This window comes from Dipodomys spectabilis, unplaced genomic scaffold, assembly GCF_019054845.1.
Source record: "Dipodomys spectabilis isolate Male_0828 unplaced genomic scaffold, ASM1905484v1 ptg000178l, whole genome shotgun sequence".
In the NCBI taxonomy this organism is placed as follows: domain Eukaryota; kingdom Metazoa; phylum Chordata; class Mammalia; order Rodentia; family Heteromyidae; genus Dipodomys; species Dipodomys spectabilis.
The window spans coordinates 10,861,210-10,932,203 of NW_024870855.1; the positions used below are offsets into that span (position 1 = coordinate 10,861,210).

General features: G+C 44.7%; 3 protein-coding genes across 3 annotated transcripts; all 3 read left to right on the forward strand.

Moving 5' to 3' along the window:
• Positions 1 to 18,974: 18,974 nt before the first annotated feature.
• Positions 18,975 to 19,918, forward strand: LOC122120821 (basic proline-rich protein-like). Its single transcript, XM_042695041.1, has 2 exons — positions 18,975 to 19,648; positions 19,807 to 19,918. Exons 1-2 carry the CDS (start codon positions 18,975 to 18,977, stop codon positions 19,916 to 19,918), a joined length of 786 nt encoding a protein of 261 aa, XP_042550975.1.
• Positions 19,919 to 19,967: 49 nt separating this feature from the next.
• Herpud2 (HERPUD family member 2) lies at positions 19,968 to 50,148 on the forward strand. The gene is made up of 8 exons (XM_042695066.1): positions 19,968 to 20,189; positions 33,683 to 33,760; positions 36,278 to 36,391; positions 41,365 to 41,534; positions 43,816 to 43,938; positions 47,188 to 47,511; positions 48,410 to 48,497; positions 49,267 to 50,148. The coding sequence occupies exons 1-8, from the start codon at positions 20,043 to 20,045 to the stop codon at positions 49,426 to 49,428; spliced, it is 1,206 nt and encodes a 401-aa protein (XP_042551000.1). The 5' UTR covers positions 19,968 to 20,042; the 3' UTR covers positions 49,429 to 50,148.
• LOC122120843 (multifunctional methyltransferase subunit TRM112-like protein) lies at positions 36,976 to 37,527 on the forward strand. The gene has a single exon (XM_042695067.1). The coding sequence runs from the start codon at positions 36,981 to 36,983 to the stop codon at positions 37,356 to 37,358; it is 378 nt and encodes a 125-aa protein (XP_042551001.1). The 5' UTR covers positions 36,976 to 36,980; the 3' UTR covers positions 37,359 to 37,527.
• Positions 50,149 to 70,994: the final 20,846 nt, after the last annotated feature.

Below are 70,994 nucleotides of genomic sequence, written 5' to 3' on the forward strand. Positions count from 1 at the left end.
GAATGGAAGAAAGACAGCCTCTTCAGTAAATAATGCCGGCAAAATTGGTTAAACACCTGTAGAAAACTAAAGTTAGAACCTTATATATCACCCTGCGCCAGAATCAACTCCAAATAGACCTTGAAGTAAAAGCAGACCCCTGAAAACATTATAGGAAGGAATAGGAGAAACTATAGTGCTCCTTGGCACAGACCGAAATTTTCTTAATAAAGACTCAGCAACACATCAAATCAAAGAAAGGCTGGACAAACAGGATTGCATTAAACTGCACAGCTTCTGCACAGCAAAGGACATAGCTAGCAAGATCAATAGAAAGCCCATGGATTGGGATCGATGATCTTCACTAGCCATACAACAGACAAGGGCCTCCTATCTAAAATATATTTAGAACTCAAAAAATTAAATCCTCCAAAAAACAAATCCTCAAAGAAAAAACCATTCTATTAATAAGTGGGCTAAAGACTTAAAGAGAGACTTCTCTGAAGAGGAAATAAAAATGGCCAATAGGCACATGAAGAATTGCTCAACTTCTTGGACCATTAAAGAAATGCAAATCAAAAAACATTGAGATTCTACCTCACCCCAGTTAGAATGGCTATAATCAAGAAATCGAGGGGATGTGACCAAAAGGAAACATACTGCACTGTTGGTGGGAATGTAAACTTGCCCAACCACTTTGGAAAGCTGTATGAAGGTTCCTCAAATGACTCCACATAGAGATCTCCTGTTACCTAGCAATCCCACTTCTGGGCATTTACCCCAACAATCACAAGCAAGGCCACACTAAAGCTACCGGCACAACTATGTTTATCACAGCATTATTCACCATAGCTAAGATATGGAGCCAACCAGATTCCCCTCAGTAGATGAATGGGTCAAGAAAATTATATATATATATATATATATATATATATATATATATATATATATATATATATATACATACATACATACATACATATGGAATTCTATGCTTCCATCAGAAAGAATGACACTGCCCCATTTGTTAGGAAATGGAAAGACTTGGAAAAAATTCTATTAAGTGAAGTAAGCCAGATCCAAAGAAATATAGGTCCCATGGTTTCCCTTGTTTGCAATAATTAGTATATGTATAGCATAATCATATCAGATGAGCAGAAAAGCTCAAAAGCTATGTACATATGACCATATAAGATGATGCTAATTGAAATGAACCCCATCATATGGACACAAGAGGTTTGTTGTTGTTGTTGTTTTTAATGTAGTATGAGGGGTTTTTTTGTGTTTATTTTGTATGTTCTTCCCCCTATGGTATATCCTCTATTGTCACTGTATTTGATTTTGGTACCCTTCATCTTGTATATACATTTATCTAGTTTGGGGCGGGGAAGGGGAATAACAAAATGCTGAAACAAGGACACAGGATGACCCATTGTAATAATGATATTCACAAGACACCATGTTAGAAATGAACTTTACAACTTGCGGGGAGGAGTTGGGGAAGTGGAGAGGGAAGGGATGGTAGGAGAAAAACAAAGGAGGGGGTAACAATGCTCGACAAGAAAAGTACTCACTATCTTACTCGTACAGTATCTTTATAATAAATTTAAATTTAAAAAACTCTGTCCTAATTGTAACCCCTCTGTACAGTATTTTCACAATAAAAAAACTCTGTCCTTGGGAATGAATATTCATACACTACCTGCTCTTCTTATAAAAATATTGCTATGAAAAATGTCTTCCTCAAAGAAGATAAAATTTCACGAAAACATATGACTGAAAAGACAATTTCAGCCTTTAAGATTTTGATTTGTTTCACTGATCATTGCACATGACCACAAAAGGCATCTGGTCCAAATGACTCATCTTCTTAGAGATGAGAGAGGGAAAGACCAGTTTAGTTAAATAAATTAGCAAAGATTAGAGTGCAGGACTGCATATGTTTCAGCAATGTGCTCATCGGTTTTTCACCTCACACAACAGAGCTCTGGGGGAATTATTTCAGTAGCTCACATCATCTTTAAAAACTGTATTAGAAGGTGTAAAGATACACCTTTTTCCTCCATCTGTTTCTTTATAGAAAACAGATTAAAATCATGGCTTTCAACAAAAATTATGTGCAATCCTTTGTTCTCTGTATGAGAGAGTATTTTTTATTTTTTGGTGGGGCCAGACTGCCCAGTGAATAATCAAAAGCAGGGAAAAACGGAGCTGTCAATTAGAACAAATGGAAATGGATGTTAAAACTAATAAAACTGGATACGTCGAAAAATACCGCGTGAAAGCAAATTGAAGAAGGCTGAGTAGAGCGTGGTGGTATTTTTTGCAGAAGGTTAAAATAACGGGCTGGGAAAGTAGTTCAGTAATAAAGTGTGTGTTCCTAGTGGGTGAGGCCTGGGTTCAGTCGCCAGTGGCTGCTACCCATACTGAAAACATTGGTGTGTGTGTGTGTGTGTGTGTGTGTTTAGTTGTGTGTGTGTAGGTGTGTATTGCTTAGAGTTATATAATAATGTAGGGAAGGCTATTGAAGAGCGATGGTAGGAGAAGAGACAGATTTCATCTGAATCTAAAATATTTTGAAGATTTTAAAAGTATCCTAAGTGAAGAGGTTTGGAAAGCATTGCATGAAGTGGCTGGATGATGAACTACTGGAAATTCCTTGTTTCCCCCCCTCCCCCCACCAATGCTTTTTAGTATTCTGGGAGCACTTTATGATGGAGATGAGGAAGGAAAGAAAGAAGGATCAAGTTTCAATCGGAGGGAACAACTGAACATTTGCAAAAATGCAACTATTTAATAGACTTTACAATTATTTAAATACATTTTCCCAATTTTGGGGGGCAACATCCTGGGGCTTAAACTCAGGACCTGGGCACTGTCATTTGAATTACAGCTCTATTTCTGGCTTTATTTAATTTAATTTTATTTTTTTTTGTAGTTTGTTGGGCTGGCTTCAAGCCACAATTCTTAGTTCTCAGCCTCCTGAGACACTAGGATTACGGTTGTGAGCCAGTGGTGCCTAGCTCATTTCCCCATTTTTTAAAACAGACATTCTTGTATTTATTCAATTTTAAATAGTTGTACAAAGGAATTTCAGTTCAACAAGTCAGATTATACAATGCGTCTTGAACAATGTCACCCCTTCAGCCATTCTTCTCCAATCTTTCCCAATTCCATCCCTCAAGTTACATTTGTATATTGACTGTCATGACTGTATCTGCCCACTCTTCCTCTCTCTATTCATCTGCCCTCCCTTTCCTTGCCTGATGCCTGATATAATTTGGTTTATGGATGAAGAATAGTATACAATTTAACCCCACTCAAAACTTACGTAACCCAGATGCAAATGATGGTCCATGGAGCCGCCATTGTATGGAACCTCATTCATAAAACCATGTCTGATCTGGAATCTCATTCGTAAAATCACGTCTGCTCTTAGAAGCTTTAGGAGATAATGAAGCCCTTGAGGCCGATGTGGTTGTTGCCATTTGTCTCCCACACTCTGACCTAGGCCTTGTTTTTGACAGGGGAAGATGATAATATTGCATTTGTGACAGCCAGAAGAGGAATTTGATCTGCTGCCAGGACATAGGACATGGCTGCGGCTTCAGGGTTATGTGTAGATTTATCTTCTTTAGTTCTCTTATCAGATTCCTTCATCTTCTTCCCTTTGGAAGAGAGTTCTGTGAATTACATGATATTAAATTATTCTGAATCAGTATCCAAGATTCTATATTACTCCTTCCTTCTCGTCTATTTGAATATATTTAAAACTGTGAATTTTCCAACTTGCAAATATATCTTTTCCTCATAAGGTGATTTTGATATTTAAGTTCCAGTTTTTTCCCTTGGAGTTCTGTCATGACCAACTTCTTTGTGTAGTTATGTTATTTATAGTTTATAAAAGAAAAACATGTTCTCTAACTTCATTGCTCTTTGAATTCAAATTCATTTCATTGGATTCCACCATTCATTACTTTCCCTGGATAGATAAGTAAATCAGTTCCACAGCCAACATTAAATTGCACTGAATACTAGCGGCAAATATTCCATTGTATTTATATTTAGGGGCTCTTCAAATTCTGGATTATTTATATTAATTTCTGGAATTCCTTTTCTCTGATGGAATGGTTTGAGGCTAAAGTAGAATTATTTTAAACAATGACTTTCATTCAAAAATGATCTACCCAACCTAGCAAATGAAAGGGGTAAAAAATAAAGAAAAGATAAAAATAGGGATGGAAGATGGGGAAAAAATCCAAAAACATAGAAGAAAATGAAAAATTAAGAGTAGAAAAATCAAACTAAAGTCAGGCACTGATGGCTCATGCCTGTAATCCTAGCTACTCAGGCACTGAGATCTAAGGATCACGGTTCAAAGCTAGCCCAGACAGGAAAATCTGTGAGACTCTTATCTCCAATTAAGCATCAAAAAGCCAGAAGTGGAGCTGTGGCTAAAGTTGTTTAGAGCATCAACCTTGAATGAAAAAGATCAGAGAGAGCTCCCTGGCCCAAGACTGGTACACACACACACACACACACACACACACACACACACACACACACACACACACACACGAATCAAAGTAAAAGCAGTAAGGATGGATGGAGAACCATTTATCTTAACAAATTGCAAATTTAAGGATATAAATTGAGTCCAAGTTTCTAAATTTATGGTAATTATATGTTTAGATATGTGGTCCCTGGGAGATCCAGATCCCTACCAACAGGCTAGCCCCATACCTGTGTGAGTGAAGCCTTTTCTTTCTATAAACTGGCTTTTACCAGACACAGTAATATTTCTTTCTGTTTTCCTTTTTATTCTTATTTTTTTAAGATAGACATCGTTATCTTTCTTTTGCTTTTAATTTTTAACGGTTATTGTAAATATGATGTACAGAGGGTCACAGTTATATAAGAACAAGAGTATATTTCCTTTCGGACTATGTTACCTTTTTTTTTTTTTTTTTTTGGGTCCGTTCGTGGGGCCTGAACTCTGGGCCTGGGCGCTGTCCCTCAGCTCTTCAGCTCAAGGCTAGCACTCTACCACTTGAGCCACAGCGCCACTTCCGGCTTTTTCCCTTATGTGGTGCTGAGGAATCGAACCCAGGGCCTCAGGTATGCAAGGCAAGCGCTCTACCACTGAGCCACCTTCCCAGCCCACAGGTTTCATTTTCTATTTTCACACTCGTCAACAAACGACTTCCACTACTATGACATTTCTTTCCAGAAGCAATGTAGTTTTCTAGTTTTCCAAAAGGAGAACGTGCTATATTTCTGCCCAGTAGATACTCTACTTTTTTTTTTTTTTTAACAGTTATTAAATGACTATGAAAATGGTGGCATTATGTCACAAGGGACATAACTCCTCTCCCCTCCCCTCCCCTCCCGGCAAATCAAATACAAACCACGAACATCTCGTGTTCATATGTCGAGCTGTTTTTGAATAAAATGTCTGGCGTTGGGTTCCGGGTTCCTACTTTATTTAGATTCTGCGAATAAAAGCTTTGCTCTTGGTCTGCAAACTTTTCCATCAGAGACGGTGAGTGTTTCTGAAGCCGTGTAGCCTCCCAGTGGCCGATGTGGGGAACTGCAGCAGCAGCGCGCCTGCCACGGTGGGCTTCTACTTCCTTCCTGTTCCTTATCAAGTCTGCGGTTCCTCTCTGTACCTCTTGGAAATAGGACATAAAGTATCTAGACCTAGAAATTCTGTAATGTAATGATAAATACGGAATCCAGGAGTTCAATATCACTCGCAAATTAGATCTTACTCTAACAGATGGAAGAATTTAAATAAGCAGCATTTTCAAGTAAGACAAAAAAAAATCATCAGAGATCCTGTCTAATTTGTTTCAGAACTATTGCTTTAAAAAATGCATTGTCCAAAAAGTAATGTACTCTTTACTTAGGTAACTGTAGCCTTCTGTACTTCTATAATAACTATTTAAATTTTTTTAAAAAAGTGTAAGATAGCTTCCCTTAATTTTTTTAATTTAGGACAGAATTCTTTATAGAGGGTAACACTTGAAATCTGAAATTAAAATTTGAATATGGTCACTACTGAAATTGTCAACAACTAACATGTCACTATTTCAATATGTAAGGGTGCAAGGAAAATTGTGATCGAAAATGTAGATTTTATTTAAAAGTGAAGATGGTAGTTACTGGTGTAGCTGGGTTTGCAGAAGGGTGGGGAGGGGAAGAGGGGGAGAGTAGGAGGGGTGGAAGGAAAGGGAGGAAGAGAAGGAGAATGAGGATATGCTGAGAAACAATCCCAAGACTTGCTGTTAAGTGAAGAAATCAATAACCTTTATTTTCGATGAAATGAAGTTTAACAAAAAATTTAAATAGCTTTTTCTCTTACTAAAACAGTAAAAATAAGTTCACCTGGAAAATTTAGAAAACAATCTTTTAAAAAGAAGTAAAAATGGGCTGGGAAGGAGGCTCAGTGGTAGAGTGCTTGCGTTGAATGCATGAGGCCTTGGGTTCAATTCCTCAGCACCACATAAGGAAAAAGTAAAAAGCCAGGAGTGGCGCTGTGGCTCAAGTGGTAGAGCGCTAGCCTTGAGCTGAGGAGCTGAGGGACAGCACCCAGGCCCAGAGTTCAGGCCCCACAACTGGACCCCCCCCCAAAAAAGAAGTAAAATTCCCATTATTATTCTGTTTTAATTTTTTGCGGGGGAGGTGCTATGGGGCTTGAGCTCAAGGCCTGGTCTTTTTTACTCAAGGTTAGTGCTCTACCACTTTGAGTCAGAGCACCACTTTGGGCTTTCTAGTGATTCATTAGAGATAAGAAGAGTCTTATGAACTTTCCTCCTGGGTGGGCTTTGAACCTGGATCCTTTGATCTCAGCCTCCTGAGTAGCTAGAATTACAGGTATGAGCCATCAGCATCTGGCTTCTTGATACTTCAATATTTCTAGACATTTTTTCTTATGTACAGGTACTTTTTAAAGAAAGGTCTGCACTGAATGAATGCTCTACTTTGGGCCATATGTCCCCCAAAGACCCATGGAATTCACAGCTTGGTCCCCAGCTGGGAGCTGTAGAAAGGTGGTGGAACATTTAAGAGTCAGGGCTTCCGAAAGGAAGTTTCAGATGTGAATCAAAGCCAGGGGGACCATGACCTTCCGTAAGGTCTGATATAGTTAATGCCACAAGTCTTTAGTAAGGCATATTGTGAGGGTAGTAGGGCCACTTTTCCTACAATGAAGAAGTAGCGTGAGGAACAATCTCAGCCTGTCACTGGGACCGAGAGGAAGATGGGGAGAGAGAACCTGAACCCAGGACTTTGTGATAATGGGCTTACCATCTCTTATGAGTAAATGAGCTCAGCAAATCCTGAGATTGTGATGACTATATATTTTAACAGCTTGACTAAAGCCAGCTACAATAAGTGGTATCAAATTCCAATTTTCATTTCAAACACACTTTTGATTGCTTTAAAATGTAATCACTAAAGCTGAGTGTTGGTGGCTTCATGACTAGAATCTAGCTACTCAAGAGAGATTAGAGGGTCACAGTTCAAAGCCAGTCTGGGCAGAAAAGTCTATGCAACTCCATCTCCAAAATAGCCATCAAAAAGTTGACTAGTGTTGTGTCTCAAGTGGTAGGTGCCAATGCAAGTGTGAAGCCACTGAGCTCAGATACTAGTTTAAAAATATATAATGGTTATATTCAACTTGAGTTGTAATGTGGCTCAGCAGTAGAGCACTTGCCTAGCAAGTATGGGGCCCTGAGTTCAAATCACAGTATCTCTCAAAAAATGCAATGGTCGATGTATAGGTGACAAAATAATTCACATTATTTTTGTGTGTGTGTGCAAGTCCTGGGGCTTGATCTCAGGCGTGGGCGCTGTCCCTGAGATTTTTTTACTCAAGGCTAGTGCTCTACCACTTTCAGCCACAGTACCACTTCCTGTTTTCTGGTTGCTAATTGGAGATAAAAGACTCACTGATGGGCTGGGAAGTTGGCTCAGTGGTAGAGCGCTTGCCTTGCATGCCTGAGGCCCTGGGTTCGATTCCTCAGCACCACATAAGCAGAAAGAAAAAAGCCGGAAGTGGTGCTGTGGCTCAAGGGGTAGAGCGCTAGCCTTGAGCTGAAGAGCTGAGGGACAGTGCCCAGGCCCAGAGTTCAGGCCCCACGACCGGACCCAAAAAAAAAAAAAAAAAAAGACTCACTGATTTCTTGCCTTGGCTGGCTTTGAACTGTGGTCTTCAGATCTTAGCCTCCTGAGTAGCTAGGATTACATGCATGAGCCACTGGTGCCTGGCTCAAGACTTCAAGACTCTACAATTAACTACCAAAAAGCCAGAAGTGGAGCTCAAGTGATCAAGCATGAGCCAAAAAAATGCTCAGGACAGTGCCCACTACCTGAGTTCAAGCCATAATCAATTTCTATCCATGAGAGCAGGGCTCCAAAAAGCAAGTTTCCAAGGAAACTTGGACAACCAAGGAAAAGAGAATATTATCTCTCATTTGAACCTAAGAAAATGACCAATTTAAAAGGAATTTCTCTTTTCTTTCTGAAAGCTTATTTACTACTATTGTTTCCATGGCATCTTTATCAATCAGAATTGCTCCCCACCCCCACCCCCCACCCCCGCCCCTGGGAGCTTCAGGCAAGGTAAAAGAGCATAAAACATGGTTATGGTAAGCAAAGGATGACCTACATGGACAGACAAAAAAGGAACATGCATATAAGGCCAGAGGAACCCCAGTCAGACAAGCAGCAATAATCTGAAAGACTGAGTTTCACAGAGAAAGAGCTGGCAGGACAAGGTTCAGGGCTGTGGCTGATCATGAAAGTGTACACCATCCTGTGTTGTTGGTCCTGTGTGGTCATATCATGTGGCTGTCACTCCTGATTTTGGTGTGTGGACAAGCGAGATCGTGGTTAATTAGAGATGCTGCTGGCAGCTGCCTGAAGTTCCTGGCCCATGTCTAAAGAGTGAGGCCTCCTGCTAGGTTCTGAACTGGGTTCTTGTGGTCTTTTTGCTTAACTCTTTTTGCTAAGTCTCCAGACTCCTCTTCCCTTAGTCATTCTATTGAGCCTGAGGTTCTATGTAAAGAATAAGTCAAAAGGCCTGCCTGCTTGCCTTCCTTTCTTCCTTCCTTCCTTTCTTCTCTCCTTCCCTCCTTCCCTCCATCCCTCCCTCCCTCCCTCCTTCCTTCCTTCCTTCCCTTCTTTCTTTTATTTTTGATGGTACTAGGTTTTGAACTTTGGGCATTGTGCTCACTATTCAGGTCTCTACCACCTGAATTACACACACACACACACACACACACACACACACACACACACACACACATATGAAATGGTTGCTTAAAACTCCTACAGAACTGAGCTAGAAGTGATGTCAAACAGAAATAAATGAGAAAAAATACCATGGAATTATGCTGACTTTTTGTTAGTAGCTTTGGATTACTAACTGGGTGTCCCTGGGAGAATTATTCATTTATCTGTAGCTCTTTTTCCTCTCTGTAAAACAAGTATTATTATATATGTGATCATATTTATTGCTTTTTTTGCACAATGGATTGTGTGGGGCCAACAATAATATCAGATGGTCAGGGCATCATATCCAGCCTTGGAGGCTGGAGGCAATGTGGCATTTTATTTGAGAGTTACAGGAATCTAAGGATAGGTGGGCTAAGTTTGAGAGCAGACTTCAGGCTTTACTCAAGAGATTTAAAGAGATCACCATACAATACCACCTAGCAGAGGCTACATTCAAAATGAACATTCCACAAGAGTTACATTGTATTGCAGTCATCTTCCACACACATTTCCCAAGGAGGGAATGCAATCTGGGATTTGAACTCAGGCCCTCAAATGCTTTGTTATCTAAGTCACATCCCAAGCCTTTTGCTTTATTCTTCATATAGAACCTCAGACACAGATCCTTCTATCTTTGCTTCCCGCATAGCTGGGATTACAGGCACACATCATCATACCCAACTTGTTTTTGAGATAGGATCTTGATAATTTTTCCTCCTGGCTTTGGCCTGGAACCTGGATTCTCCAATCTCTAACTCCCTCCTTGCTGGGATTATAGGCATGAACTACCACATCCAATGCTCTTAGTTATACTTTGTTACAACAGATCTGAGCAATTTTGCACCAGGCAATGTCAAAGTTGTGAAACAGAGATCTCCTCCGGGAGATAAACTGCATTTTTTTGGGGGGAAAGGAATGTCACACAGGCTTATGCTCAAGAAGCTGTTCCAGCTTCTCTAATGTCTGGAATTTGGCAAGTTTTCTTAGTTAAAGTGAACTTGCTTGTTTGAAAAACTCAACCTAGTTTCCAAACACCAGGAAGGCTTAAGGAGTAACACAGAAAGAAAGGAATGACCATTCCAGGGCTGTGAACTCAGCCAAGATTTTTCTCCAAGACCTTTGGCCTATTCCTTTGACCAGTTATGTAGCTATTAAAGAACTATTTATGCATGCTTTTTCTGACAGTTTTTTTGAGAATGTGTTTCTTTTATTTATTCTTATAAATTTATCCTAATTTTTTTTTGTTGGTTGTGGGAATTGAACTCTGAGCTTGAGCGCTATTCCTGCGCTCTTCAGCTCAAGGTGAGCACTCTACCACTTGAGCCACAGTGTCACTTCTAGTTTTCTAGTGGTTTATTGGAGATAAGAGTCTCATGGACTTTTCTGCCCGGGCTGGCTTTGAACCATGATCCTCAGATCTCAGCCTCTTAAGGTATACAGAGGGGTTATGCATGACATCAGTCAGGTAATGAGTACATCTCTTTTCAAACAGTGTGACGTCTTCCCTCAGTTTCTCCCAGGATTTTCCCTCCTGACTCCCCTCCCCCACAAGTTGTATACTTCATTTTCAACATTGACAGTTTTTCTTCAAGACAAGATAAAAAGTATGAAACCTGGACATCTGGTTTACTGAACACTTCCAATAAATGAATGAAGCAGGTTTCTGGTGGACAATATTTGGACTATTTAACTATCATTTCCCCATTTCTTACCTCTGTCAGCCAAACAAACCAATGACTGCTGACCTTAGACTGGGCTAGAGAAATGAAGACAATTAATTAGGAGTCGACTGTCATCGCAGGAAGCTACCATCCTCAAGAATGGTGCCGTGGGAAAGCGAGCATCATAGGAGTGCGCTGAACCCCTGTGCCAGTGCAGGGTCCATCCTGGCTGTGACCGTGTGGCTGTGTGTTTCTGCACTGAGCTGAGTTTGTCTGGGACAAGCAGTGATGGGTGTTCAGGAATGCAGAATCCAGGAAGGTGAGCGGGCATGGCTGTCAGAAGGAAGGACCACAGAAGCAATGTCTACATTTCACACATGGCCCCTGTCCTCAATCCCTTCCCTGACTCATTTTCTTGTGCTTCTGGCTGAGACAGAAGGTAGCCTGGGTGAGCAGAGGGGACCTGAGCTAACTGGGATCCTGTCCTCCCTGTATACTTGTCTCATTTTCTCCTACTGGACAAAGACAGGTATTCTATTCTTTTAATCCTCAGTAATACTGGCTGGCACAAATACATATGTAAATTAGAATCCACTTGTAATCCTACTTAGGAGGCTGAGATCTGAGGATGGAGGTTCAAAGTGAGCCTGGGCATTAAGGTCTCTTTGTCTCTGCTTAACTAGCAAAAATTGGAAGTGGACTTATGGCTCAAACGGTAAGCACTAGAGCCTTGAGTACAAAACCTAAAGGAGGGGCTGGGAAGGTGGCTCAGTGGTACAGCCCTTGCCTTGCATGCCTGAGGCCCTGGGTTCGATTCCTCAGCACCACATAAGCAAAAAGAAAAAAGCCAGAAGTGGCGCAGTGGCTCAAGTGGTAGAGCGCTAGCCTTGAGCTGAAGAGCTGAGGGACAGTGCCCAGGCCCAGAGTTCAGGCGCCATGACCGGACCCCCCCTCCAAAAAAAAAAAAACCTAAAGGACAGTTCCCAGGCTCCAAGTTCAAGTTCCAGTACTGGTGCAAAACAAACAAACCACCAACACCAACACCCTACATTCCTTCCTGAACGTAACGGTTTCTAGCTAAAAGCTCCTACCACATCCTGTGAAACAGATCTCCATCTTTGAAAGGCACTATCTCTCAACTCTATCATCATTAGGATAATTATCCAGCCTCTGTAAGCATCAGGATCCCCCCAGCCTTGCCTGGTCTATAAAGGGAAGCAACCCTGGAGCCTTGTTGGGATGCATGTACCTCTGCCACGGCGCCTCTGCAGTGCCTTAGAGCAGGGATCAGCTGGGCATGTCACAGAACCATGGGGGGCGGGGCTGGGGGCAGGGCAGATGACATGTGATACAGTTTCTCCTTATTTCCTTAAATCCTTGGGTTCATTTCTCATCACACCAAGAGAGGTCTACCAAATGTGGGCCAGCTTTGGTCTATGTCTCAGATCCTGAAAGAACATAAGAGCCACCTTCAGCTGTAGAGGCTAACACAGGACATCTGATGTCTCTAGCAAGTGCGCCTGTCACCTCTTCATCTAACACTCGTAGAGAAGACGCTATGCACATTCCTCAGGTCTCTGCAGACACACAGTGCAAAGTCTTGGGTAGAAGATGGTTCTTCCTAGACCATACTGCGCCTGCGGAACGCGATGCGGTGGAGCCCCAGTCACAGGTGCAGGGGTAGGGGGTTGGCTATGATGGGTATGGGGGAAGGGCAGCCTCTTCCAAAGAATTTGCTCCAGGGGAGGAGATCTGAGTTTTTAACGCAATGGGAAGCTAGTCTCCAGAAGGCCAGCTACTTCTGCTAATAGGAAAACATCTAGTGACTTGAACATTGAAGGTAGCTCATTCCCTCTGGGGCTAAGCAGAGACTCCCTACTCGCATTTTACGGATCTCATTATTTCTTTTTCTTTCTTGGAGCCAGTCTGGGGGGTTTGAACTCAGAACTTGGGCACCGTTCCTGAGCTTTTGTGCACAAAACTATTGCTCTACCTCATGAGTCACAGTTCCACTTCCAGCTTTTGGGTGTCTAATTGGAGATGAGTCCCTAAGGGCTTGCCCTGCGGCCCTGCTGCTGCCCGCACTGGCTCCCCGTGCCCGCCGTCCAGACCCTGGGACCCCGGCCTCTGCCCCCTGCCAGCCCCGGCCCCCCTGGCATCAGGTCGGGGAAGAGCGTGGATTCTGCGGCTGAGCAGAGTGCCAAGGACCTCAAGGAGAAGGAGGAGAAGGTGGAGGAGAAGGTAGGCCAGAAAGAGAGAAAGAAAGAAGTAGGGGAGGAGGAAGAGAACGGAGCTAAGGAAGAGAAGGAAAGGCTGAGGATGGAGAGGAACAGGATGAAGAAGATGAGGAAGATGAGGCCGGCACTGAAGAGAGTTGTCCAAGAAGAGGAAGAAGCAGAAACCAAGCGATAGAAGACTGCGGATGAGAGGCTCCCCCTTTTGGGGGGACCTAGAAGTGGGGGTGGAGTGGGGGGGCACACAAGTGTAGCCTTCCCTCCCCTTCATCTGGCTCCCTGCTGGAGGGGGGAATCTGTTTCCGGGCCTCTCTTTTGGGGCCTCCCTTCTCCGGCCTCTCCAGCCAGCCAATGTCCCTCCATACTTTTGCCATTGTTCACCCCTCACCCTGACCTGCTCCTCCTAAGTCTCCCAGGTGGACTCCAGTCACTCCTCTCCCCTGCCCATTCCATGTCAAGGTCCCGGGGTCATCAACCTCCCCTTCCCATCCCTCATCTATCTGCCTTATTGGTCCTTGGGTCTCTCCCTCACATCCTCAGCCTCCACCCCACCCCACCCCATTCTCCCAGACAGCGCCAGGCTGGGGTGGGACGGAGCCTCAGAGCTGCCCCCCTCCCCTAGATCCCTTTTTGTATAATTTAATAAAGAGATGGCCAAGCAAAAAATAAAGAGTCCCATAGACGTTCCTGTCTCGGCTGGCTTTGAACTGTGATCCTCAGATCTTAACCTCCTGAATAGCTAGGATTACAGATGTGAACCACCAGTGCCTGGCTTTCATTATCCCTCCCCCCCCCCCCTCCCAACTCTTTTTTCTTTCTCTTCTTTCTCTCCTTCCTTCCTTCCTTCCTTCCTTCCTTCCTCCCTCCCTCCCTCTCTCTCAGTTGTGGGGCTTGAACTCAGGTGCTGGGTGCTGTCCTGAGCTCTTTTGCTCAAGGCTAGTGCTCTATCACTTTGATCCACAGCTTTACTTCTAGCTTTTGAGTGGTTAATTGGAGCTAAGTGTCTTATGAGGGCTTTTCTGCCTGGTCTGGCTTCAAACTGTGATCCTCAGATCTCAGCTTCCTGTGTAGGTAGGCTTAGCCACCAGTGCTCAGTGCTCATTATTTCTTAATCAAGTCACTTCACATGATAAAATGTGATGGAATTCTCAATTCAATTATTACCATGATTCAACAATCCTTAAAATTAAATTTGAAACTAGTGTGGTCGTCCAATTAAGATTATGACAGGGAACTTGAGCAATAAATGGATTGTTAGAAGAATAAAGAGAAACTTAAATTATAGGAATACCAGATACAAGGATTGGCCAGTGTCCTTAGTGCTGAAGTAGACTAGCCCTGAAGAGGTCTGGCTGTAGCACACACTGGATGTTGCAAGGTTTTTCAGGGTGCAAATCCATCAAAACAGCACTGGGGGTGTCTCATGGAGGGCCTGTACTCACACTGGGATACGAAACACCTTGAGGAGTTTCAGGGAAAGCTGTTCCTAAGATTTCTTGTGCGTTCACCTAAGAGTGTTCTTGGATAAGTGGCTTGTGAGAGGTGCTGGCCGCAGGGCCCCTGTGGAGTGGAGCTGGGTGCAGCTAGAATTCAGTGAAATCCCCTGCCCCAGTGTCCCTCCAGCGCCCTCTACTGGTATTTTAATTTCATCCCAGGAAGACAAAGTGTTTACAGTTCTCTTATCACAAAACAAGCAACAGAAACATGGACTTGGATCCTGGAAGTAATAACTTACTTAATAATTGGCTCAATGGCCATTTCCTTTAAGTGGAAAAGAAAATCTCATAGTTAAGCTTGGATTTCATCGAGCCTCTGGAAGGCTCATTTCAAATGGGCTGTGGACTCTCCCTTGAGATAAATGCTACATGCACACGGACACACCTGTAGACAGCTGTGTAGACAATTCAGAAGTCCACCCATTTTGGATTTCTTCCCCAAAGCCATATTAAGAACCCTCTACTCTCAAGTTAGACCAACAGCAGGTCCCCAAGCATGTTTGAATGTAGGGTAGTAAATGTACTATCTCTAAATTCCATTCAAGTACATTTGCTTGGTACCAGCAAAGGTAACACTTAGACATATACCCAGGAGTTGTAAATTTGGGAGTAGGAAATTAATGAAATACTCTTTTGTGCAAAGAGAAGCTGAGTGCTTGTGGAAGGGCAAGTGATTACAAAACAATTGTGATACTGTGATTGCGGTTTACACTTGGATGGTTGTATTCAGAGGAGTATCCAGTAAGACCTCCTGTGCTTTAGTCAGGTAGGCTTGCTTATCTCCAGGGTGAGGCCAGAGATCTGTACCATACTGTCTGCTATTCTTGTCCACTGGTACCATCTACCTACCTACCTTGACTCAGGACTAGACCATGTGACCAAACAGACCATGTTCTACCTGACAGTTTGTCATCACAGGTGTATTTTATGTGGCTTCTGCATTGCTTCCTCTCATTTGTGGAGAATCCAGCCACCAGTTGAACACTCAGGCCATCCTGTGAAGATGCCCATGTGGGAGGAATGGCGATTTCATACCAGCAGTTGGTACCAGTTTGCTAGCCAGTGAGTGAGCCACCAAGTTGAGTCTTTGGATGACTAGATGACAGCTGAAATTCTGACGGCATTGCCAACAGAGATGCAAAGCAGAATGGCTCCAAACCATACAGTACCTACAGGCAGAGTGAGTCATCAGAGAATTTCGAGACTCCTATCTTAATCCCAAGGTCACTCTTCAAGTGCTGTCTAGAAAGGCAGTCACTGAAAAGCAGGAAAATACAACTTCTGAAATAGCCTATGCAAGATTCTGTCAATAAAGAAATGGATGAGAATACAGAGTGTCCTTCTGGCTATGCTTAGGAACTCATAACAGGTCTATACTATGCTCCCTGTGCTCACCCAACTGTATGAGGCATTACAAGCCAGTGTGTTCACTCTTCTGAGATGTCTGGAGATAATTCTTACGGAGGATGAAGTGTCTTGGCTTGCGTAGTCTGGAGATGACATAGAAAACATTTAATAATTATCAATTTGAAGGGCTGGTATGTGGAAGAAGAGCAAACATACTTAGCTCAGTAAAGGGCTTGCCTTACATTCACAAGGCCCTGGGTTCCATCCTAGATACTGCCCCCTACAAAAGTAAACACATCTGGATTGATCAAGAGGGGAAGAGCTGACCTTATGAGAAATGACAGTGATGCAGGCTTCAACTCACTTAGAACAACTGTGGCTGCAATGAAAGCCAAGGTGCTCCACTTTCACACAAAAATTTAAGCCAAGGCTGACTTCAAGACCTTGCAGAAATATGGGGCAAGATTCTGGAAACATTTGGAAGCTTGATCTAGATGATTTCTACAATATTGTTTCTGGAATTTTTTTTCTCTGAAATGGGCCTTGTCATCCATGCCTATATTCAAACAAGCAAGTTCAGTATAATGGGAAGAATATATGTAACGCTGGAATCAGAACTCTATTTGAAACTCAATTAGTGGGTGACTTTGTGCAAGGCATTTACCTGAGCTTCTGTGTCCCCAATATGTCTTGGGGCTATTCTAAGAATTCATTAGAGGACACTCCACCTAAAACATATTCTTATCATTTAATGTGTGTGGTTTTCTTCTTTCTTTTCTTTCTTTTTGAGATGGAGTCTTGCTATGTTGCCTAATCTGCTTTTAAACTTCAGAACTCAAGTGATCCTCCTGTCAAGTGTTCTAAGAAGCTGGAACTATAGACACACAATATTGCATCATTTCTTCCCTCCATTTTCAACAGCATGTTTTATAATCAAACATCTGGGACCAATTAAGATTTTAAAAGAACAGCATTGAAATGAACTGATCGTCACTGGTTTCCAGAGTTGGTTTTCTTTTTTCTTTTTGTGAAAACAATACACTTGATTGAAACTTGATTAGCTGCTTTGTGACAGAATCTGTAAACCTTGACAAGAATGGCCAAAGTGGAAATGGAAGCAATCAGGAGACAGATGGCCTACATCACCCTGACACTTGCACTGCAAGATCATCACTTGACTTAAGTCTTTCATTGCAAGGCAGCAGCTAACCAAACAAGTGAATAAAGTATGCTAACCAACATCATAAAAGATATTTTGGATTCTTGGAAGGCACTCCAAATTTTGTGTAAAAATAATTATGAAAAAAATTTGTAGCAAGTTTCATTTTTAATTTTAAAAATGAAACTGCAATCTATTTTTGTGTGTGTGTGTGTGTGCCAGTCCTAGGGAATGAACTACAGGCCTTCGGCACTGTCCCTGAGCTTTTTCCCCCCCCAATACAAACAATCCCTTTATATATGGGAATATAAATACTAGATATACCAAAGATAACCTTTGAAGAAAATAAATTATATTTGTTCAGGATGATTTAAAATTAAAAAAAATCTATTATAAAGGTGATGTACAGAGGGCCTTAGTTTTTTTTTTTTTTTTTCCTTCTTAAGTCTAGCACTCTATCACTTGAGCCATAGCTCCACTTCAGGTTCTGGCTTATTTCAATTGTTTTCCTGGTTATTACAAAGTTTTACATTTGTCCATGCTAGTGAATCTTTGATGGACTCTACTGGAAATAATGATTATCGTGAAATACATTATATTAATAACTATTAATGTACCTTTCAGTAATAATATACATTTCACAGTGTCAAGGGAGGTGTGCGCACAGCTTACAAATGATTTTATAGAGGATTCTCAGAAGCTTGAGTCAAACGTCTAAGTGATGGGGTCTGAGGGACTGAGAGGTGGTGGCTGTGCAGACTTCATGGCCTAAACAGGAATTTGACCTAAGTCTTAGGTAAGACAGAGCAGGGCTTGTAGAGTGGTATAACATCATCAAAGACTAAGACTCAATTTTATGGCACAGTCATTGTTGGAGTTTGAATATAAAATGTCCCCACAGACTCTCTTGGTGTCCAGCTGCTGGTGCTGCCTCTGGAGGTTTTGGAAACTTTAGGTAGCTAGATCTACCTGGAAGTAACAAGATGTTGGGAAGGCTCTCCTCCCTGGCCCATTCCTGCGTCCCTCTCTGCCTCCTGTCCATCAAGGAGTAAACAGTTCTCTGCTACACTGCTACTCTCCCATGGCATTTTGCCCAACCATTGGGCAAGTGATCATGAACTAAAAGCACGAACTAAAGACAATTCCTGGCTTAAGTTGTTTTTTTCTGGTATTTTGGTTAATGAGGCAAATGCGACTAATATAGCTAGTTTTCCTTCTCTTGGTTGTTGCTTCAGGAAGATTCTGGCCTCCAGGAAGGCAGGTGTGAGCGAGTGTGTACAGCGAGTGTGAGCTGAGGCCCACAGAATGTGTCCATCTGAAAGGTCTCTTGCCTCCACACCTGGAACTCTAGTAGCGACTTCTCATTGTCCTGGAGGTGTATTCCATGGCTGCAATGGAGTCAGACCGTGTTTTTTTGGCTGGAATCCAGTTAAAGCTCCATTCGGGGTGACTGTAGATCAAGACCAGAGTCTGGTGCAGAAAACCTGAGTCAGAGCAAGTTAAGAGTCTCTTCTTGATTGGGAACAGGGGAGACGTGGGTCTTATTTCAGAAGAGCAGTTTAGGGGATACAATGAAGGCTTATTATAAAGACCAGGAGGCGTAGGGGGAAGAGGGGTGGAGAAATCTGTTGCGTCGGATACTTGAGTACAGCTTCCCCGGGGTCAGCGATGCGGTGGTGCTGAGGCCAGGGAGGGGGCAGAGGTCAGAGGTCAGCTCACTTCCTTGCCTCGTCCTGGAAGCGGAGGTCAGCGGCTCTGCCACGCACACCTACCGACCCACCCCGACTCCTCACCCCACACACCCTCACCGGGGACGAGCATGGCAGGCACGGCCCTCACCGCTCGTCTTCACGGTCCTGTGGCCTCGGTGCTGTCCGGAAAGCGCTCGCCCGCTCCGGTGACAGACGGAGGCTGGAGGGCCGCAGGCCGGGCGTCCCCAGCTCCTCCACGTACCCCAGGTCCCCGTCAGCCACGACTGCGGCCCCGCTGCGGCCCCAGGCCTCCACAGAGACGTCGGCGTCCGGAAGGAGGCGCCGGGACGGAGAGGCCCGGCCCCGCCCCGCCCCGCCCCGCCCCGCCCCGCCCCGCGGGGCCGACGACCCCGATCCGGAGGACGCAGCTCCGCCCAGGCCCGTCCCAGCCCCGCCCCCCGCGCTGCCGGAAGCAGGAAGCCGACAAAGCCCGAGAGGCGGGGCGTAGTGACGCACGTCCGCCAGCGCCACCCTGCTTAAAGGGGCCGCGCCCCTCCCCGCCGCCACCACCACAAAATCAGCGCGCCGCGGAAGGGCGTCGCGGTCCCCCGTCCCCGCCCTCTGACACCTGCCGCCGCTCGGGCTACCCGGGGCCCGGTGCCGCCCCGCGGAGGGCACCCGGCGGAGACCAGGCCGCGCCCTTCGGCCGCCCGCTCCGCCCCGCCGCCGGACGGAGAGTGTGGGCCGGACCGAGCTGCCGCCGCCCCGGGGCCTCCCGTCCTCAGAGCCCTCCTCCCCTCCGGTACCGGCGCCGTCCCGCCGCGTCGGGGGGCCTTGTTGCGTGTCCGCCCGGGGTCGCGGAAGGGCGGGGGCGGCGGGGCGGGGCCGCGGCTCCCCTCCCTCCCTCCCGCCCGCCTCACTGCCCTCCCTCCTTCCCGCCCTTCCTCCCTCCCTCCGCAGTCGGAGCTCGGCGGGCACCGCCGCCCTGCCGCCCGCCGCCCGTCGCCGCGGACCTGCCATGGCCTGCGCACCGGCGCGCGCCCCTGTGACTGGTTTGCACGCGGCACCCTGAGGACTCCCGCGCCCCGCCGCGGCCGGCCCCGCGCCCCAGCGCCCCCCCCACCCCCCGCGCCTCACCCGGCCCCTTCCCCGAGGCGTCGCCGCGGGCCTCCCCACGGCCGGCCCACCCGAGGGCCATGGACCCCAGCGGGATGGAGATTCCGGTGACCCTCGTCATCAAAGCCCCGAACCAGAAGTACCGCGACCAGACCGTCAGCTGCTTCCTCAACTGGACCGTGGGGAAACTAAAATCGCATCTCTCCAGCGTGTACCCCAGTAAGCCCGTAAGTGCTGCGGGCCCCGGCGTGTGCCCCAGTAAGCCCGCGAGTGCTGCGGGCCCTGGCGCGTACCCCAGTAATCTCGCAAGTGCTGCCGCCCGCCCAGCTCTGCCTCCCATTACCGCCAGTGCGCTCAGCTCCCGAGCTTGCGGGGAGGCCCTGGGTGCACAGTCTGTCCTCAATATTCGACCCAGGAAGTTCTGTTCGTTAGTGGGAGTGTGCAGAATTTGCACGTATGGAGACAGGCAATATAATATAGAGTCATCAGCCTAATGCGAGAACGCTAGATGCAATCTTTGTGTGTGTGTGTGTGTGTAGGTGTGTGTGTGTGCACCAGTCCTTGGGCTTGAACTCGGCCTGGACACCGTCCCTAAGCCTTTTTGCTCAAGGCTAGTGCTCTACCACTTGGGCCACAGCCCCACTTCTGGCTTTTTGTGGTGGTTAATTGGCAATAATAGTTTTCTGCTCTGGCAGGCTTTGAACCTCAATCCTCAGATCTCAGCTTCCTGAAGAACTAGGACTACAAGCGTGAACCACTGTTGGCCAGGCATGGATGCATTCTTTTTGTTGCTTTTAAAGATAAAGAAGCACAACAACCCACATTAGAGCTATGACTGTGTACTAGACCCAAATTCCATTGTCACATTCAACACCCAACTTCAGGAATTTGTTGACTGTGGAGAGAAATTTTTTTTCTTGGAAATAAGTATGTACCCCCATACAAACTACACTTTCACAATGGCTATGTATTTCAAGGAGCAGTATTATCATTTGGAAATTGTCTGTTCTTCCCTGGCACCACCGTTTTCTCTTGAACATGTCATAGAAAAAAATATTGGATCATCCTTCCACCCCCCCCCCCCCACCCCAATCACTTGGTGAATCTTTTATTCTTTGTTATCCATATTACTCCGGCTATGTTTTCCATTCCAAACCACCACATCTGGATTATTGGAAAGATAAGTAAAATGCACAGATTACTAGTTTGTTTGTTCCCAGAGTGTCATTAGAAGGGACCTGGCTGGTAATTAAAAAGTTCTGGAGTAGTGAAATCTTCACATTCTTCATTGTAATAAAGTTCTCATTCTTGAAGAATGAGTGTCCAGTTACTAAACCTTATCTTTAAATATGGAAGAGGTACAGATTTCCAGGTCAGAAATATCTTTGGTGTCAGGACAGTTGAAGCGTGGGCCCTTTGGAGCACCTGTGTGTTCATGCCTGTTCTGTATCTAAAAAGATTACATCTTTGGAGGTATTTATGAGTTAGAACTTTCAGTCCTGCCGTATTAAATTTGGACTCTTAAAACATCTAGAACAACTGAAGAATTATGGTGGTTTTTGCAGAAAAAGCTCAGTTGGCATAACCATGTTTATTAGTACCTTGTGATATCAATATTTTTATTAGAGAGGGGCGGGGACCCTGGGTGTTTAAGTACTTGGACAAACTAGTTGGAGCTCTTGGTTATTCATCGTATATGTTTGAGAGTTAAGATACACCGCAAACAACAATTGCTAAAGCATTTCTTTGGTACAAAAGGCTTTGTGTTTCATATAGTTAGATATACACATTTTTGAAGTAGAAAACACCTTTGGAAACTAGTTACAACTGGGGAGTGGGAGGGTAAATTTGATCAAAGTTCATTATATAGACATATAGAAACATCACTATGGAATCCTTTGTACAGTTCATACTCACTAACAAAAGAGAGCAAAAAGAAAATATAAATCATGGATTCCCATTGTGCCACTGATAATTTAGCCCAAATACCATTTGTATTACATTCTTGAGCAGATGTCATTTACATATGTACTGAAGCATGTACTTACATGAAATCTCTGTGATATATTATTAAACCAAAAAGCACTAAGTGAGCTATATGATGGACAAGAGCATGACTTTCTCAAACTCTTGTTTTTAAGTGTGAAGTCCATTGGCCTTATCTGCCCTGGGTGACCCTGTTGGGGCAGGAGCTGTCCCTGGCAGGGCCAGGCACTAGTGGAGGAGTGTGTGTTAGTCAGCTGCTTGAGTTGGAGATCAGTTGTAAAACTTCTCCTTTCCCACCCATCTGCCTCTTTGGAGGCTGTACAAAATAACATGCATCCTATTCATATCTTTACCCGGTAGCTAGTTTTCTCTGTTTGGCATGTAATTGCAAGGGAATTTCATTTCTAGTTTAACAAGAGTGGGCCAGGGTTACAGGTGTTTATTGTAGAATTTAACTGAAAACTTGTATATCTAGTAGATCCCATAGGTTTACATTCTGGACTTATAACTTGAAATTTCATCACAATTAATTTGAAATGGTGCAGCTGTTCAGTGATACTCCATAGTTCTAGTAGTCATCAGCATAGGAATAGAATCATAAAAGTTTACTTAATGAAGTTATTTGTAATTCAGAACTTTTTTTTTTTTTTTTTTGTCAGTCATGGGGCTTGAACTCTGGGCCTGGACGCTGTCCCTCAGCTCTTCAGCTCAAGGCTAGCGCTCTACCACTTGAGCTACAGCGCTACTTCCGGTTTCCTGGTGGTTTATTGGAGATAAGAGTCTCACGGACTTTCCTGGCTGGGCTGGCTTTGAACCGCAATCCTTGGATCTCAGCCTCCTGAGGAGCTAGGATTACAGGCGTGAGCCACCGGCTCCCGGCTAATTCAGAACATTTTGTAACTAAGCAATATTACAACAGAAGTTTAGGTTTCCTGTGACCACCCACAGTGATGACTTAACAGGGACTGTGTGTAAATGTGTTATGTGTTTTGTTTTGTTTTTTACATAGGGTCTTGCTATATTGCTCAGGATGGTCTCCAATTCCCAGGCTCCTCCCTCAGTCTCCCATGTGATGCGACTAAAAGTATGACCTCCACATCTGGCCTTTTCCTCCCGCTTCTAGTCAGCTATTAATTTTCTTTCAGAGCTGAAGTTGCACTATGTTACTTAGTAACACAGTAATAATAAGCCTTTTAAAAATAGGGTTTTAAATTTTTTTCCCTCCAATTTATGCAATACTAGATAGATTTGATTTTCTGGTATGCTTTTATTTAACTCCTTTGATGTTAAACTACCATTTACTAAGTTGTAGCCATGTGGGCCAAGTACTCCACTGAGCAGCACCTGGTGTGTTTTTTCCATGTATTCCTTATGAATATCTTACAAGATTTATTATCAGCTCTGTCTACTGGTAAGAAAACTGAATAGTGGTGATTTTACAGGGTTGGAGAATTGACTTTGAATTCAGGTTGGTCTGACTTGAAAGTGCAGGTCCTGAATGTTTGCTGTTCATGTTATACATGATGGTTGCATCTGTACCTATACAGTAATGGAGCTAGGCAGGCAAGGAATTGTAATCTCAGTTCTGCTCCTGTAAGTAGAATAAGTCTATACATATATGCTTGGATAGTCTCTATAGACAAATGTGTAACCTACTCCTACTCACCAGCTTGGTATATTTCTGTTTATCCTGATAAACCATAAAGAAGAGCTGGCTGACACCTTAATGTCCCAAGACTGCTGAGCAAATGGCTTCGGTGTGTCATTTCAGTCTACTAAGGTCTATGAATTGGCATTCTCTATTGTTCATAGTACCTCTTCTGTGGGACTGGCCTTGGAGTGGAAACCGCCAAGTAGAGAATTGTATTTGGAGTGCCAGAGAAGGTTGCTCCTAGATTCTTTATACTGCTGTTACTGCAGGGAGAAGGCTGCCATTTTCAAAGTACATTTCAGTAATTACACCGAGTTCACTAGCAAGTGCCATATCACTTTAAAAGGAGGTGTGTACCGGGAGGTGCACAAATATCAACACCATGGAAAATGGCTACTTAACTTTTTTTTTTTTTTGGGGTCCGGTCGTGGGGCCTGAACTCTGGGCCTGGGCGCTGTCCCTCAGCTCTTCAGCTCAAGGCTAGCGCTCTACCACTTGAGCCACAGCGCCACTTCCAGCTTTTTTCTTTTTGCTTATGTGGTGCTGAGGAATCGAACCCAGGGCCTCATTCATGGAAGGCAAGTGCTCTACCACTGAGCCACCTTCCCAGCCCGAAAATGGCTACTTTCAAAGGGCATGTTACAGTTCTGGTTAACTGAGGGTTGCTTTTGCTTAGCCATTATCATGTTAGGCATTTTAAAGTTTAAAATTAGTATGTGATATTTGATTATGTTTAAGTTGATAATGGTGGGAACATGAGTTTTTAAGCTGATACAGTTCTGAGAGAATTTTTTAGTCCTTGATATAAAAAATATACTTTATATATTAACTATATAAAAATTGAAATATAGTATTACTAGTTTTATAAGCTTATCTTTCTAGACTTTTGTAACTATTTAAAATGTGTAAGGGATACATAGTATTCAGTTTTTGCTATCTGGCTAAACATTGTTTCAGCCACCTTAGAAAATGGTGTACACAAACACATGAACACTCCCCCTCTCCCCCCCCCCCCCCCCTACACTGGGGTTTGAACTCAGACCCTTGTATTTGTTAGGCAGATGCTTTTAATATTTGAATTGCTCTGCTGGCTAGATAAGATACATACATAAAACTTTTTAGAAAGACACTACTTTTTCCAGATTAGTGTTTATTTTTGAGTATCAGGCCGGGAGGTCTAATATTTCTTGCCTGTTGAGTGAGTCACAGCACTCTTTTCTGGGCTGGCTAGTGAAGTGGCTGTCTTACTGGAGTAGCTCTGCATGTAGTTGATGGGTGTTTCCAGCTTGTTCTTCACCTTATAGCTGCCTCTGCTCTGCTATATATGGCCAGGCTCTGTCCAGGCAGAGCAGGAAGGGAGCGTACTTGATTGGATTCACAGGGTATGGTTGTGGGCATCCAGGAAGAGCAGTGCTGGGGTCAGTAGAAATAGTTTTATTTATCTGACCCTAGCATCTAAAGCTGTACAGCCTCTTGCCCAACAATTAGTACAAATTAGTGCTTCCTCTTTTGGTAGTTCTTAGTCTTCTGGATTCTTACATTTAAAGGATGCCATGTAATATTTTTCATTTGGAGAAAAATAGTATCTTACTGTGTTAATCTACTGAAATATTCAGGCAATTACAGCAGCTAGCCTGACTTATCCTACCTAATAAGGGAATGTATGCTTAATCCAGCAAAACAGTACATTGGAGAGATTAGACAATTATTTTGTAAGTTAAAATATCTGTACTTTCCCCAATACTATAGCCTATAATATCAAAATATAACTAGCTGAAAATTCAGTTGCTTGTTAACCTTTGTTATATCAAACAACTTTTGTGTATGCCACTACTGAGGCTCAAACTTGGGGCCTGGTGCTCTCTTTAACTTTTTTGTTTGTCTGGTGCTCTTCCACTTGAGCCATACCTCTGGGCTGGCTTTGACCCTCAATCCTCAGATCTCAGTTTCCTGAGTAGATAAGATTATAGGTATGAGCCACCAGTGCCTGGTTAATTTGATATTTGAATTGAAGAAGTAATAACTTTTTAGTGACAGAAGTTTCAAGTCTCATTATTTCTATGTAACAGGCATATGAGAAACTTTGTTTTCTGTTTTCAGTCACAGTAAAATTTAAAAAATCCTTTTCTTTTTTAAAACTTCAGGTTCTCTGAAGGCATTTGAATATTAAGTTGGGAGCCACAGTATTATTAGTTATAATTCACACATTATGATATTTTCCTTTTCTTATATGTAACTCAATCCTTTTAGTGTTTTGTGGTGGTGCAGTGTCATCATTTCATAGCTGTGCAGTTGTACAGTATTTGTCATTGTTTCATGGTTGTGTAGTCGTTGCCATGTCTAGTTGTCATTTCATGGCTGTGCGGTTCCACAGTTGTTTCACGGTTGTGCAGTTGTGTAGTGTCGTCTCACCGCTCTCCCAAATAGACCGTGACCCCAGTGAAGTGTGCTCACTTCCTTCTCTGTTTACCCTGGGTAACTACCAACTACCTCCTTTCTGGAATTGCCTCTTGGGGCATTGTGTGTGAATGGAAGCATAGTTCTATGGCCTTTGTGCAGGTGTCTGTTGCTTAAGGTAATGCTTGTGAGATTTTTCTGTGTTGCAGTATATTAACACTTAATTTCTTTTTACAGTTGAGTAATATTTGATTGTATGTAAATACCATACTTTATCCGTGTACTATTACCAGACACTTGGTTGTTTCTACTTTTTGGCTATTGTCAGTAGTGATGTTGTAAACATTAATGTACAACTTTAGTGTGGGTATTTGTTTTCTGACTTCAGGTTTCTTAGGAATGTGTGGGACATATGCCATGGGGGGTGTGTGCCACGTGGGGTATGCACCATGTGTGGGGCGTGCACCATGTGGGGTGTATGCCATGTAGGGTGGGAACCATGTGAAGTGTGCACTGAGTTGGGTATATGCCATATGGGGCAGGCACCTTGTGAGGTGTGGTGCACGCACTGTATGGGTGTGTGCACTCGGGGGGAGGGGGGCGTATGTTGGGTGGGGTGTGCAGTGTGTCAGAGGGCAGCTTGTGCTTCACTTTCTGGGGGAGCTGCCTGCCTGTCTTCTCAGAGGTGTTCTTTGGAGCAGTGCAGAAGTCCAGGCTCTCACGTCCTGTCACACCTGTGTATATATTTTTCCAGGTGTTTGGGTATGTTACTGCATCATGCAATTTTCATTTTTTTTCTTTTGTGTTCTACTTTTCCGAAAATTGATCTTCCTTGCTATTGAAAGAGAAAACAGCTTACTTAAAATTGACTGTTAAGTAGCATAGTTGCTAAAATGCTAACACGTGATGATTGTTTCTTCATAGTAATCTGAAATGAACCAGATGAATCTGATGTCAGCAAAGGGTTTAGAGGGGTTGTTGTGACTCATGGGCTAAATATTTTATTTCCATTCTTAATGATCATGTGTAAAATAACACTGTAAGAGAATTTCAGAGGAATTGCTTTGCTTTCATATCTATGAAAGCAATGTGGGGCTCAAAATATTAGTTCATTTAATAAATTGACTTTTAGTATGTGTGTGTCAGGCCTTATGCTGGGCTCTGGGAGCCTAGAAATCAAAGAGAGGGGTGCTGTTCTTTTCTTCTTGGCATTCTTGCCCCAGGCAGAGACTAAACACGTGAGTGCAGTTAAGTTGTGGTTGGTCTGTGAAGGAAATAGAGGAGTGTGTGAAAGGGAATATTGTACAAAGTTTGTAAGTTGGGGAAGATTGGCCTGGGAAGGTCATTGTAAAGCTAAACTCTGAAAAGTAAGAGTGAACTATGGGTACCCAGGAGTTGGAAGAGAAAACTGCAAGTCCATCTTTGAGCTGAAATAGAATTTGACAGTTTGGCTAGAGAGGGAGGAGGGAAGGGTGCTATCAGAAGTTGGAGAGAGATAAAAGCCAGGCTTTGGCTATGAAGTTAGAACTAAATCCAGTGTAGTGGATAGTTGTGAGTTTTAATTTTCTTCTTTTTTTGTGGTATCAAAGTTAGAACTCAGGGCCTCAGGCTTGCTAGGCAAGTGCTTTACCATTGAGCCACAGTTATAGCCCTTTTTTGTGCTTGTTATAGTAGAGACAGTGTCTTACTTCCTAGCAGGGTCCTAGTAAGTTTGGGCTGTGACCCTCCTCTCTCTTATTTATTTATTTTTAAATTCTTCCCTGGTAACTGGGATGACAGGTGTGTACCTCCATGCTCAGCTTCCTCATTGAGATGGAGTCACACTGACTTTTACCAGGGCTCTATTGAAGCTGTGTCCTTCCAATCTCAGCTTCCCACATGGCTAGGATGGCAGGTGTATACCACCATACCCTGCGCTTGGCTGAGAAGGGGATCTCAAACTTTTCTGCCCAGAATGGCCTTGAACCTCTCAATCTCAGCCTCCCAGGTAGTTAGGATTACATGTGTAAGCCACTGGCACCTGGCTGACTTGTACTTTTACTAACTTTAGTTGGAAGCAAGAAAACCAGTTAAGACGCTGTTGTAGAATTGAGATACGCTTTAGTAAAAAGGCAGTGAAGATGGAAAGACAGCTGGATCTGGGGCACTTGTGGACTTGCTACCAGTTCGACGTGGAGGCAGGTGAGAGAACTGGGCACTGTGCTCTGGGTTTTCACTTCCGCAGCCAGTGGCATTGTTTGAGGTTAAGGAAGGACAGGAGAAAGTTGAGGAATTGGCATCTGAGACCTATTGTGGATGTCTTGGCTTGTAGTAGCCTATTATAAGACATCTGAAGGAGTCATATGTCATAGCAGTTGCCTGTGTAGGTCTGGCTCCTAGAAAGACAAATTAGTAATTCACATCAAGAAACCTACCTTTTGGAATTAGCAGGAACATTTAGCAAAGGAACAGTAGGGATAGAGATAGGGACAGGTGTGAGTCCTTCACTCTTGCCTTCCCACACTCACCCCTTGCAGAGGTGCACACGGCTGTGTGGTCCCACCTTCTTGCAGGTGTCTGGTGTTTTGCTGGAGCTCTTGGCACTGTCCTGAGCCTGTGGAGGACTTGCTTAGCTGCTGCCTCCTATGGTGTAGGCCTTAAGGAAGGATTTGGGGATAAGGAGTTAGTGGCTTTCTGGGCTACAGGTAATGCGAATGCTGTCAGCTGCGGTTGGAATGACATAGGAAACATTCAGGTTCTTATATTTAATAGTGTTTTCCAACTGGGACCCACAGTTTTAAAACTAGGAGTTCTCAGCATCTTCAGTTCCGCATTTTTATTTTGATATATGTGGAGGTATGTGTTTCAGTTGATAGAGCACCAGCCAATGGACGAAAGCATCAGGTACCAAGTTTGGTCCTGGTCTTGGACCCAACAGACAAAAATCACTATTAGACAATCTGTCTGCTCACTTTGTAGCTGCTATGAAATTTTAGAACCTGTGTTTTTTGACTGAATAGCCTTCCTAAGTGTGTCTAGCTGAAGTTTTAAAGCTTGGGCTTGCTGACAGCTACTGTTTGATTTTTATGCCTCTCTACTAATGAATTATGAGAGCAAATTTCTTGAAGTTGAATTTTTAGTATACTTAAATTATATAACTTATTGTGATTACTAATGTACACTAATAGTATACATTAGTAACTCCTACACATATTTTGATCTGTGGTCCTAAATGCTACATTTTTTGCCCTGGTTTTATTTCTTATTTTATGTGGAAGTGATACATTGGATAAAGTATATGATTAATTCCAATACTATTATATAGCTCAATAAGAAAATGGAGATTATCCATATAGAAAGCAGATAAGTAGTTGATAACACTTCATACTTTCACTGAAAGTCTAGAGTTAAGTCACTTGTGTTGTGGACCTGGTCATTTATTAATATCAAAATATATTTCTATCTATGTTGAGAAAGTAAAGTACTAGCTTACCATTTCTTATTATAAATGTTGTTTTGAACTGGGACTTGAACGTTATTCTGCAGACTGGGGTCTCCTTCTTAGTCCTTGAGAAGTGAGAGCCATCTTGGCTTTAAGCACAGCACTAGGCCCTACCCTATTTTCTTTGTCTTCAGGAGCATGTGCCCTCTGCTGTAGACAGTCAGCTTTCACCCCTTCCTCCCAAAGTCCCAAAGCCACAGGCATCCAGCCAGAGATTAGCACCTACCCTCCCCCCCATGGTCACGTGATCATGTGCTTGTGCACTTGGTGTGTGTTTCTGTTGCCATCACAGTTCAGCTCCTGTGAATTAGTTACTGTTATAATTGTACTCCTTCATGGTGAGAGGTGAGGCAGTATGAGGGTGTGGGACTCAATGGTAAGGTTTCCTAGCGCCTCTTTCCCTGTCCATGCTATTCTACAATCCCAGCTCCCAACTCTGCACAAGGTCCAGCCCTTGTTGGTGACTCAAGATGTTGCTCTTGACATCTGCGTTTCTCTATGGCACAGTTTTTCCTTACTACTGGGTTATTCTGTTGGCACACAAACATTCAATTTCTCCTAAAAATTGCAAAGCCACTATAGAAAACCAGAACACCAGACCACTGCCTCTGTAGCTATTGCCCTATTCCTTTATTTTCTTCAGTGCAAAGTTCCTTTCTAGTTGTGAATATTTGTTTTCTTTTTCTCTCTCCTTTCTTCTCCTCTTCCTTCTCCCTCCTCGCCTCCCTCCCTTCTCCTTATCTCTCCCTTTTTCTCCCTCCCACTCTCCCCTCCTCTCTTCTCTCTCTGCAGTACTAGAGATCAAATCCAGGTCCTTGGGCAAGCTGCACAAGTACTCTACCATTGAGATACATCTCCAGCCTTTATTTACTATTTGAAACCATATTCCTGTTGTTTTCTCTGGAGTCCATTCCAGTTAGAATTTTTCCTTGCCACTCTACAGAGATTGCTTTTATGAGTACTGTTAGCAATTTTCCTGTTGCAGCACACATTCTGGGGATGCAGAAATAAATAATAGAATATGAAGGAGGGACTATTTTTTTTTTTTTTTTTTGTCGGTCGTGGGGCTTGAACTCTGGGCCTGGGCGCTGTCCCTCAGCTCTTCAGCTCAAGGCGAGTGCTCTACCACTTGAGCTACAGCACCACTTCCAGTTTTCTGGTGGTTTATTGGAGATAGGAGTCTCACGGTCTCTCCTGCCCGGGCTGGCTTTGAACCGCGATCCTCAGATCTCAGCCTCCTGAGTAGCTAGGATTACAGGCGTGAGCCACCAGCGCCCGGCAGGAGGGACTATTTTTAAATCAGTTGTGGGGCTTGAACTAAGGGCCTGGGTGCTCTTCCTGGGTCTCTCTGTGCTCAAGGCTCTACCACTTGAGCCACAGCCCCACTTCCAGTTTTTGTTATTGTTTTGTTTCATTTTGTTTTTTGGTCATGGGGCCTGAACTCTGGGCCTGGGTGCTGTCCCTGAGTTCTTCAGCTCAAGGCAAGTGCTCTACCACTTGAGCCACAGTGCTACTTCCAGTTTTCTGGTCTCAGGGACTTTCCTGCCTGGGCTGGCTTCGAACTGTGATCCTCAGATCTTAGCCTCGTGTAGCTAGGATTACAGGCCTGAGCCACTGGCGCCCAGCAGAAGAAGGGTGTCTTAACAACAAAAGCTCTGGAAAACATTCAGATACTCATAAATAAACTGTAGTCCTCTCAGAATAGATTATTTGGCACTTGTCAAAATGAGTAAGGTGTAATCTTTGAAAACATCGAAATGCAAGAAAGGAATTAAATTGTATTGTCTTTTATGCAAGAAAGAAAGGGAAAATTGAAGTATGTGTGTTCAGATTTGTCTTATTACAAAGAAATGATGGAAGGGTAAACCAGAACTATAGGGAGTCAGGGACAGAGATTAAACCCTTAAGTACCTTGCTCTAAAATTTTTAATCTTAAGAACCCAACAATTAAATAGAAAAAAATCCTAGTGGAAACACAAGGATTTAACAATATCAGGATTGTGACATGGGCGTAAGAAGAATTATTTCAAATTACTTGAAACCTAGTATTTTGACTAAATGTCCCTAAGAGGTATAGATCCTAACGACCAAAAAAAAAGGTATAACAAATCTTATAATTCATTCACTGTTGTAAATAACAGTCTTACTATTGGGAGATTGCATATGATAGTATGAAACAGGTAATTTGTTGATGGCATATATTTGTTAAAGTCGTAAGCAAGCAAGATTTTTCAGGATGAGAGGAAATGTAAATGAGTAAAAAACTGTTTAGGAAATATCAGTGTAAACTCAAGATTTGATTTTCTCTTCTGCCTTTGCTGATCAGAATATTGGAGAAGTGAAGACAGGTATATATCAACATGCTTAATTTCAGTTTTGTCTTTCACTTACCGTTATCTCCCACTGGAGGGAGCAATGGTGAACCCCAGGGCTCAGGGGCAGGAGCTGAGCCTGGGGCAGTTTCTGTCTTGACAGCAAGGAGGCTGCTAGAGTATATCTGGGTCAAGTCCAGGGACACTGGAACCACTTGCAAGGGACTCCTTCCTGCTGGCAAGGGTATGCAGTTTGAGGATCAAGTGGAAGTGTGAAGCCAGTGAAAATCTTCAGCGGACCATTTAGCAGCAGCTCCACCGAGGGACTGAAACAAATACTCTTGAGTATTTCGGCCATTGTTCTCCATGTGAACACTAGCAGATTAGGTCTTGAGTATACTATATGATGGAACATCCATGTACAGACCTCACAACAGAATCTTTGTACATGTGTTTATTTTTCTTCTTTTTTTAATTCCTTGAACTCCGGCCTGGGTACTGTCCTTTGCTATTCAAGGCTGGCATTCCAGGACTTGAGCCCCATCTCCAATTCTGGTTTTTTGGTTGCTACTCAAGGCTGGCACTCCAAGACTTGAGCCACATCTCCACTTCTGGTGTTTGGTTGTTTATGGGAAATAAGAGTCTCACAACTTTTCTGCCCAGCGTGACTTTGAGCCACAACCCTCCCATCTCACCTCTTAAGTGAGCCACCAGTGCTGGCTGGTTTTTCTTTAGTCTTGTGTTTTTTGAAATGCTAGTATTTCTTTTTTTTAATTTTTAATTTTTTGGATCCAGTCGTGGGGCCTGAACTCTGGCCTGGGCGCTGTCCCTCAGCTCTTCAGCTCAAGGCTAGCGCTCTACCACTTGAGCCACAGTGCTACTTCCGGCTTTTTTCTTTTTGCTTATGTGGTGCTGAGAAGTCGAACCCAGGGCCTCATGCATGCAAGGCAAGCGCTCTACCACTGAGTCACCTTCCCAGCCCTGAAATGCTAGCATTTCTGAGAGTGGTGAGGCTTATTAAAATTAGAATAGCCGGGCGCTGGTGGCTCACGCCTGTAATCCTAGCTACTCAGGAGGCTGAGATCTGAGGATCGAGGTTCAAAGCCAGCCAGGGCAGGAGAGACCTTGAGACTTCTATCTCCAATAAACCACCAGAAAACCGGAAGTGGCGCTGTAGCTCAAGTGGTAGAGCGCTCACCTTGAGCTGAAGAGCTGAGGGACAGCGCCCAGGCCCAGAGTTCAAGCCCCACAACCGAAAAAATAAAATAAAATAAAATAAATAAAAATAAAAATAAAATAAAATTAGAATAACTATATAGAGTTGTAATTAAACCCAAATGGATTTTAGGAAAGAAGAAATTTCATTATCTTACATATTTTAGATTAAAAATGCTGACCAGAAACAATGTAAAATAGTCAGTAACCTTGGAATTTTATTTTACTGTTGATATTGACTTTGTCATATCATTCTTTTTTTCCCTCATTGGGAAGGAACATCTTTATTTCTTAGATATATGGATCACGTAGGGGTATGCTCTCAATGCAGAGGAAATCAGCACCAGGGCTTGGACTTACTAGGATATCATATCATTCTCAATGATAGTTCTGTACGCATGCTTGATAGCTGAAAACACAAACTTGCAGCTTAGCTTTTTATCAGGTTTTTAGTATGGTGATTATCTGTATCTTATTCTTTTGTTATCAATGGGTTGCCAGTTCCTGAGCTCTGAGATATCTTAAATGAAACTTGGAAGAACAAAAAGTTTTAAATTATGGCAGTTTTCTGATAATTTGTCCCAAAAGAACATTTTATCTTACCAATATTTAATCATGTTTTCCTCAGCCCTATACTTGTATCATTATAAAAGTTGAATTCTTTATTCCATTTCTCAGTTGACGAAGGATCAGAGGTTGGTGTATTCTGGCAGGCTGCTTCCTGACCACCTGCAGCTGAAGGACATTCTCAGAAAAGTAAGCATCCTGCCACCTTTGGAAACTAGACACATTGAAGACTGTGAGAAGCTGTTTCTGAAGCTTTATCTAAACAATTCAGGTTTTACTTAAAATCAACCCTTTCGGTAATATCACAAGCAAAATAATGTTAGAAAGTGACCACTGTGGTAGGTTCTTCTGAGTTTGGGTAACTGTTTTTTTGTATTTCCCTGGTGGGGAGTATGAAGGAGGATTGTGTGTTTGTGTTAAGGTATTTGGCTTACCTATTAATGGGGCAGAAGCAGAGTGCTGAGTAGTGATTAAACATTATCAAATGGCAGCACATTTGAGCACAAATTATTTGTGTTCTGAACTTGATTTGGGAACAAGAAATAGAGTGAAGTTATCTAGTTCTGAATGCTGATATTACCATAGCTTTTTCATAGTTTTTGTGTCTTACTAATTTTATTAACAGCATATAGCTAATGGTCCTCCAAGAAACTTACACTTTTAGGGCTTTTCAATATGTAGGTGACTATATGCTTTTTATTAGCATCAGTTAGTTGTACAAGGGTGTTTGATATATCTATATCTGCACATAATTTACCTTAGTGTATTTAATTCTCAATGTTGTTGTAGATATCCTGATCTGATTTAGAAGGTCTGTGTTTTATTCTGCACACCTATGAGAAGCTTTAAAAAGAATTGAATGTCAGTGTGTCCCTACTGCTGTGATAGTTGATGGCTTAGCTCTGCCCATGTGACTCTGCCCAGTTGTAGGTCAAGTTGTTTCCCCAGTAGACTTCAGTTGGTAGAGATGTTTGAGGTTTATAGCAAAACCGAACGGAAGGTGTAAAGATCCTCATGCATCCTTTGAGCTCACATGTGCACATTGACATAAGATGCTGCAGTGGTACATTCACTGCAGTTCCTCAGCCCACATGGATACATTGTCACTCCAAGTCCATAGTTCTCCTTAGGCTCACTCTGTTCTCTGGGCTTGAGCAATGTGCAGAGAATTACAGGGTCATCCAGAATAGTCCCAAACATTTCTGTCTTCCGCCCACTCGCTTTTCCCTGTTTTTATGTTTAAAACCTCTGTGCTATCTGCTGTTTGAAATACACATGCATTTGTTATTTTATCTCAAGGATAGCTTGGTCTTGAAATGAATACTTTTTAAAAGACTTTTATTTGGAGAAATGGTTTCAGACTAAACAACTTGAAAAACTCGATGAAAGAACTCTTATGCTTATTTGGGCATTTTAAGCAGCTGTGTTTTCATTCTAAACAGCTTTTTGGACTGTTTTGTCAAAGCCAATGTATCTTTTTTTTTTTTTTAGTGAAATGCTGCCATTGCTTTACCTGGTCTGTTATAAAACGTTTGTAGAAACCTTCCTGAAGGGAAGTGGATCTGTCAGTGAACTGTGACTGTAGAACTAGATGTCTAAAGGATAAGTAAGCACCTTGTGCTGGGATAGGAAAGCATTCTGGTGCTGTGTACACAAGCCAAGGGGACATTGGCTGTCAGGAGCCCTACCCCACTCTGGCCAACCACAGGTCTGTTAGGTTCTCTCTGTAGAGCCTTGCCCAGTGCTCTTTTATAGCACTTGTACTTCTCGTACCTCTCAGTTTATACCAAAGACAGTATTGTATGTTGCTCTCTTAGCAGGATCATCACTAGAATTAAGCACCACTCTGAGTTCGTGGGAGGCCATGATAATTAAGCCTGAGTTCTCAGTAGTTTTCTGCTCCTCCTCAAGACAGGACGTCTTCCCTTGCTTCCTGCCCCATTTTCTTATCATTCTATTGGTGTCATCTTCTTGCCCTTTTAGAAATGCTGGCTCCTCATCCTTCACTGCTTGCTTGCTTTTTCCCTCTTAAGAGCCTTAGGTCTAAGTACATATGTGTGTGTGTGCCATCTTGTGAAAGTAAAATGTCAGCTGTAATCATTGCTTAGCACGTTTTCCTTCAGTCATGGTTATAGGTTTGTTGAGACAGAATATTTACAGAATACACTTCATATATATGCTTCATGTTCATGTGTAGATGTTGTAGATAAAGTTTGACTTAAGAGAAACAGTAAAAAACTAGCCCACACCTTGCTAAAATTAAGGCAAATTAGATAGTTTCTTTTATCAGTGCTAGCTATCAAGTATTAAACATTTTCATTATTCAAAGTTTATGGACCTAAACTTAAAGATGACTTTTGGCCTTCTGAGCTTAAGTTGCTCAATGTTTAAAAAATAGGTTGTATTACAGCACTGTAACATTACAGCATTGTTTGCTTCAAGACTATTTGATAGGCAAAGTCACAATTTTAATATGACAGTTACTGAGTATTTAGACCATTTTCTAAGTAGAGAGAAAAAAATTGCGAATTCGACCGGCCTCTCAAGAGTTAAAATGGCAAACTTGCCCTCAACGGATAACTATTTAAACTGGGTAGGCTAGAAAGGAGCTTAAGTTTTGAGTTACATGTTTCAGCTTAGTTTCTAACTTTTGTGAATTGTAAAATTCCCAGCGCTGCCCTTTGATGAGATTTTCTTTAATTTCAGCAAGATGAGTATCACATGGTTCACCTGGTATGCACCTCTCGGACTCCTCCCACTTCTCCAAAACCCAGCCCCAGCCAAGAAAGTCCGGAATCACTGGCATCCAGCAGCAGTTCTGTGAGTTGTTTCCAGAGGAAGTTTTTCTGATTCTAAAAGTAAATAGAGGCTGGGGTGAATTCAATGGCCCTATTCTACTGCTTAGCATGGGAGAAGCCAGTTCGATTCCCAGCACTGCCAGAGACAAACTGGCAAAACTAAATGGAAAATGGAACTGGTGGAACTTGGGGGTTTTGAGATTGCATTTTGAACAACTAGAGTAAAGCATTAATTTTTTTTTTTTTGTTTTTTTGGTCCTGGGGCTTGAACTCAGGGCCTGGCCACTGTCCTTGGGCATCCTTTGCTGAAGGCTAGAGTCATATCTCCACTTCTGGCTTTTTTTTTTTAGTTAATGGAGATAAAAGTCACATAGGCTTCAGCAAGTGCTGGCTTCAAACCACAATCCTCAGGTTTCAGCCTCCTGAGTAGCTAGGATTACCGGTGTAAGCCATCACTGTCTGGATGAAATTTTGTTTTAAATGTTTAATATACAAGGTTATCTTGTGGGCACTTTTTTGGTTGGGTGGTTTTTTTTTGTTTTTTGTTTTTGCATAGTGTGTGTGTCCTAGTCTATGGTTTGAACTTAAGAGACTGGGCACTGGAGAGCAGCATGAAACTTCTCACCCACAATCTCCTGACCTCGCATGTGCGCGGGGTGGGGCCCCGTGGCTTCCCCCTGCGCCTCCAGGCCACCGAGGTCCGCATCAACCCTGTGGAGTTCAACCCCGACTTCGTGGCGCGGATGATACCCAAGGTGGAGTGGGCGGCGCTTCGGGAGGCAGCCAATACGTTGCAGCTGGGCGAGGTCCCCACCGAGCCGGTTGAGGGGTATGAGCGCGATGAGGCGTTTCTAAGGAAGATGCACCACGTATTGCTGGAGGTGGACGTTCTGGAGGGCACCCTGCAGTGCCCAGAATCGGGGCGTCTGTTCCCTATCAGCCGTGGGATCCCCAACATGCTGCTGAATGATGAAGAAACTGAGTCTTAAATTTGCCAGCTAGCAGTGTGACATTCCATGGCCCTGTGTATCTATTTCTTTTTTTAATGTATATTGTGTTTTTACTATTTGAGTCCCAACTTTGACCCATTAACACAAGGAACACACTTCTTGAGCTCCATAGTATATATTTTTTTCTCATTAAAGGTTCAAAACCAAAAAAAAAAAAAGAGACTGGGCACTGTCCCTGAGCTTTTATGTTCGAGGCTAGCATTTTACTACTTGATCTACAGCTCTGCTTCAACACAAGGCCATCTTGAAGTCTGTTTATCATAAGTTATAATTTGCTGAGTGGCAGATTAGCAATACAGCCAGTTTCCACAGGATTCATTACTGAAGTACTCAGAAGACAGGATTAGGATATGCATGTATAATATAATGTAGGTTTTCAGACCAGTAAAATGTTTTATTTATATAGTATGTTTTAACCAACATGTTTTATTGATATAGATTATATGTTTTATATAGTATGTTGTGTATAGTATATATAGTAGTAGTATGTAAAGTATGTTAAATATACAGTATGGTGTATCCAAGGTGGATTAAATTATGTAAATGCTAAGTTTTCCAAGCATTCTTAAGGTAGATTACTTGCTCAAAGCCTTCTTTTGTGTAATCACTGCAGTTGGGCAAGGGGAAGAATTAATTATCAGTGCACTTACCTTTTCAGCAGTTGAATGTTCATCTTTTCCTTTATTTGTCTAAAATTGTTTTAGACATTTTCTGTACTGGTTGAACTTTTTTGTGTGTGGTCATGAGGCTTGAACTTGGGGCATGGGGGCTGTCCCTGAACTCTTATTTTTTTCCTCAAGGCTAATACTCTAGTGTACTTTGAGCCACAGCTCCACTTCTGGTTTTCTGGTGGTTAATTGGAGACAAAAGTCTCATGGACTTTCCTATCCAGGCTGGCTTGCACTGCAATCCTTAGATCTCAGCCTCCTGAGTAGCTAGGATTACAGGCGTGAGCCATTGGTGCCTGGCTCAGTCTCTATATTTTAAAGACATCAACCTCAATCTTTTTATGTTACTTTTATTTCCATTAAGTTTTTACATGACAAATTTGGAGGTGGCAGGATTAGGAGTAGTAGAAACTTGTTTTAAATTTCTTGGAAACACAGGGAACTTTCATTATAAGTATGCTTTCCTTCTTGCCCGGAATCTACATCAAAACTAAGGAAGGATAAGAAGCAGGAATGCTTACTAGTTGAAAGATCTTTCAATAGTTACTTCCAATAGTTTCTTCAAGAAGCCTGATTCTCATGCTTTCCTAGCTATTTGGGGGGCAGAGATCTGTAGATCGGTGTTCAAAGCCAGTGAGTGAGACTCCTATCTCTCTTCTGGCAAAAAGCCAGAAGTGAGCTGTGACTCAAGTGATAGAGCACCAGCCTTGAACAAAAGAGCTCAGAGACAGCGCCCAGGCACTGAGTTCTCCAATGTTTATGTACACACGTGCACTCGTGCACATGGAAAACCTGATCCTCCCATTACTGTATTTAATCAGAATAGCCTACATGCTAAATATTTAGAACCAAGAGCAGAACTTTAGCTCCAGCAACTGAAGCATGTTTTGTGTGTTTCCTACCTTGACATGAGTATGTTCAGATACTGAATTGGCATAAAGATTTGTGTGTTGCATTTGGACTTGACCTGATGGATTTGCCCAGTGTCCCTTGGCTATGACTTGTGTCATTAGCACATGTGCTTACTTTGTTCAGTGTTGTGAAAATCTGAACAATATCAAAGAAAATTTAAGTTCAATTCCATTAGAACTTTCATAGCTCAGAAATTTCAGAGGGATTTGAAATTGTTGCCTAATGTTACCTAATAAGGAAGTTACCTAATAAGACCAGAAATCATTAGTTCATTAGTTGTAGGGAAACCAGACTGTCTGCACAGTCTGGTAGTCAGCTTTTCTTCTATAAATCATGTTAATGTGTTCCGTATTGTGATGCTCTGTTTACTACGATAGCCTGCCCTAAAACAGTGTTTCCCAGCTTATATTCTGGAGATTTAGACTCTTTAGCAAGATTTTTTTTTTTTTTTTTGGTCAGTCATGGGGCTTAAACTCTGGGCCTGGGCACTGTCACTGCATTTTTCAGCTCAAGGCTAGTGCTCTGCCACTTGAGCCACAGCACCACCTCCAGTTTTCTGGTAATTAATTGGAGATAAAAGTTTCACAGTCTGGGCTGGCTTTGAACTGTGACCCTCAGAGCTCAGCCTCCTGAGTAGCTAGGATTACAGGCATCAGCCATCAGCCAGTGGTGCCTGGCTTTTAGCAAGATTTTTTATTTCTTTTTTTGTGTAAAGTCACATCTTACAGAAAACTTTTGTTAGTTTTTCAAGAGCCTCTACTGGGCTTTTTACCCAGCAGGACTTAGTAAAGAGACGTCCTATCATGCAGAAAATAGAAAGCAATGTAGGTAAAATATAGTCTAAATGAAATTACAGAGATGTTACAATAATATTGCACCAGCTTTTGAAAGAGGGAACTAAAATGTCTATAAAATGTAATTATGTTTTACATTTATACAGAATACTTGATAAATTATTCTTACTATTTATTTGTAAACCTAAGTTCATCTTACAGCTTGAGTTAGCACCCAGTAACCTCTACAGCAGATTTCTGCCAGAACAATGAGTCCAACCTCCTTATCCCTTAGGTTTAAGGCTTCCACTCCTGACTTGTTTGCTAATGCCCTGTTCTTCTGCTGCTCTGCAGATGTTAGGACCAGCATAAACATCTTCTAACAGCAACACTTTGGTCTTCCAGGAGTTAAGTGGTTTGCTAGTGAATCCTGAGTTGTTGATGTCCTTGGAGCATGAGAATTAAAAAAAAAATCCTGATTTGTTCACTTCATAAAAACTTTGTTGATGATACCTGTCTACTAAAAATTAGTGCCAAAAAGAATCTTAGTTCCATCTCCTTTTCTCCAGGAAAGCAGATGGGAGGTAGAATCAGCCTTCTTGCTTAGATTTTTTTTACTGTCAGAGGTGAGAGTGACATCTTCTAGATGTCTGGATTCTAGATCTTCCAACTCCGGTCATGTTCCTCAGTGTGTTTACCCAGGGTTACTGGGAGCATGTCACATAGTACCTGGCCTGGAGCGACTGTTTCAATGACTCCATGATGAGTAACACTTTTATGTTAGGCATCGTGAAAGGTGTAATTTAATAGTACAACTTATCCTGCAATTTCTGTATGATGCTCTTGTTACCTTGTCTGGTAGATAATGAAGTGTTACTTAATAAAGCAGTTTTGATTTTCTCACCTTCCCCTCCCGCCCCAATATTGGGGATTGAATTCAGGGCTTGACATTTTAGGCAGGTACTCCTTTTTATTTTTGTTTTGTTTATTGTTTATTTTTAAGATAGGTTTCATGTTTTGGCCCAGGTTGGCCTGGACTGTGATCCTCTAATTCCCCACCTTCTGACTAGCTGGGATTATATCACTGCCATGCCTACCTTTTTTTTTTTTTTTGTTCAGTCGTGGGGCTTGAACTCTGGCCCTTGGCGCTGTCCCTCAGCTCTTCAGCTCAAGGCTAATACTCTACCACTTGAGCCACAGCATCACTTCTGGTTTCTGGTTTATTGGAGATAAGAGTCTCAACGACATTCCTGCCCAGGCTAGCTTTGAACCATGATCCTCAGATCTCAGCCTCCTGAATAGCTAGGATTACAGGCATGAGCCACCATTGCCTGGCTTGCCTACCTTTTTTTGAAGTGTGTGGGTGGGGGTGGAGGGGAATAGACTGTCACTAACTTTTGTCTGCACTGCCGTTCTCCTATTTTTGCCTCCTGGGAAGCTGAGATTATAAGTGTAGGCTACCATGCCTAGCCTGATTTTCTGATCTTTTCAGTCATATTGAAATTTAAGTACCTATCATATTGAATATAAGATTCAAATAAGTTTCTGAAATTCAGAGGTTTTATGTATGCCAATGATATCATGATTGTAATGAGTTAAATCTTGAAAAGATAATGACATTTTTGTTTGTAGAGTTCAGATCATTCTGGATCAACACCATCATCGCCCAGTCAGGAAACATTGTCTCTCACTGCTGCTACTGCCACTGCCAGCTCGCCTCCAGAAGGACTGAGGCAGCGGGTCCTTGCACAAACACAGACTGATCCCGCGCAGAGTCCTCAGTTTCCCTATGTGATGCAAGGGTGGGTAGACCTGGGCTTTCTCTGGGGTGGGGATGGGCAGCGTGGGGGTGGGGTTGAAAGTCAGCTGTCTTGGATTTTACCATAGGACCTTTGAATTTACTTTGAAATTTAGCTTTTGCAGTTTGAGAATTAGTGGGCTGAGTAGGGCAGCCCTTCCCTTAGCAGGTCGAGCCTCGGAGGCATCTAGCATACTTGCCAGTCTAAGGCCCGAGTAGTTGTCTGGGACCCTGGCAATGTACTAGGGCCTGTGGGTCTGAGTTTCTGCATCTCACAGATAGGTGCCCTATGTTGCTGATGTTGGACCACACTTGGAATCACACACATCTAAGTAACTAGTTGTTTTTTAAAACTCAGTCCTGCTATAGAGCACGGTGTGGCCTGCTGGAAAGCAGGGTGTAGGAGGTGAGCCCTAGGACTCCTTAGGGATCTCTGATGAGCTGGGCTTGGTGGAGACTTGAATGGTGGTCAGGACAGGCCACTGAGTAGTGCCCAGGTCCTGTGTGCCCACCCTGAGCACTGCAGCCGAGGTTTCTGCAAGTGTTGTCTGAATTTTGGCATCAAATATGTTGATTGCTTTTGTTGTTGTTGTTATTTTCATTTATTATATTAGGAAAGTCTTTTTCCATCCAAAGATTTGGTAAATAATTCTAGTTTCTTCTTGATTATCTGTAGCTTAACTCCTAATGCTTTATTTAATCTAGTTAAAATTTATTTGAATATATGGAATAAGGTGAAGCTACTACTCTCCCTACCAATTTGGGGATCATCTTTCCTGGCACCAAATATTCCTTCCCTGTTCATCCTTCAGAATGCATTATGTTGTCATGTGATATGTTCCCCTGATTTGTCTATTTCTGTGTATTTTAATAATTACTTTGTAAGTCAATATCCAGCAAATCCTTTGTGGTTTCTGGAGAGTGCTCAGGGCAGAGCACCCTGTCTGAAGGACAGCAGAGACTTGGGGCAGGTCAGCCTGGTCTGCAGGGTGCTTTATCCCTGATTTGGCGCAGTAGTTTTTCCCTTCTGGGAGAAAAGGGAGGAAGTGGATGGGTCAGAACCACCTGGGGCAGCTCTTCTATCGTCAGTGCCTTACATTCTGGACTGAAGTACTTTGAGGCGGGAAGCCATAGAACTTTTAAAAGTGATTATCCATGGCTTCTCTTCCCTTGACTTCACAGCCTTCCCCCTTTGCAGATGACATGATAGATTTGTATGAGGTTTTTGTGGAGGGCGGTGATCCATAGGGTCTACTTCTAGGTGGAAGTGTTTTTTCCTAGTCAAGAATACTAACAAAATTTAAAATAGACTCCTGGATTATCTTCTTTCTGTTAATACCTGACTTAAAAAGTTTTCAGATTTCTTTAAAGATGCATTAGCCACTCTGGAGGAGTCCTCTCTGCTGGTCTTTTGTTGAGTATGTGAGAGAGCTTGGTTGTAGGCAGAGTTGTGCTCAGGAGGCAGAAGGGTTTGGAGGAGAGAGCACCCTGTAATAGGTGATGCTTAGGTGCCTTGTGTGGAGTGTTGAAAATACCTGTTGTTGCCTTACTATAGCACCACCACTTTGGTGTCTGGGCTGTGTTGCCACAGTTGTCCTGATGCATGTGAATTTCTGCAGTTCTGTGTCACACACCTAGGAGCCATGGTCAGAGGGAGGGCCTGGGGGAAATAGATGTAAACTGCTAACACTGTTGACCACAGAGTGACCACCTTCTAAGGCAGATAGCATGAAGTTAGATGAAGCTTCATCAGAGCTGTACCAATTGAATAGAATTTTAGTCTGCTTTCAAAGGTGTGCATAAACGTGTCCTGCTACTCTTACCTACAGATTTTTGAAATATTTTTTATTTTATGACTATTTAGCTATTAAACTTTTAATAGTATTTGATTACTAATGTCATTTGGCTAGCTCCTTTTCTCAAAACATTTGGTCATGAAGTTTTTCTTGGGACTTGGGACCTTATGGAGAATGAAAGTGTATAGTGTTTTCTAAGAAGTGGACAGGACAGGAGAAGGGCAGGAAAAGGAGCGGGAGAGGGAAGAGAGGGAGAGAGAGACTTCCTGCTCTCTTGGTACATACCCTGCTCTGTCTACTATATATGGAGACCAGGGCTAACTTAGATTAAAAATGCTGTCTTATTCCAGGAAGCTCGAAAGTAATCATTGTTCCTTTCAGTAAGTTAAAAAAACATTCTGTTAGAGTGGGCTAGTTAAAAAACGAAAACGTTGAGCAAAGCTTTCCCCTTGGGAGGCACTGAACATCCTCCTTCATTCTCCCCTGCAGGAATGTGGACAACCAGCTTCCTGGGCAAGCTGCCCCTGCAGGGCTCCCAGCCTACCCTGCCTTCAGCCCCCTGCACATGCTGTGGTGGCACCAGCTGTACGCGCGCCACTACTACCTGCACTAGTGAGTCCTAGGGGCCCACGGGGGCTATGAGGGATGCATAGGGGTCTGCCAGGGGACTTGGGCACCCTGGGCAGTTGGCTCAGTGAACCCTCTTCAGTTATGTGGCTAAAGGAAATGTGCCCATAACTACTTTATGTCCACTAGTGCTGCTCCCCCTGGCATAGTTACAGTTGTGTAAACTTGAGGCAGGCCTGGAGTTCTGCTGCAAGGCAGCCGATGAATGGAAGAGGAGAGGAGGGACCCCAAGAGTCCCCACAGAGCAGGGAGGGATAACACCAAGTGGCCCCCAGCTCTGTGGGCCCGGACATTCTGCACACTGACCAGGATGACCTCTTTGGTCATCCCCACTGAAGATCTTTCCCCGTCCTTCATATCTATTTCACCTATCTCTCTGATCACTACATTTTTACTAAACAAACACAGCAATCCCTGCTCGATGCCTTCCCATCTCTCACTTTCACCGTGGGCACAGACCCCGGTGCACCCCCCAGACATGCTCTGACAGACTCATCTGCTATGGTCATACTGCTTGCTGCCTTCACCTTCCTGGCTTTGTCCTGGGTCTCTGCTCAGTTCTTGGAACCCTTTCCACAAATGCACTGCACCAAATGTGGCTTCTTCAGTCTACCAAGCACTTCTCTGTCCAGTTCTTTGCCAGTGACACCCCCTCCCTCAACTGCTAGGTCTGCTCTTGACTTTGTCAGCTTAGGTTCTGGCTCTTGATAGCTTTGAACTCAGGAGCTTCCAAAGGTGAGACCACTGAGCTGCCATTCATTCTGTGTCCTTCCAGAATTTTTCCTGTATCTTTCTCACTTTTAGTCCATGTTGCTTCAGTAGCATTCTCTCACTACCAGCCAGCTAACCTACACTGGTAGCTAACGCGTGCGCTCTCTCTCTCTCTCTCTCTCTCTCTCTCTCTCTCTCTCTGCTGGCTTAAACACACACACTCATGGCTAAGAACTTCTCCATCCCCAGTCCTTCCCATCTACAGTGAAGGCTAAATCCTTCTCCTTCTGCAGTCCTTCCCATCCACTGTGAAGGGTAAATCCTTCTCTTTCTCCAGTCTTTCCCATCCATGGTGAAGGCTAAGTCCTTCTCCTTCTCGAGTTCTTCCCATTGACAGCGAAGGCTAAGTCTTTCTCCTTCCCCAGTCCTTCCCATCCATGGTGAAGGCTAAGTCCTTCTCCATCCCCAGTCCTTCCCATCTATGGTGAAGGCTAAGTCCTTCTCCATCCCCAGTTCTTCCCATCCATGGTGAAGGCTAAGTCCTTCTCCATCCCCAGTCCTTCCCATCTATGGTGAAGGCTAAGTCCTTCTCCATCCCCAGTCCTTCCCATCCATGGTGAAGGCTAAGTCCTTCTCCTTCTCGAGTTCTTCCCATTGACAGCGAAGGCTAAGTCTTTCTCCTTCCCCAGTCCTTCCCATCCATGGTGAAGGCTAAGTCCTTCTCCATCCCCAGTCCTTCCCATCCATGGTGAAGGCTAAGTCCTTCTCCATCCCCAGTCCTTCCCATCCATGGTGAAGGCTAAGTCCTTCTCCATCCCCAGTCCTTCCCATCCATGGTGAAGGCTAAGTCCTTCTCCATCCCCAGTCCTTCCCATCCATGGTGAAGGCTAAGTCCTTCTCCATCCCCAGTCCTTCCCATCCATGGTGAAGGCTAAGTCCTTCTCCATCCCCAGTCCTTCCCATCCATGGTGAAGGCTAAGTCCTTCTCCATCCCCAGTTCTTCCCATCCATGGTGAAGGCTAAATCCTTCTCCTTTTCCAATCCTCTTGTCCATGGTGAAGGTTAAGTCCTTTCCTCAGTCCTTGTAAAGCTAGCCTGCTTGGGGACTGCATGTGTTCATGTGCTCACTCTCAAAAGCACTGATTCAGCAGCCTGTGGCCTTATCTGTCACCATGGTAACACACATGATTTCCACCATTTGAGTGACTGCTTTGTGTTTAGACTTCTGCTGGATGCTTTCCATCTTTTGTCCCATTCCTAACCATTGTGAGGCCATGTATGAGCTTATGGTGATTTCCTGCTAAGTCTTGAAGTCTTACATGGACTAAGTCTTGCAGTCTTATGTGGACTTGTAGTCTTTTGTACATCATTTAATTTCTGAGCATCAGGCTCTCCCCCAGGTTTCAGAGTAGCCAGGGGACACTAGAATCCCTGTGTGGACACAAGGCTTAGCATAGACCTGGGAAACACTCCTTTGTGTTCTATGCTATTTCGATAAACATTAATTATAGAAAAGTTTATATAGCAATGTGTAGTAGTAACACTAATCCTGGTCTGCATCATGTGCCTATTCATAAAATTACATACTCCACAGCTAGTCCCCTCCCACTGGGTAATTTAAAGCAAATCCCAGCTAGATTATTAACATTTTGCTGGGAACTTCATAAAAGGAAAATTTGTTTTGACTTTTAAGTGATCACATTATAAGAATCAGGACCACAATTTTTTTTTTAAGTTGACAAGGACTAAGTGGTTCCCAAGTGGAGTGCTCAAAAACTCCACTTGAGGATTGGCTAATTGAGATATGTTTACTACTTTAAATATGAGTCCAAATCATCTGTTACTGATAATAGATACAGACCAGTCTTTCAAAACCTGGGTCTGAGAGAAAGTGGGTGATCTTGGGGTGTCACCCCATATGACATGGCAGCAGTAGCGACCAGTCTTTCAAAACCTGGGTCTGAGAGAAAGTGGGTGATCTTGGGGTGTCACCCCATATGACATGGCAGCAGTAGCAATGGTTATAAAGTCTCTCCTGCCAAGGGGCAGGTAGAGGGGCATCATAACATCAAGGCTACACGCCGGTGGGAAGTGGGTATGTGTTTTGTTATAGACCACATGATTTTGCAGGCCTTACACAGCACACAGGCCCAGTGTTCTCACCCCTGGGCGGGGGCTGAGGGCTGAAGGAGAGAGAAGAGTGTGCATGTGGCTGTTCTTACTCCCTTCTTGCCCCATCATCCTGCACACAGGCTGGGGTACTCTCTTTTCTGAGCCAGCCCATGGCTGTTGTTCCATACCTTCTGTCCTCCTCTCCATCCAGGCAGGGGACTCCTGAGCTGTCCGCCCCTTAGTCCTGACTGCACTTTTCAGCTGGAATTCTTGCTTGCTTAAGAGATGTGGGCAGGAGTCAGGATATCCCATGTTAGCTTTACAAAAAATACTCGACTCCCCAGAGGTTTTTTTAAAAACAAGAGATGGTAAATAAAATATTTTTAATGTTCTTTTTGGTGAACTTTTCAGTCAAGCTGCAATTTCTGCTCAGGCCACATCTAATGCCAGCCCAGTCCCGCCCACTGCATCGCCGCCTCTCAACCTCGCCCATGGTCCTGGAGAGGAACCCCCGCCAGCTGCAAACCTGGGGGCCCAGGATGATCGCCCCATGAATGAGAACATGCAGATGAATGCGCAGGGTGGCCCCGTGCTGAATGAGGACGACTTCAACCGGGACTGGCTAGATTGGGTGTACACCTTCTCCCGGGCCGCCATCCTGCTCAGCGTTGTGTACTTCTATTCTTCCTTTAGCCGGTTCATCGTGGTCATGGGCGCCATGCTGCTAGTTTATTTGTAAGTGATGCTCATGAACTCTTCCTGCTCCCCTTACATTGCTTTCTAAAAGTGAAAGGCATAGGGTGGGTGGGTCGTAAATAATGGCATTCATGTCTGACATCCTGGCAGGGGCAGGTTATATTGAGTAATCTTGAAAAGCTGACTTTTTTGTTGTTGTTATTGTCAGTTGTGGGGCTTAAACTTAGGGCTTGTATGCTGTCCCTGAGCCTCATTGTGCTCAAGGGTTAGTACTCTACCACTTGAGTCACAGCATCACTTATGGTTTTTGAGTGATTAATGAGATGAGTCTCATGGGGACTTTTATGCCCAGGCTGGCTTTGAACCACGATCCTCAGATATCAGCCTCCTGAGTAGCTATGATTATAGTCGTGAGCCATGGGCACTCGGCCAAAGCTGACTTTTTGTTTGCTACATTTTTATATAAGTCCGATCATTAATTCAGTGAGCCGTGGGGTTGCGACTCTGAACTTGAAGTCTATGATGGGCCCTCGTGTAGGTCTTCTTAATTGTGCTTCTTGGTAGAAAGTTCTGTAGATGTACCTCATACTTTTCTTAGTTTTCTGATTTCCTCTGCCTCCTCCTCTCCAAGGGGCAAGCCAATAGCAAATTGTCTTTCATTTTGAAAATACCACAGAAAGACCAGTCATGTGGAACCAGTCAAGCCCACAGTAGAGTTTTTGAGTCAAGTGGGGTTTCATTTGCTCGTACTTCATAATTAGTTTTCTAGTGAGAAAAAATTTGGGGTTTTGTGGGTTTTTTTTCTTTTTTGGTAGTTCAGTCATTTTTCTCCTGTAGAATACTGATTTTCTAGCATTACAAAGAAAACTAGTTATGGCTTCTTTTTTCTTGTCTTTGTTTTACTGAGCAGACACCAAGCCGGATGGTTTCCTTTCAGGCAAGAAGGAGGTCAGCAGCAGGCTCCCAATGATGTCAGAGCAAATGACCAGAGGCAGAACGCGAACAATGTAGAGCTGGAGGAGATGGTATGTGTGGCATAGTAGACTTTATCATAGTGTCATGCCTGTAATCCCTGCTACTCTGGAGGTGGAGCTCTGAGGACAGTGGTAGAGCACCTTGAGTAAAAAATTTCAAGGACAAGGCCCAGGTTGAGTTAAAGCCCCCCAACACACACACACACACACACACACACACACACACACACACACGTTGAGTTAAAGCCCCCCCCACACACACACGTTGAGTTAAAGCCCCCCAACACACACACACACACACACACACACAATGTGTATATCTATGTCCATAGCTGTGTCTGTCCCGATGCCATCAGCCCCTAGACAGGGATATGTGATGAGGGGGCTGGGCTGCTGCGTGGTCTGGGCAAGGCTGCTAAGGCGTGCTGGTGCTTTTAGCTGGGAGATGTCATGTACAGACTTGATCACACCCTGGTGTGTAAGGGGGAGGAGTTGGCAGTGTGAGTAATAGTGTTCTGAGGGAGATTGCACATGGTAAGACATTGTATGGTCATGACACCAGCCAGCAGAGTGCCAGGGTCAGGTTCATGTTCTCCATCACTGACAGGGAGAGTGTGTCCCATCACAATGGCAGTTAACTCCATTAAACTTAGACGCCATGCAATTTTAACGGCTGTGTATCTACATTGTTTACATTTCTCTGCCTCCTCCTGAAAGAACTAGGCTCTGGCTGCAGAATGTGGCTAATGTGGGGTCTCTAAGCATGTGTGTGGCTGGTTGGGGGAGGGGGTCTCTGAGCATGTTTCTGGTCTATTCATAGGAGCGCCTCATGGACGATGGGCAGGAGGATGAGAGTGGAGAAGATGCAGGCGACGATGCCAACGCAGGGCCGAGGCCTGGGCTTGTGGCCTCAGCCTGGTCATTCATCACCACCTTCTTCACCTCGCTGATCCCAGAGGGGCCGCCCCAGGTGGCCAATTAGACATGAAAACAGTGCCAGCCGCCAAGGAGGGTCTGAGTTTAGGAAAGCTGTTTAATAAGAGTGCAATTTCAAAACTGGAAACCGTTCTCTCGACCATCATGTACACAGGCATTCTTTTCTTTGAGCTTCTCAAGCATATGAATATTTTAAGCACAAATGGACTAGTTAGTGTGTGGTTTTTTTTTTTTTTTTAAGGTCCTAACACAACAAGCATAACAGCGTTGGTCTTCCAGGGTGTGTTCCTTTCACTGTGCGTGGTGTGCTCATATAGAGCTCTGCAACTCCTTTCTTTAAAGAGCTGCTTCATCTCTAAATGTCCACAGCTAGGAGCCCAGCCCTGCAATGTGTAATTTGAATAAATATATCTATTTTCTGTGAATTACTCCTGAAAGTTTTAAACAGAATGACCTCATAGTTTTTAATAAAGAATATTATTTACCTAAAATGTGCTAGTAGCATCTTGCCCAGCCATAAAGCAATAAACTTCTCAATAATCTTAATTTTTGACATTTGAATAAAAGATGAAAACTTGGTATTTTATGGACATGTATCCCATCGGTTGGAATTCATACCTTGAAAGAATAAAAGGCAGCTCTTCAGTGGAATTAACAGTGATACAAAAAAAAAAAAGTTTGATACAGGCAGCACTTTTATAAAAATATGCTGGAAATCACTCCCTGTAATTTTTTAAATAAAATGTCACTTACAAATTATAGTAAACAGTGTTACAGGCTATTTGTTCAAAATCTTAGCACCCCAGTTTATGTGTAGGAGTCTTCCAAGTCTTGTAGGACCCTTGTGGTTCCCTCCATCCCTGGGGACTCCTCTTGGTTCTTGGGTCCCTGAGCTGGCCCGAACTCTGCACAGGTGAGATGAGAGCAAGGACCGGGCTGGGGAGAAGGCAGGGACAGCCGCCACGCACTTCTGTCGATGCTGTGGATTCTTAGGCTCTCGGCACAGGCTGTCCTCAGTGCCTGAGTTGCTTGGAAAGTGATGTAAGTTGGCTGGCTCCTCTGTACAGGAGCTGTACCAGCGCCACTGGAGGCAGCCTGGGAAGGGGCAGCCGTCCATTGTATGACAGTCTGTGTCACCTGTCAGTGGCAGGTGGCATGTAGAAACACTTGAAGCCATAGCGCTGCTTCTCGAATGCAGCAATTGCAAGATCATTGTAAGATTGTGGGGGGCATGGGGTGACCCCACAGGTGTGTCCCAGAGCTCTCACAGGGGCTTGGGGCTGGCTTGGTGGCTAGGATTTGAGGAGCTGGGAAGCTTTTCTTGAGTCTGCTGAGGCTTTGGCCTTTATTCCCTTCCAGGACAAACCCCAGTGGCTGCATCTGCATCTGCCTCTGCTTTACTCATGGGGGTCCCACTCTGGAGTCTTGAGGACCAGTCACAAGTCACATTAAAGCTATCTTCTGAGCTGGACACCAGTGGCTCATGTCTGTAATACTAGCTACTTAGGAGGCTGAGATCTGAGGACTGTAGTTCAAAACCAGCTCAGGTAGGAAAGTCCCTGTGAGACTCTTTCTCTCCAGTAACCACTCTAAAACCAGAAGTGGCACTGTGGCTCAAGTGGTAGAGCACTAGCCTTGAGCACAGAGGCTCAGGGACAGTGTCCAGGCCAAATTCAAACCCCACAACCAAAAACAAAAAAAAAGAAACAATTTTCTAATTATGTCTCCACCATCTGACTACCCAACTAGTATGCTTTCCAAAACATACCCACACCTGAACTGGGGCATGTGCTGTGGGAAAAGCCGCTGGAGGAGCAGGTGTAGGGGTCTCAGGTCTGTACACTCCCACGGGGGCACAGGAGAGGCTACTGTCTGCTATATTGCCAGTTATGCGCTGCTACTTGGTCAGCTAGATGTTTTCTGGGTATAACTGATGCTCAGCTGTAGGTCATTTTTCCATTCCAGGCTAAGCCTATGCCTTTAATATACATATTAAGCCCATTTTAAATGAGAGAATGTGCTGGGAATGTCTGCTGACAGAGCAAGGTCTGTGAATAGTGAGGAATTAGCTGGCCTGGTATTTCTTCCCAGTAAGCCACAGTAGCCAGTCATGTCAGGAAATCTAACAGCATTTATTAAATCTTGGCCTGTTTTTGTTTCTGTTTTTTCCAGCTACTTGTCTATGACCTGGCTATCATATGTAGCTGCACTTCCTACTTTTAGCACTAGGTGGTGCTGTGGCACCACATCTGCAGCAGGCCCTAGGCCAAGGTTACTTCTGAGCTTGATTGCTGGCAGTGGGAGGCGTCACCTTACCTTACCCCAGAGGCTGCTGCACATGAGCTGGGATTTAGGCGGCTGGGACACAGAAGCGTAAGAGTCGAGGCTTTAACATTGCATCTGTCTGTACTGCAGTGGGGGAAACCCTGCCTCCACGTAGCCCCCCTGGTTGCTTCTGGGGACTTCCTGAGGTGGCAGGAAGTTCTCCCAGCGCGAGAACAGCTCTTTTCGGACAGCCCAGTAGTCACTAACGGTAAAGCAATCTTAGGAAAACTGCCCTGGAGATACTGTCATCTATCTTTGGCTTTTCAAAAGGGTCATGGTCATAAAAGACTCAGGAACTGCTGCCTCTGTGTCTCTCCTTTGGGGATAAGGAGGAGTCTCAAGGGAACCAGATACAGAGCTGCCTGAGGATGCCTGTGATTGCTACACAGCAGCCTCCTGAATCTTGTCTGGTGGACATCCAGTGGACGGTCCACATGACAGTGCAGTCAGCGGTCCTGACAGCTGCCTCCTGTGCCTTTCAACACTCCTCCGCGACCTTGTTCCACGGCACCCAGAGAGGGCTCTTCGAATTCTCAGGGAAGCCAAAGCCAGATGGGACTTGGTTAGTTTGCCATCTTATCTTTTTCAAACCTTTTGAAATGATGGTGTTAACATTCTCTTTCACTTACAAAGATTTATGCTTCTTAGCCGTTTTTACCTCTGAAGAAGAGCCGGGTAGTGGGAGATGAGAGGCGGGAAGGGGGAACGGGACATCAGAGCAGAGCAGTGGGAAATCCTGTTAAAGGGCCCCAAGCAAGGCTACATCTGCCACCTCCTTTATGACAAGGATGAAGCCTCACTCACCCAGTCCTCGCCAAAGCAATGGAGAGGAGAAGGTAACTAAAAAAACCTTGCATGCCCTTTAAAAATGTTTTATTTTTATTATCATTATAAAGGTGATGTATAGGGCTGGGAATGTGGCTCAGTGGTAGAGTGCTTGCCTACCATGCATGAAGCCCTGTGTTTGATTCCTCAGTACCACAAACACAGAAAAAGCTGAAAGTGGTGCTGTGGCTCAAGAGGTAGAGTGCTAGCCTTGAGCAAAAGAAGCTCAAGCACAGCGTCCAGGCCCTGAGTTCAAGCCCAAGCCCCAGCACTGGCAAAGAAAAAAAAAAAGTGATGTCTAAAGGGGTGACAGTTACCTAAGTCAGGTAAAGAGTACATTTCTTTCTGGACACTGTCACCCCTTCTCTTTCTCTCTCCTGGTTTTTCTCTCCCATCCCCACCCTGTCCTCCTGCTCCTTCCATGGTCCCTCCAGGTCTTCACCTGTTCACTCTCTTCGGTTAAACCTCTGTGTTTTAAGCAGGAATGTCAACTTCCTTGCAGTGATTTCTATGTCAGAGTGGAGGAATCTCAGATCACAGACACCAAACAAAAGGACAAGGCAGGAGAGGTGCCAGAAGGACTGAGAAAGGTCCAGATGGATGAATTTCAAGGAGCCTTTTCATCTAATGACAACGGATTTTGTTGAGATTATTGGTGAACAATTAATTATTCATGGCAGAGACATCCTGAAGACTCCTTTTTGTTTAAAGGCCTCTAGATGACTTAGACAGTTGGATTAAGCTAGAAACTAATGTGGAGAAAGAGACAAAGAAGGATTTTCATGATAACGACTTTTTCTGATATTTTCAAGATAAATACTAAGACTTGGTAAGTCAGTTATTCCAAAGGTGCCTGGGAAGACCAGATGGAAGCAGGCGGAGAGCTTTGCGGAGACCATAGAAGGTTTATTCAGTTCTGTCATGGTTCCTCTTGGTTCCTTTAGGAAGTCCCCTTGAGATGACATGAGGAATTTATCATTTTGCTCCCAACCCTCTCTTCCAGTTCACAGTAGGTGCACACAGGATAGGTGTAGGTTCTATAAATCCCTAGCCTCCTGGGCCACGCTGTCTGCAAATGCCATAAATGGATGTGAGGTTGAGATTTCAATATGGGATCTATTGAAAACACCAAGTCAGAGATGTTGGGTGAAATAGGGAGGTGATGCTTATAGGACATGTGTCAAATTAATTTAGGGGTTTTCTCTGTGTTTGTATCCTTAACAAGCAGCATAGAGCCTGGCACTTAGCAGGTGCTCAGCCAGTACTTGTTGAGAAGTGCTCAGATCGAAGTGATGAACCAGGGCAGAATATAACTCCAACCAGGAATCCCAGTGGGAGAGATGGGGGAGGGAGGTGGCGTGAGGTGGTACCCTATTGTGGAACTGTTTTCCAGTCTACTTGTGGGCAAGTGAAGGGCCAGGGTGGACTCCTTAGGCCTGTGTAGTGGAATGATAGGGAAGGTGAGGCAGACAGGATGTGCTGGAGCTTGTTTTCTGGCTGGGTCCAAGACTGAACCACAGCAGGACTGAAGCATCTCACCATTTGCAGTAACCTCCACCACGTGTAATAATCCACACACTGGTCACACCTACCATCCTAGCTGCTCAGGAGGCTGAAATCTAGAGGACTACAGCTCAAAGCTAACCCATGCAGAAATATCTGTGCAACTCCATTTCCAAACAACCAGCAAAAAGTTGGACTGGAGGCATGGCTCAAGTGGCAGAGTGCCAGGCTTTCCACTGGAGCAGGAAAGAAGGAGCTAATGAACAATGGATACAAACAAAGCAACATGTTATCAAAAGGTATCAACAAGTTATCAAAAATATCAAGATAGAAGGGATCCTTGCTATAAGCATAAAGATGTACACACCATGATTTTATTTACAAAAGTCTGCTTTGGTATTTTTCAGAATCTATCCCATAGAGAAATGAAGTAGTTCTTTATCTTGACATATCTCCAGGCCGAAAATTTTGGGGGCCACTGCCTCACTAATAATAAAATAAAGTTAAAAGTGACATAAGGCACCTTCAAGTATCTTTTTTTGCGGGGGGGCGTCCAGTCATGGGGCCTGAACTCTGGGCCTGGGCGCTGCCCCTCAGCTCTTCAGCTCAAGGTTAGCGCTCTACCACTTGAGCCACAGCGCCACTTCTGGCTTTTTTCTTTTTGCTTATGTGGTGCTGAGGAATCGAACCCAGGGCCTCAGGCATGCAAGGCAAGCGCTCTACCACTGAGCCACCTTCCCAGCCCCTCAAGTATCTTTTGTAATGCTGGTTTAGTAGAGATATTTTGTTTCAATTTTTCTTTGCTGTAGATAGGAGGTTTTTTTTATTGTAAAAATATTGTACAGAGGGGTTACAGTTACATGAGTAAGGTAATGAGTACATTTCCTATTGAACGGTTTTACCTCCTCTCTTGTTTTCCCCCTACCATTCCTTCCCTCCCCTTCTCCCCAACTCTTCCCTCCCCAGCAGGTTGTAAAGTTCATTTTCAACATAGTGTCTTGTACTCTATGGGTAGACCTGTATACTTATTTCAGCATTTTGTTATTTCCTCTCCCCTCCCAAAATTAGAAAAATGTATGTATAAGATGCAGTGCACTGACATTGAATACAGTGAAAACAAGGGTTATACTGTGGGGAAGCACATACCAAAGAAGCAAAAAAAAAAAAAATCACATAGCACATTTTAAATACATTAAAAACAATAGCAAGGAAGAAAAAAAATCACTGTATCCCTATCTTGGGATTCATTTCACTTAACATCATGGTCATATGTACATAGCTTTTGACCTTTTTGCTTATCCTAGACTTATACTAGTTATTGCAAATGAGGGAAACCATGGGACCTATGTTTATTTGGGCCTGGCTTACTTCATTTAATATAATTTTTTCCAAGTCTTTCCATTTCCTAACAAATGGGGCGATGTCATTCTTCCTGATGGAGGTATAGAATATATATATATATATATATATATATATGTATATATATATGTATATATGTACATATATATATCACATTTTCTTGATCCATTCATCTACTGAGGGTCATCTGGCTTGGTTCCATATCTTAGCTACGGTAAATAATGCTGCAATAAACATAGTTGTGCTGGTAGTTTTAGTATGGCCTTGTTTGTGATCGTTTGGGTAAATGCCCAAAAATGGGATTGCTGGGTCATAGGGGATCTCTATGTGGAGTCTTTTGAGGAACCTCCATACTGCTTTCTACAGTAGTTGAACAAGTTTACACTCCCACCAACAGTGCAATAGAGTTCCCATTTGGCTACATCCCCTCCAGCATCTGTTGTTATTAAAGTTCTTGATTATAGCCATTCTAACTAGGGTGAGGTAGAATCTCAATGTTGTTTTGATTTGAATTTCTTTTATGGCTAGAGAAGTTGAGCATTTCTTCATGTGTCTATTGGCCATTCTTATTTCCTCTTCAGAGAAGTTTCTCTTTAAGTCTTTTGCCCACTTATTGATGGGGTGGTTGTTTCTTTGAAGATTTGTTGTTGGGGGATTTAGGTTTTTGAATTCTAAGTATATTTTAGATATAAGACTCTTGTCTGTTATATGACTAGTGAAGATCTTTTCCCAATCCGTGGGCTTTCTATTCATCTTGCTAGCTATGTCCTTTGCCATGCAGAAATTCTGCAGCTTCATGCAATCCCATTTGCCCAACCTTTCTTTAATTTGTTGTGTTTCTGGTTCTTTCTTAAGAAAATTTCGGCCTGTGCCAAGGAGCCCTATAGTTTCTCCTATTCCTTCCTGTAATGTTTTGTGGAAGATTTTTATTTATCCCTCAGTTATGAAGGAGAGTTTAGCTGGGTATGCAATTCTTGGTTGATAGTTGTTTGTCTTTAGGATGCCACACAAGAGGTTTTTCTTTGTTATTTTTAATGTACTTTGTGATTTCTTTTTTTCTTTTGTGTCCCTTAGGTAATAAAGTTCAGGGCTGGGAACGTGGCTTAGTGGTAGAGTGCTTGCCTAGCATGAATGAAGCCCTGGCTTCAATTCCTCAGTACCACATAACTGGAAAAAACAAAAACAAAAACAAAAAAACACCCAGAAATGACATTGTGGCTCAAGTAGTATAGTGCTAGCCTTGAGCACAGAGAAGCTCAGGGACAGTGCCCAAGCCCTGAGTTCAAGCCCTAGGACTGGCAAAAAAAGTTAGAGAATACTTATTCATGGTAGACTCTACATACCTTATATTCATAATATACATTTAATGTATATATTTAGATTTATTCTGTATGAATGCATATTTATAGATGATATATGAATATATTCAAACATATTTTTTATATTTTTTAATTTTGTATGAATTCTTGATATTTTATGTCTTTAGTTGGTGAGCTCCCCACTACTGGCTTCAAATGGAGAAATTACAGGAAGCTATCACAGAGGTCCCAGACCCCTCTAAAGGCTAAAGTCCTAGCTACTTGGAAGGCTGAGATCTGAAGATTGTGGATCGAAGCCAACCCAGTCAGGAAAACCAGTGAGACTCTTACCTCCAAGTAACCAGCAAAAAGCCAAAGCGTAGATTTGGCTCAAGTGGTAGAAGCCAGCCCTGAGCAAAATAAGCCAAGCTAAAGTGCAAGTACCTGAGTTCAAGACTCAATATAGGCGTGCACGAGTGTGCACGCACGCACGCACGCACACACACACACACACACACACACACACACACACACACACACACACACACAGTACCAAGTTCCAGCCAGTGTTTGGCTGAAAATTTGCTGCAGTCTGATGTGGGGACATAGCTGACCGGAGCAGACTCCTTCCGGCTACCTGGAGTCCTTATCTCCCCCAAGCAGATCTAATTCCCAGAGCAGGAAACTGAAGCACTTATTTTGACCCAGAAGACTGCTGTAGATTAGCTAACTCCATTCCTGTCCCTGCAGGGCTTGCCCTGCCCTTTGGACAGGGCAAGGGCAGTGCTGGGAAGCCTCCTGGGGATACAATGGCTCCTAGTTGGGAAAAGGGGAGAGGGGAGAGCTGAAGAAGGTCAAGGAAGAAAGAATAAGAAAACAAAGAGCCGGAATCTTAATTGTACACTGTCCCTGGGGGCCTCCTGAACCTCACCATCCCCCACCCCCAAATCCTGCTGTACCTGATGTAAGAAAGCAGAAGCCATGGTTTACAAATGGGCTGAAAGAAACCAGATCGTGCTAGAAATATCCCAAGATCCATCACCAGAGGACTGTGCATTCCTGGGCCTGTGAGCACATCCCAGCATCCCATCCTCACCCCTGTGGAAACAAATTCTCTCTGGGTGGCCCAAGCTAACCTTCCAGGGCTTCTGCCTGGTCCCAGAGCTGGTGTGGCCCCACAAGACCAGAGCCCTGCTGCCCCTCTCAGGGGCCAGGCATCCATGAACTCACCCAGGCACCAAGTAAGCTATATTGAAAGCTGCCCCTCAGTGAAGAAGTGGCAGAGCTATGATTTTAATAGATGCCTGACTCCCCCACACCCTGAACATGTCAGGGCATTGAGGCTGGAGACAGCACTGGATAGGCCTCTGGTGAATCCAAGGAATTTTCTGGACTCCCCCACCCCTTCCCCATTAGAAACTCAAACACAGCTTCGCCAAGGGGTAGAATGTAACATACAGGAAAACAAATCACTTGGTGGTTGGCAATGCAGCTTATCGAGAAGACCAGGAATCGGATTAGACCTGAACTAGTCCCTGACAGCTAGTCCCTGATCACTGGTGGGTTCCTGACCTCTGACGGTGTGCACTCGCTGCCAGATGGAATGCTTGCAAAGAGGAAGAGATGGTCCTGTAACAGTGACACTCAGGGCTAAGCACACTCGAGTTCCAGTCTTCTTTCCTTCCTCACCCTTCTCTCTGATGATCCAATTCTCTGTGTGTGTGTGTGTGTGTGTGTGTGTGTGCATGCACGCACGTGCTCGCACGCGTGCGTGTATTGTTAGTATCTTCAGGGCAAAACCAGCACGGCTGACACATCAAGTTATTGCTGCATGTAGATTCATTTTGTATAAAGTGGAGCCCACTCAGCCCAGGTCACAGAAATGACTACCTGGCACTTCCTGAATATCCCCCAAGTCTCTGTGGGAAACTCAGAAGTTGCTTTACTCAGACACGTGTTCAAATCCAACAGCCACGTTTGCCTTTCCCCGGGCAGGGTCGGGGAGGGGAGAGGAGGCAAGAGTCAATGGCCAGTGTCCTTTCAGCAGAAGCAAGAAGCCCAGGAGCTGAGGCATCCACCCAGCGCTCTATCCCTGAGCCTGACTTGCTAGTACAGCCTTCCTTCCTTTCAATGGTCTCAGCCTACACTGTCTTAGCTTTGTCACCCACTGATGTTATTTTTTCTTTTTTCCAGGTTATGTGTAAGACCCTGTGTAAGTTCATCCCTCTTTTTTTCTTTTGATGTTGGGCATGGAATAAATGGTGAAGAATCAGAACATCGTCCAAGCTGTGATAGACGCTTAGGGCTATCTGGGAGAAGGCCAGCACAGTCAAGGTAAAGTGAAGGTCACTGGCTGGCAGATGGCTCTCATTTCTCTTGATAATGTTTTCCCTTTCATGGGCATGGTGGTTGTGGTGTGAAGTGTTGAGAGTAAACTAACAGTGAGTTTGGGTCATGATGACATTTTGGTGGGAGGAGAGTTTGTTCTTCATTGATTTAAGTCTTGCTCAGAATGTCTGGAGTTTGGCCATTACAACAAAATTTTGTCTCACCTTCCATGGGGTTCATACTGAAGTCAGGCACTGATAAGATTCAGTGAGCTACTCTAATGTAGGTCTTACTTTAAATCAGTCAGGGAACTCCAGTGGGCCAAGCCTCCTCCATCTTTATATACTTAAAAAAAGCCAATACCTGGATTAGTTTGTTTTTAAATCCATGCTTTTGAAAAATGAGTTCATGGACACAGAGGGAAAAATAAAATGGCAAAGATTCATGGAAGAAAAATGTTAGCAGAGCTCCTGCTAGATAGGAGGCTCTCCAGGGAGGGCAAGGCCTGGGGTGCATTGTATAGGGGTGAGTAAAGTACGATTAGGAGAGAGCTATGTAACTCTTGAGATCATTGGACAACCCATGGGCCATATCAGCCCTCAGACCCAATCAGAGGCTCCACGCAGCCTGCACAAGCTCTCTGCCTTAGTCTCTCTGACTAGGTGCTTGGCTCTGGACACCTCTAGAGTCCCCTCAGTCTGCTGTTCACATGAACAGGACAATGGCCATGATATGATGCCTCATTGCCTGCATAAGTGACAGCTCAGAACCACGTAGGGTCCAGTGGCCACACATAGGACCGCTCAAGGCCATGATGAGTGAGGCAGAACCTCTATGGGAGGGGCCTGTGCCCTGATTGCCCAGCCAGGCTCTTTTCTGTTCTCACTTTGATGGCTCTCCTCTTGTCATTAGTATGGCCTTCCAGGCAGGGGTTCCATACCTCTTTTGGAGATTGAAAGCCTCCTTAACTAGTCCCACCTACTGCAAAGGAATCTCCCCAGATTTGGGACACCCACTCACCAGGAATTTCCAGAGATATGTTCTGGAATCCTCTGTCCTGGCTGGCTTGCTACTTCTGCAATGGCTCTGTTCTTCCTCTGTGGCCTTCATCTCTGCCCATGCCTACCCCCTCTTTTCTTCTCCTTTCCCCACAAAGTAAGAGGACTTTACTTGGGATCTTAAGAATCTTAAGAATTTTCTGGAGACTGCAATACATATAGCTCTGAAGATGTGTGTGTTCATAAGGCAGGGGCAGTGGAATGTATGTGTCAAGAAGGAACAGGAGCTCTGGGACGTAGTAGTATTTGTTTTGTTAAAATTTGAGACAAGATCTCACTATGTAGACCAGGCTGGCCTTAACTCTTGACCCTCCTGTCTCTGTCTCCTACTTGCTGGGATTATAGGTATGCATCACTGTGCTTGGAAGTATTTTTGTGCTTTTTTAAAACTGTTCTTATTAAGTAGTTATATAGAGGGGTTACCAGTCCATAAGTCAGGTTATGGTCATGTACAATTCTTCTTGACAACATCACTTTTTATTCTCCCCTATTTCCCCCCTCCTGTCCCTACCCACAAGTTACATAGTTCATTTTTTCATAGTGTGCATTGAATACAATGACAACAACAGTCATTTTATTCAGCTACATACAGGCTTAAGCATAAGTCTGTGTCTTCAGATAGAATTTATTGGGGGCTCCAAACTCTGTCAAATTCCTTCCTTCTCTCGTGGCTCATCTCCCACATTGCCTGATTAGATGTCCACTGACTTTGCATACCAAGCTCCTTTGCCAGACATGCCTTTGACTTCCTATGTCCATCTGGTGAGGGGCTTGGTGGCTGCTCAAAAACCAGCTGGCCATCCTCCCACGAAAGCATTCCGTGAACTTTGCCTTCCAAGTCAGTCACCCCTGCTGGGTACCGTGCAGTAGCTGACTTTTATCCAAGTACACACTCGGAATTGTTCTATGCTATGTATGTTTCCCTCTCTATAGACTGTGAGATGCTCATGATTCCAGACGCTAGCATAAAGTCCTATAAAAGTTATTTGTTGACATCAACTGATGGTGCATTTCTCATAGTGTTCTCCTGTAAGGCCTTTCACACAACGCAGCAGAGTTAGGTTGGTAAAGTTGACTCCTATGTTGGGTTACATGGGATGCAGTTCTCAGGATTGTGTCTGCTACATGGGGCAGTCTTGAGCCTGAGGTCTTGATTATACCCTGGAGGGGAGCCCCGGGTCTCACACTCCAGCTGGCACATTCCAGACTCTTGGTAAATCCGTGTTGAATGACTGGACCTCTTTGAGCTTCTAAGAGGAAAGGGAGGGGGAGAGGCAAGGTCACCTCTGAGCCAGGGACTCTGATTTAATTACACTTGGAAGGAGTGGAGGAACTGCCATCAGGCAGATGTCTCTATTCTCGCAGGGGGTTTATGTCTTACACATTAGTACTAATATTTTCTGCCTATAAAAGTCATAAGCTACCCTTCGTAGTTTAGTGTATGAATTTTTGGATATTTCCTGGGCATATACAGATGCACAGTTAGTTTACTTTTTTTCCAAATGCATTATGTATATAGACTTCATATATCATGGACATTGATCAGACACAATTTTCTTTGTAGAAAAAGACAGTGATAGATTTTGGTGGCTATTTTTGGTGTCTTTTGTTAACAACAGAAATGATGTTTCCTTCCTGTGCTACAGCTTTGGACAGAAAGCAGATCTAGTCCTTTGCACAAGGCAGTTTGCTTGGCTTTCTTGCTCACAGATGCTACCTGACCACTTGAGCCACACCTCCAGCCCTGCTTTTTGCTGACAATTTGGCGATGTCGTCTTGCAGACCTTTTTGCTTGGGCTTGTTTTGAACCTCCATCCTCCCATCTCAGCCTGCTGGGTAGCTAGGATTACAGGAGTGAACCACCAGCACTTGGCTTGAACCTAGATTTTTCAGACCCCTTGCCATTCCTGGAAGTGTCCTTGGGGCTTTGTTCCCATTGGGCATTGGAATGCTTTCATTGGTGTCTTTCAGCGGTCGCTACACGGAACCCAAGAACTGAGCTTTGGGTTCCCACAGGAAAAGTCAAGAGTGAGCACCAAGCTGCTATTGGAGCTAAGCAGGAATGAGAGCTCTTGTGCACCAGCCTCTGAGGCTGTGGCTCTTCCAGAGCCAGCCAAGCCTAGGAGCCAGGCCCACCCCCACCTCCTGCTGGCTTCTCCCTCCCCAGCCTCACTCTGGGGGCTGCTTGATATGCGGCCAGCATCCACTCAACATAATCTGCTCTACCTGCCAATGTGTGCTTCCAGGGATATTGTTAGCATTAACTTTGCCATTTACATTTTCATGTCTGACATAATTGAGGAATGAATGCTCTTATGAAAATTAAACTTGTGGCTCTCCTGAGCTGCTGTAACCCTGTTAAAATGTAATGTGATTTTTGATGCTTCTTTTTGAGGTTTTTATTAAATAGAATATCAGGATGACTAATTCTCTGGGCCTAAATGCAGGCTGGGAAAGCAGCATTATTGATAGGGCTGAGTCTAAATAGCCCTTGGTGCTCAGCCTCTAATGGCCTAATAATGCATTAGACTTGAGTCAGAAGTATGGGGTGGGGGGGGTGGGTTTGAGTGCTTATTGCCATTAGTGGAAACACCTGGTCACTCCATTTATCAAGGTTACATCCAGTGGGGCCCATTTGTTTATTAGGCTGTCAGTAAACATCTTTATTTGGTCTGGGTTCAGCTACACTTGGATTAGAAACTCAGATCCAGCCAGGGGATCTCTTGTGGTTTCTGCTGATTAGTTTTCTCATTAAAAAAAAAAAAAAAAAAAAAAGGCAAGCTAATGAAAAGTTGGAGGTAGCTTCATAAAGAACACATTTTTACTTATATCATTGGCTGAGAGGGGAGCAAAGATCAGGAAGGCAGCTCCTGGGGGTCTTCTTCTAGTAACTGCCCCAGAATCACTGCCAATTCCAGACAGGGCCACGCCCACTAGCACAGGCCCTCAAGGAGCAAGGTGCACAGCCACGCCCCCCTCGGAGAGTAAGCCTCCCTTGGCAGTTGGTCCATCACCTCCTCTGCCTTCTGCATCTCTTGTGGAGTCTGGAGAGCTTGGCACAGCCCACTCTCCCCTTCCCCCAGACGTGGGATTGAGGGGGCCTTTTATTTTTGGTGGTTCTGGGATTTGAACCCATGGCTTTACATTTGCTAGGTGGGTTGATACCACTTGAGTTACGCCCTTGGTCCTTTTTGCTTTAGTTATTTTTCAGATACATTCTCATGGTTTTTTTGTTGTTGTTGTTACTGTTTTGTTTTGTTTTTGGTCGGTCATGGGGCTTGAACTCTGGGCTTGGGCTCTTCAGCTCAAGGCTAGCGCTCTACCACTTGAGCCACAGCGCCACTTCTGGCTTTTTATTTTTCTGCTTATGTGGTGCTGAGGAATCAAACTCAGGGCCTCATGCCTGCAAGGCAAGTACTCTACCCATGAGCCACCTTCCCAGCCCCGATCTCATGTTTTGTCTAGGGCTGGTTTTGAACTGTGATCTTCCTACCTAGGACCCCTGTGCAGCTGAGATTAGAGGCAGACACACCATGTCTTGTTTATTGAGACACAGGGTCTTGCTAATATTTTGCCCAGACTGGCCTTGAACCATGGTCCTTTTGATCTCCATCCCTCTAATAGCTGGGATTATAAAGGTGTGATGCCACACTTGGTTAAAGCCATGTGTTTTTTTTTTTTAAACCCACTATGAAACACAATAAACATCCTACGTGAAATGTAAAAAGTAAGGAGATGCTAATTTCTCAATTTGATCGTTACATATCCAAAAGATACATGGAGTTATCACTCTATACCCCATGAATATCACAATTATTGTGGCTGTCAAAGCGATCATTGTTAAAGAAACCCATACCTGTAGCATAGTAGAGTAGTGTAATGTATGGGAAGGATGGAAGACCCCAGAAATATCTAGGAGTTCTTCACCCACATCTACCTGGACCCCTTCTGCTGCAGCCCCAGCCCCCAGCAGCCCCATTACGCAATTCCTGGGAATCTGCCTTGAGATTTGAATCTGGAGACCACCCAGGACCAGCCGTGAGCCAGATCCACCCAACTTCCCCTTTCAAAAATGCCTTACTTTCCAGGCCCAGTTGGAATGCATGGAGCCCCCAGCGGCCTCCCACAGTTGCTGCTGCCCTGCAAGGTGTGGCTCCGTTATGCAAACATTTCTGCATTGCTCCCAACCCCCAAATTACATGCTGTGCCTCATGGTGAGATGCTGTAGGAAAGGTAAAATGTGCACCAGTGAAAATGACTCCAGGATTATTCTAGAAATGGTCACCCCAGGATTGGTTGCTCGAGTCACCTGGCGGCATACAAATGACCTCTCAGTGGAATTTGTTTTCCAGTCTCTGGTGCTGCTCGGAAGAAGAATCTGGAGTCTGCTAGGCAAGGTCTTTTCTCTCCCAGAAGCAGGAGTGAGCTGAGCATCTTTCTCATTCAAAACCTCAGCAGCCCTGAGCTCTATCCCACACTCCTGGACCCCAGAAGGCATGGGCCTTGCACAGGATCTGGGCCTCTTTCTGTCTCTCTTCTACCTCCATGTCTTAAGAATTCTGCCTTCATTTCCTGGGAATCTGCTTCAAACTTCCCTAGGTGAGTGCAGGTCAGAGGGGACCCAGAGGTCCTTAAAACTAGGCTTAAAACTAGGCCCGAATCCTTACCTCCTTTCATTGTTTTCTAACTTTCTGCAGTCTCTCTGGCCCCCAGCTTACCCGTTGATCATGGGGCTGAGAGAGCCAATGCTTGGCATGGCTCCTGATGTGCATGCAGTTGGCATCTCATTCATGTCCACACCCTCTCCACTTCCCCCTCTGTAGGCAAGATGTTTGCCCAAGAAAATGCTTTCTGTGGGAGACAGCAAGGGAAGGGGCGACACTGCTCCCCGGACTTACGTAACTGTCACCCCTCTGTGCATCACCTTTATAATAACAATAAAAACATTTTAGAAAAAAATGAATGCTTTCTGTTAGCACACTGCCTTAGTAGGAACAGGAAATCTAAGAGGAGGAATTTTGAGCTATGCCCCCAAATCAGATATTCTGGGGTATCCTCTGAGGCAGTTTAGGAAAAGAGGGGGGGTCCTAGCAGGGTGGGGGAACCCCAGGCCTCCCCAAGTGCTCAGTAAGGCTACAGATTCTTGGCCCAGCTCTGGGCCTTCACTGGGCTGTGTCACCCCTCTGGGCCCCAGGCAGGACCGCTCTGCCCAGCCTTCCCTCTGCCAGGTTGTACCACGTGCCCTGGAGTCCTCAGCCAGACCCCTGGCAGGTCTTCCCCATACTCCTTACCAGTCCTCCTGCCCTTCTGCTCTTGGATCCCTCCATTTTGGGGTTCCGTGAGGGCTGGGGGGTGGGGGCAGCTGGCTCTTTGCCCACAGGGAGGCCATCCCATCAGCAGTCTTGCCATCAGAGAGCCCGGGTGGGCGTTCCCACAGCCGGTGCATCCCCATGGAAATCCCCAACCCACCACAACTTGTTATCCTGGAGCCCAGAGTTAGGTCGAGTAGCCTGGATTACAGGGGCAGGATGGGGGTAGGGATAAAGGGAGGGAGAAGAGATGTAAGAGAGTAAAAGTTGTAGACATGTTGGGGTTTCTCAAGAGGGGCTCAGAGAACAAGGGGACCCATGACCCCTTTTTGAGAGGGTACCTAGAAACACCAAGACCTTCAAACCCTTTCATCCCCTGCAGGTAGTCTGGGTAGCAGGTGAACCAGCCTTCTCTAAGGGAGATTTTCAGACTCCACCCCAAGTGCACTTGGGCACTAACCCTAGGGAGTTGATGACTGTGCGTTGGGCCAGCAGCCTGGGCCTCATCTGAGGTGGACACCTGGGCAGGTATCTGGGAGGCCACTGCCACAGCCCACAGAGGCGATCAGGGACCCTTGATTGGATGCAGGTGGCAGTGGGGGGTATACACCTATCAAGTTCTCCACTGCTACCTCTGACCCAGGCCCACACCCTGAGAACCAGTCATACAAAGGCAGAGAGGCTGGCAAAACGGGAACCCACATATCTTAAAAGAGACACACAAAATAAAAATAGAACATCTGTAAGATCTCAGGAGGCCACGTCTCAAGCCGCATCTGGGAGACAAATACACAGCCAGCGCTCTGGAAGAGAAAATACAAGTTTATGAGAGGAGGGCTGACAGGATTGATTGGAAATGAAGCCATCCTCAAAGAAATCCATTTATTTAGGAAATAAATGAAAGGAAGAACCTATGAAATGCATCGACTGTGAAGGGCTGTAATCATTCATCCTGTTTCTAGCCTTTGGCGGGGAGAGGAAGCCGGGTCTGCCTAATGGCCCAGGCTCCAGGGGGAGATGGACAGGCCACCATTGCCCGTCTCTTCTCATCCAGGCCTCGGCTTCTAGAGAGCAGGCCGGAGACAGTGAGTGGCCAGGCTGGGGACAGGGAGTAGCCAGGCCAAGGACAGAGGCCTGCAGGAGCCCTGCAGTGCATACAAGGCATGTCTTTGGTCTTCTTCAGTCCCCCTCTGACCATATTGCTGTGTATGGGGACACTGAGCAGGGCAAACTGAGTTAGTTGCTTGGGGTGTGGGGAAGTAGGCAAAAGTGGGGTGCGTGCCACCAAGACCCGCCTCGTGTCAAACTCTTAGTGGAGGTTTGCTTGTTTTTGTTCTATGTGCAACTGGACATGAAAGGCTGAGAACCTTTTTGGGGATCCCTGGCTGAGAAGCCTGTCCCATCTCTATGTGTTCTCTTCTTCATCTTTTCCCCCTCTCAAGACAGAGTACAGGGACTTTGCTGCTGATGTGCTTAGGCTAGAATGGGCCACCCTGTGTCCCTCTCTACTGTCAGCCACAGCTAAGGGCATCGCCCTGGCACATGGCAAGCCCTCACTCAGTGTTATTGAACAAAGTTGAAATACACCTAGGAGGTGAGCCATGGGATTCTGGGTAAATGTTGCAGAGGCTACAGAGATTTCTCATGTGAGGAGGTGTTTACCTAGCCAGGGGCTAAGCTGGGTTGACTGTTTGCCTTGCCTGAAGGCTAAAGTTTTCTTGGTATCTCTGTGTCTTTGTGTTTCTCTACTGGATTTTCCTTAGCATCTGAGACCTGAAGTTCTTTCTGCTGTGTTCCTGTTAATATGAAAACTCTGTTGTGGAAGCGAGGGGTGGGGGAAGAAGTACTGTCATTGGGTTTCAGTGTTTCCCAAACTGGTGCCCCTCAAAAATGCCTCCCATTTCTTGTCTTGGTTGAGGCAGGAAGGTGGGGTGGGGGAAGTCGAGGTGTATTCCTTTCTCTGGTCAGGGGGGGCTCTGGGAAGCCCCATCAGTTAACCTCTCATGATAGTTTTTCTTACTAGACCCTGTCAAGAATAACAGGGTGCACAGTGACTCATGCCTGTAATCAGAGATACTTAGGAGGCTGAGTTCTGGGGATCATGGTTCAAAGCCAGGAAAGGCACGAAAGTCTAGAAGACTTTTATCCCCAATTAATCACCAGAAAGAAAAAAAAAACCTGAAGTGATGCTGTGGCTCAAAGTAGAGCCCTAGCTTTGTGCCAGAGAGCTCAGGGATAGTGCCCAAGCCCTGAGTTCAAGCCCCATGAATGACAAAACAAAAAAGAAAGAATAACAGTGTTCTAGTGTATTTAAAATATTTTTTCCCCTAGTAGAAGCAGGAGGAAAGAAACTCCTACGCTGTTTTTCACTGTCAGAATTTGGGGGAGGGGAGATCTTCAGGACACGTCACAAAATACTTTCGAACACTTGGATGGTGGGTGATTGTGTGGCTGTTTTCTCGGTGTGGACTCCACTTGTGGGTTTTGATCATTTCTTTGTAGCTGTGCTGACATAGTTTTGATTGCGTTCTTCTGGTCTTCTCCTTACTTTCCACTGAGCTGTTTTGTTGGGCTGCTCTGATAGACGGCCAGGCTTGAAGTCATCCCAGCATCAGCAGTGTGGCCTGGAGGAAGTTACCCAATCGCTCCTGTTCCCAGCCTCGTCCTCCAGAAAATGAGATGCCTCTCGTTACTAACTCATGAGACTGATGCGGTGCCAAATGGGAAAATGAGTAGTTAAGACACACGTAGTGAGCACTCTATTTCTCTGTGTTCTCTTATTATGATCATTACCAGCCTGTGATTTCCCTCCCAGGGAGTGTGTTCTGGCATCCAAGCTATACATGCACAAACCCTCCTTGAAGACTCAATCCTGGGTAGCAGCCTTCATTCTCGTTACCTTCCACTGAGGGGTTTATGGCCTGGTTTGTGGGAATGGAGGCCTGCAGAGACCTTAGCAACACTAACGTGGATCAGAAACCCATAGAGACAAAAACCACGCCAGGGAGAGGGCCACAGAAGCAACTGCCATGAGTTTCTGATGGACACAAACCGAATCTGAAAGCTAGAGAATGCTGATGGAGTCCCTGAAGCCAGCGATTGTTGAATATTCAATTTTTTTTTATTGGATTTACCACAACCAGGCACAAAGACATCAAAGACACCCCTCCTTCCCCAAAGAAGGGGAACAGGTAGTACCCCTGATGCCCACTGGGAAGATGTTTGGGGAGCTGGGCTTGGAGATGAGTGAAAAGATGAGGAGGCAGCTGTGGGGAGAATGGACTCCAGTCTCTGCCTGAATGTGAATGATAGAGGCAGAGGCTACGGAGATGGAGGTTCATTCCTTTGACTGCATGCCAGCTGGGGAGCATTTCAGTTCACAGTCCATATTGGAGCACCTCTTCCAAGATAATTCCTCAGAGCCTGATACCTGTGGGTCTTTAATTTTATCGTGTGTGTGTGTGTGTGTGTGTGTGTGTGTGTGTGTGTGTGTGAGAGAGAGAGAGAGAGAGAGAGAGAAAGAGAGAGAGAGAGAGAGAGAGAGAGAGAGAGAGAGAGAGAGAGGGAGAAACAGAGACAGAGACAGAGACACAGAGAGAAAATATTTACCTCATAATCTCTCATTTTCCCTTAGCTTTTTCCACTCAAAGCGGGTGCTCTACTACTTGAACCACAGTTCTACTTCTAGATTTTTGGTAGTTAATTGGAGATAAGAGTCTCATGAGCATTCTTGCCTGGGTTGGCTTTGAACTGGGGTCCTCAGATCTCAGCCTCCTGAGTAGCTAGGATGGAGCCGGGGCCTCTACCTGACCCAGTCACCACTGGCCATTAGTGTTTGGCCATGAGCCGGTGTGCAGATGATTTGATTGAATTAGCTGGTGCGTATACAAAGATACCTGTATGGCAAGTACTTATTTCATCTTCATGCATACTTATTTCCTCTCCATCATTCCAGAAAAAGGGCTGATGAGGGAGGAAGAGATGAGAACTTGTAGGTACAGGACTGTGTGTGTGTACTTTGCAGCTTTTCTATTTGCTGGGCCACTAGAAGGAATTGTCCTGTCCATTGTGACAGGACTGTCCAGACAGGTATGTGGCTCTGGCTGTTGGGGCACTGGGCACTGGGTCAGCCGTGGGGATGGTGCACCTAGCCTGCCTCCTTGGATCAACCAGCCCAGAGTTGGCCCAGGGTGGCTCTGAAAACAGCCTCTCAATCCCAAGTGGGGTTTGTAAGTTCTGATGCTGTTAAAGTTTTATCTTCTTTTCAAGGCCACTTCTTTTAGGAGAGGTGGAAGGTAATTAGAGCTGGTGTCCAAGGGAGAGGCAGAATGGAGAAGGTGAGCCTTGCTGATGAAAGTGGCTCTCTGGTGTTGCAGCCTGGGGTGCATACTTGTCAACGGAGCCGCTCTGAGGGTCCCTAGCCCTGGCGACTAGGAGACCAAGTTCTTGGTCTGACCTCTCTTTGGATACATCTCTCCAGAGCTAGAGACCAGGCAGGTTTTGGGAAACGTGATTAAAGTGCTATCAACACCAGGGGGCGTCAGTGCCCAGCTGATCTTAGGCAGTGGCTGTAAAAAAGCCACTGCAAAAAGACACCCTTACTGGGTGTCTGTGGTTGTCCTGCCTTCTGCCCCTCCGATTTTCTCACTGGAGTGATGCCACGGAGGGCAAGGCGGTGAGTTTGCCCTGGGTGGTGCCCATGTCCTGCCACTCTCTCATTGGCCGGCAGATGGCCTGAATAGTCTTGCAAACAGGCGTGTTTTCCCCTCCTGTCTGGGGCTCTGTCTGCAGCCTTGTCCTGTTTCCCTGTGTCTCAGCTGCTTTATGGGAATCAGCTAAAGACATGGGGCCAAATGTCATTGACTAATCATCAGCGTCCTCTGACTGCGTGGCCTAGGGACCCTGGGCAGGCTGGAGGTCCCCAGTGAGCTTTGTCGAGTTGCTAGCATTCCCACTTGGTGGGCTTGCTGGACTTTGTCTCCTCTCTAATTTCAGCTTTGAGTTTGTGCTGTGCAGCCATGGTAGGCGGTGTCCTGATGGCCAAGCTTGTCTGTTTCTACCCCCCACTGGCCCTCAGTCATCTCCTTGGCTGGCCAAAGAGGTAGGGCCAGAGTTCCCAAGTTGCTATGACCTCACCGTGTATGTTTGACCAATGGGAGATGACTTTGGGCCTGGTTGGATTCAGAGGCACAAACATTTGGAGCTCTTCAGGCTGACCCATGTGGGTGCTCTTGAGAACTTGCATGTGGGTTGGATGAGGTATAATTAAGCTGTGTGTGCATTGGGGTAGATTGGGGGTGAAGGAAGCTCCTGGCCAGCTGGGTGCTGAGTCCTTGACAGACCTTGGGGGTTGGTGGTCCCAGGCTATGGATGAGGCTGGTGTGTGTGTGTGTGTGTGTGTGTGTGTGTGTGTGTGTGTGTGTGTGTGTATGGGAGGGGGGGAGATTGGAAATGCTCTCCAGCCTGGTGCTCTACCTGTTAGAGGGTCAGAAGAGATGCGACCCCCTTCTGCCCACCCCACCCCACAAATCTGAGAGTGTGGGGAAAACAAGCAAGCAACATCCTTGCTACCTGAGTTTGTGAGTCGGGCTACCCCAGTCAGGATCG

Excerpts from the sequence above, each read along its gene's own strand:
- LOC122120821 (XM_042695041.1), top strand. The coding sequence starts at position 18,975 with ATGGCAGGCACGGCCCTCACCGCTCGTCTTCACGGTCCTGTGGCCTCG. Across the intron at positions 19,649-19,806 it reads CAGAGCCCTCCTCCCCTCCG|TCGGAGCTCGGCGGGCACCG; the intron begins GTACCGGCGCCG and ends CTCCCTCCGCAG.
- Herpud2 (XM_042695066.1), top strand. The coding sequence starts at position 20,043 with ATGGACCCCAGCGGGATGGAGATTCCGGTGACCCTCGTCATCAAAGCC. Across the intron at positions 36,392-41,364 it reads TGGCATCCAGCAGCAGTTCT|AGTTCAGATCATTCTGGATC; the intron begins GTGAGTTGTTTC and ends TTTTGTTTGTAG. Across the intron at positions 41,535-43,815 it reads TTTCCCTATGTGATGCAAGG|GAATGTGGACAACCAGCTTC; the intron begins GTGGGTAGACCT and ends TCTCCCCTGCAG.
- LOC122120843 (XM_042695067.1), top strand. The coding sequence starts at position 36,981 with ATGAAACTTCTCACCCACAATCTCCTGACCTCGCATGTGCGCGGGGTG.